Source organism: Scyliorhinus torazame, chromosome 21 (assembly GCF_047496885.1).
Source record: "Scyliorhinus torazame isolate Kashiwa2021f chromosome 21, sScyTor2.1, whole genome shotgun sequence".
NCBI lineage: Eukaryota > Metazoa > Chordata > Chondrichthyes > Carcharhiniformes > Scyliorhinidae > Scyliorhinus > Scyliorhinus torazame.
In genome coordinates, this window is record NC_092727.1 from 62479576 (window position 1) to 62542704 (window position 63129).

The window sequence follows — 63129 nt, forward strand, 5'->3', positions numbered from 1 at the left end:
ATTGTAACAAGTCAGCCAAACAACTGATACTGCGAGTTCCAGGAGATTGTGTACACGTACAAGATCCAACAGGCACTGCTCATGTTTTAAGTCAGGCACCTCCACATTCCTATCTTGTAAAAATGTCTGAAGGTTCGATATTTAGGAGAAATCGTTGTGCATTGCTAAAGGTATAAGTAACATCCAACTCCAATTCAACCTCCAATTAAGCCTCAACAGTTGTTTTCCAATAGTGAGTTTCCTGGACATTTGATGAAATTGAGTACTTCATCGTCTGATACTCAACTTCCTGATACAAATACAAATCAGAAGTTGGAAAACTCACTGATTGAGAAGATCATTGAGATCAAGAAAGAAACCTGATCATCTCAATTTATGAATTGTAAAATACTGATTTAACTCATGTGTAACTTTTAATGATGTTCATTATTGTACAATTCCCATACAGTACCTGTATGTATATTTGAATGCAAGTTCAAATTTTTCAAAGGAAGGGGGATGTTGCAATATGTGGATATTGTAAAGCACATAAAGGGTTAATGCAATGTTACTACTCTAGTCACTTGATAGTGCTATAGAGCAACCATATAAATATCATATGCCTCCTTGACTTCTGGGGGATATATGGCGATAGATGGAGATAGTGGAAGAGAGCAAGACAGCACAGTTGTGAGATAGTTGAACTAATAGTATGTTAATAGTGCAGATGTGTAGTGTAATCTTTACTTAACTAATTCCTTGGTAATATGTTTGATGCATGATCAATCACTACTGAAGCAGATTGTAGTCCAATTGAAGGCTTTAATGAACAAGTAGTTACCCCAGCAGCTCCGGTACAGAATGACTGCTGTGGGTGAAACACAGACTCTTATGCTCCGCCTGCTGGGCGGAACCAGCAGGCAGGTTCCACCACTCATGCTACAGTATAAGGTCCATCCCACCTAGGTACCGTGATACCCCTAATATAGCCTACCACATTCACCCCCTGTTTAAAAAAGAATCCGGCAGGAGTGGTGGCCTTGCTTTTACAGTGGTAGAGGTTATAGCGGTACCCTTCGGTGCCTTTACATGCAATACACATATTTACAGACAATTATTCACAAGTTCATTTTACTATGAAACTATCAGCTGGTCGGGGGCCCTAGTCGTCTTCTGCGATCGTCGCAGTCCCGGCAGTGATGCTGGCATCGGCTCGGGCATCCGTGGCTCTGGGGACATGTTGTCTTCAGCTTCATCACATCCAGATGGGGCCAGTGGGAGGACGGATCCTCCTGGGAAGGGGGCTGTGGTGTGTGCGCCGGTGAAAAAAATGGTTGGGGTTGTGGAGGGTGGGGGGTTTGAGGGGGCGGATCCAGTGGGGGCCAGATCCCGGAGGGAGACCATGTCTTGTCAGCCGTCGGGGTGCACCACATAGGCGTACTGGGGGTTAGCATGGAGGAGATGTACCCTCTCGACCAGTGGGTCCGACTTGTGGGCCCGTACGTGTTTGCGGAGTAGGACGGGTCCGGGGGCTGCCAGCCGTGTTGGGAGCGAGGTCCCCGAGGAGGACTTCCTAGGGAAGGCAAGGAGACGTTCATGAGGTGTTTCGTTGGTAGTAGTGCACAGTAGTGATCGGATGGAGTGAAGTGCATCGGGGAGGACCTCCTGCCATCGGGACACTGGGAGATTCTTGGACCATAGGGCCAGTAGGACGGCCTTCCAGACCGTTCCGTTCTCCCTCTCTACCTGCCCGTTTCCCCGGGGGTTGTAACTTGTCGTCCTGGTGGAGGCAATGCCCTTGCTGAGCAGGAATTGACGCAGCTCGTCACTCATGAAGGAGGACCCCCTATCGCTATGGATGTACACGGGGAAACCGAACAAGGTAAAGATGCTGTGGAGGGCTTTAATGACGGTGGCAGCCATCATGTCGGGACAGGGGATGGCGAAAGGGAACCGGGAGTACTCATCAATCACATTTAAGAAATACGTGTTTCAATCGGTGGAGGGAAGGGGCCCTTTGAAATCCACACTGAGGCGTTCAAAGGGGCGCAAAGCCTTCACCAGGTGCGTTTTCTCTGGCCTGTAGAAGTGCGGCTTGCACTCCGTGCATATTTGGCTGTTTCTGGCTACTGCCCTGACCTCCTCGATGGAGTAGGGCAGATTGCGGGTTTTAACAAAGTGGAAGAACCGGGTGACCCCCGGGTGGCAGAGGTTGTCATGGAGGGTCCGGAGTCGGTCTACTTGTACACTGGCACAAGTGCCGCGGGACAGGGCATCAGGAGGCTCGTTGAGCTTCCCGGGACGATACAAGATCTCATAATTATAGGTGGAGAGCTCGATCCTCCACCGTAAGATCTTATCATTCTTAATTTTGCCCTGCTGTGCATTGTCAAACATGAAGGCTACCGACCGTTGGTCAGTGAGGAGCGTGAATTTCCTGCCGGCCAGGTAATGCCTCCAATGCCGCACAGCTTCGACGATGGCTTGGGCCTCCTTCTTAATGGAGGAATGGCGGATTTCTGAGGCATGGAGGGCGCATGAAAAGAAGGCCACGGGTCTGCCTGCCTGATTGAGGGTGGCAGCCAGAGCTACGTCTGATGCGTCGCTCTCGGCCTGGAAGGGGAGGGACTCATCGATTGCGTGCATCGTCGCCCTGGCGATGTCTGCTTTGATGCGACTGAAAGCCTGGCGGGCCTCTGCCGATAGGAGAAAAACCGTGGACTGGATTAGTGGGCGGGCCTTGTCCGCATAATTGGGGACCCACTGGGCGTAATAAGAAAAAAAGCCCAGGCAACGTTTCAGGGCATTGGGGCAGTGGGGAAGGGGAAACTCCATGAGGGGACGCATGCGTTCGGGATCTGGGCCTATGACTCCATCATGCACTACGTAGCCGAGGATGGCTAGGCGATCAGTGCTAAGCACACATTTGTCCTTGTTATAGGTTAAGTTAAGGATTTTTGCGGTATGGAGGAATTTACGGAGGTTGGTGTCGTAGTCCTGCTGGTCGTGGCTGCAGATGGTGACATTGTCGAGGTACGGGAACGTGGCCCGCAGACCGTACCGGTCAACCATTCGGTCCATCTCCCGTTGGAAGACCGAGACCCCATTTGTGACACCAAAGGGAACCCTTAGAAAGTGGTAGAGCCGCCCATCTGCTTTGAATGCAGTGTACCTGCGGTCGTCCGGGCGAATGAGGAGCTGGTGGTAGGCTGATTTAAGGCCTACTGTGGAGAAAACCTTGTATTGCGCTATCTGGTTGACCATTTCAGATATGCGGGGGAGAGGGTACGCGTCGAGCTGCATATACCTGTTGTTGGTCTGACTGTAGTCTATGACCATCCTATGTTTCTACCCGGTCTTTACAACCACCATTTGAGCTCTCCAGGGGCTGTTGCTGGCCTCGATAATGCCTTCCTTTAGTAACCGTTGGACTTCCGACCTAATGAAGGTTCGGTCCTGGGCACTGTACTGTCTGCTCCTGGTGGCGATGGGTTTGCAATCGGGGGTAAGGTTTGCAAACAGGGAAGGCGGGTCGACCTTGAGGGTCGCGAGGCCGCAGACAGTGAGGGGGGTATGGGGCCACCAAATTTGAACGTTAAACCTTGCAGGTGATGCACGATCAATGACCACTAAAGCGAGGTTGTAGTCCAACTGTAGGCTTTAATAAGCTAGATGTTTCCCCCAGCAGCTCAGGTACAAGGGACGGGAAGCCTTTATCAGGTGCGCTTTCTGTGGCCGGTAGAAGTGCGGTTTGCACTCCGCGCAGATTTGGCAGTCCCTGGTGGCTGTCCTGACCTCCTCGATGGAGTAGGGCAGGTTGCGGGTCTTGATAAAGCGGAGAGAACAGCGCCTTACCGTGTCGGGGTGTATGAAGCTCTCCGTGCTCCCAGAGTCGATTAAGCAGGACATCTCGTGCCCGTTGATTAGTACTGTCGTTGTCGCAGTTGAGAGTGTTCGAGGCCGGGACTGATCCAGGGCCACCGAGGCTAATCTCAGCAGTTGAGTGTTCTCTTCGGGCGGTGTGTGGTCAGCCGAGCTGGGGTCCTGGGGGTCCATCCAAGATGGCGGCTCCCATTGGTCGCATATGGCTGGGGGTGCACAAAATGACAGCGCACATCCATTGAACGTGGTGTCCGTGGGACAAGATGGCGACGCCCGGGGGCCGCACGTGGCCCTGGAGTAGGAAAATGGCGGCGCCCGCTGGCCGCACGGGGACCGTGGAGAGGTTTGTGGTGGTGGTCCGCATTCGCCGCCGGAGACCGCGGCAACTGCACGGGCCTGGCATGCCAACACGGAGTGGCCCTTTTTATCACATCCATTGCAGGTGGATGCGCGGGCCGGGCAGTGCTGCCGGGGGTGCTTGGCCTGCCCGCAAAAGTAGCAGCAGGGTGCCCCGGGGTTGCCAGGCCACCTTGCAGCACAAGCTTGTGGGGGGATGGGAGATGTCTCAGGGTCGGCTGCGGAGGGGTTCCACGCTGCCCAGGGGACTGCCGCGTGGTCAGGAACGTAAGCGCGGGCGTTTCTGGAGGCCACATCCAGGGAGCCTGCAAGGGCCCGTGCCTCCATGAGGCCTCGGGTGTCTTTTTCCAGCAATCGCTGGTGGATTTGGGAGGGCAGCATACCTGCCACGAAAGCGTCCCGGATCAAGTGTCTGTGTGGTCGCTCCCGAAATTTGCGGGCAGCTGCAGTTTCTCCCCAACACCAGGAGCGCATGGTAGAATTCTTCCAGCGATTCCCCATGGATTTGTCGCCTCGTTGCTAGCAGATGTTGGGCGTAGACCTGGTTTAACGGGCGAATATAATGTCCCTTTAACAGCTGTATTGCTACAACGAAGTCTTCCGCCTCCTCAATGAGGGTGTAAATTTCCGGGCTCACCCTCGAGTGCAGGACTTGCATTTTCTGTTCTCCTGTGGGTGTGTTTTCGGCCGTTCCGAGATATCCTTTAAAACACGCCAGCCAGTGCTTAAAGATTGCCACTGAATTCGCCGCATGGGGTTTGAGTTGCAGACACTCCGGCTTGATTCGGAGCTCCATCCTTTTAAATCTAGCTTATTAAATTGATGCACGATCAATGGTCACTAAAGCGAGGTTGTAGTCCAACTGAAGGCTTTAATAAGCTAGATGTTTCCCCCAGCAGCTCATGTATAGAATGAAGGCTGCTGGGGTGGCACGGGCTCTTATACCCCGCCTTGCAGGGTTGAGCTACCATACAGCTTGACCAATAGGAAACATACAATATCTACCAATGGTGTTCCAGCATTACCAGGTACCGTAATACCTCTGCACAGGCTACCACAGCAGGTTTCACTGGAAGTCCAGTCCCAGGAGTGTGGCAGCTCAGAGATGGGGGAGGACGCAGGGTTGGAAGTTATTGAACTCCATGCCCTAGACCGTGAGGTTGGCTATGCAGTACCCCCGGATCTCCACAGAGTGGGACCCAGAGGCCAGGGCGATCTTTTGTTTAATCGGGTGTACAGCGAGGAAGCAGTGTCTTACCATATTGGGATGGATGAAGCTCTCTGTGCTCCTAGAGTCGTTCAAGCAGGATGTCTTGTGCCCGTTGATGAGTACCGACGTCGTAGCGATTGAAAGCGTTCGGGCCCGTGACTGGTCCAGTGTCACAGAGGCAAGTTGTGGCAGAAGCTGAGAGATCTCGTCGGGCGATGCACGGCCACCCGAGTCGGGGTCCTGAGACGTCATCCAAGATGGCTGCCTCCATGAATCGCACATGGCCGACTGGGAGATCTCATCAGGCGATACATGGCAAGCGAGTCGGGGTCCTGAGACGTCATCCAAGATGGCTGCCTCCATGAATCGCACATGGCCGACTGGGAGATCTCATCAGGCGATACATGGCAAGCGAGTCGGGGTCCTGAGACGTCGTCCAAGATGGCTGCCCCCATGAATCGCACATGGACTGTGAGGAGAGGAATGGTTCGTCTGTGGAGACAGCGGCGGCCGACCGGGCCTGGCATATTGCCATGAGGTGTCCCTTCGTCCCGCACCCCTTGCAGATTGCGGATCAGGCCGGGCAGCGTTGCCGGGGGTGTTTGTTTTGCCCGCAAAAATAGCATCCGGCCCGCCCCCCCGGGGTTTCCTGGCTGCCGCACTGCACAAGCCTTGTGGGGAATTTAGGGGTGCTTTGGAATTGGCCGCGGGTGGGGTCCACCCTGTCCATGAGGGTACCGCGCGGTTGGGAACGTAGGCCAGAGCGTTGCGGGAGGCTACATCTAGGGAGTGTGCAAATTTCCGTGCCTCTTTAAGCCCTAGCGTTTCGTTTTCCAGCAGTCGCTGGCGGATTTTAGAGGACAGCATGCCCGCAACAAAAGCATCCCGTATTAAGAGTTCGATGTGATCATTGGCTGAGACTTGTGGACAGTTACAGTTTCTACCTAACACTAACAATGCACGGTAAAAATCATCCAGTGATTCCCCTGGGATCTGCCATCTGGTAGCTAAAAGATGCCGAGCGTATACCTGATTCACAGTGTGGATGTAGTGCTCTTTTAACAAAGCCATTGCATCCTCAAAACCGTCCGCGTCTTCGATAAGCATGTAGATTTCTGGGCTCAGCCTTGAGTGGAGGACTTGCATTTTCAGTTCCTCCGTGGGGGTAGTCGGGGCCATCCTGATGTACCTGTTGAAACATGTCAGCCAATGTTTAAAAGTTTGCTGCTGCATTGCCGTGTGGGGTTGGTTTGTAGACACTCTGGCTTGATGCGGAGAGCAGCCATTCTTCAATTTTGTTCATTAAATTGATGCACGATCAATCACTACTGAAGCGAGATTGTAGTCCAATTGAAGGCTTTAATGAACAAGTAGTTACTCCAGCAGCTCCGGTACAGAATGACTGCTGTGGGTGAAACACAAACTCTTATGCTCCGCCTGCTGGGCGGAACCAGCAGGCAGGTTCCACCACTCATACTACAGTATAAGGTCCATCCCACCTAGGTACTGGGATACCCCTAATATAGCCTACCACAATGTTCAAATCTAATTCTGTGTTGTGTAATAAATTAGCCTACAACCTCCATCCTGAAAAAACTAAAACAAAGATCACAACAGTGATTAGTACCTATGTGTACTACGACCTCTGACTGTTCACTCTTTCCCTTCAGGATGTCCTGTCTTCGTTTAGGGACATCCTTGACTCTGGCACCATGTAGTGATCTGTACATCTGTACATACATCTGCACATACACCAGGGACTGCAGACAGATGTAACAGCCACAGCATCACTAGAGGGCATCAGAGACTGGTATAAAGGGTCCAAGGAAGGGCCCAAGGTAGGATCCGCCTCTTTCAGAAGCACAGGGCTAGTGAGCAGCAGCAGACAGAGACAGCTCAGCATAGGCAGCTTACCTTAGCTTCACTGGTCATACCTCTTGACTGTATTATATCTAGTTAAGCTCTGGAAACAGAACAAACCTACTGAATAAAGTATTTGTGTTAACTGGAAGTCTACAATCTTTATTCAGACTTAGAGAATAACGTAGGAGTCTCTTTCATGTCCACAGAAACGCCTATCTGTGCCTCTTACTACAGAGTCCCCTATAACTATTGCTCTCCTGCACTTTGCCCTCTCCTGCTGAGCAACAGAGTCAGTTGTGGTGCCACTGTTCTGGCTGCTGTTGTTTTCCCCTGGTAGGCTATTCCCCCCCCACCCCCAAACAGTACTTGTTAGAGAGGGGGACAGCCACAGAGGATTCCTGCACTGACTGCCTGCCCTTTCTAGCGATCAACCATCTGTCTGCCTGCACCTTGGGTGTGACCACGTCTCTATAACTCCTATCTATGATGCTTTCCGCTACCTGCATGCTCCTAAGTGCATTCAACTGCTGCGCCAACCGAACCACACGGTCTGTGAGGAGCTGCCATTGGTTACACTTCCTGCAGACGTTGTCGACCGGAACGCTGGAAGCATCATGGATCTCCCACAACTCACAGTTAGAGCACTGAAATGAAATGAAATGAAAATCGCTTATTGTCACAAGTAGGCTTCAAATGCAGTTACTGTGAAAAGCCCTTAGTCGCCACATACCGGCGCCTGCTTGGGGAGGCTGATACGGGAATTGAACCGTGCTGCTGGCCTGCCTTGGTCTGCTTTCAAAGCCAGCGATTTAGTCCTGTGCTAAACAGCCCCTAAACTGCCCACCACTGAGTGTATTTAAGCACTAGTTAATTAATTTAAAATAAATACTTATTAAATTATTATTAGATTAAGTTACAATTAACTATATGGTCCCTGGTGCTAGATCTCTGCTGTAAAATTAAATGCTAAATACTTATCTCTGCCCTCAGCTTTAGTCACTTCTGAACTAGTTAATGAATGAATTTTAATTATTTTTTTCAATTTTTTTTTCAAATTTAACACAAAAGAAGTTTGCCAGGGTTTTGCCTGGTCTGGAGGGCATTAGCTATGTGGACAGATTGGATAAACTCGGTTTGTTCTCACTGGAACGATGCAAATTGAGGGGCGACCTGATAGAAGTCTACAAATTAGTAAGTGGCATGGACAGATCGGATAATTAGAAGCTTTTTTCCAGGGTGGAAGAGTTAATTACTAGGGGACATATGTTTAAGGTGTGAGGGGCAAAGTTTAGAGGAGATGTGCGTGGGAAATTCTTTACACAGAGGGTAGTGGTGCCTGGAACTCGCTGCCGGAGGCGGTGATGGAAGCAATTACGATAGTGATGTTTCAGAGGCATCTTGACAAATATATGAATAGGACGGGAATAGACGGATGGACCCCAGAAGTGTAGAAGGCTTAGGTTAGACAGGCAACATGGTTGGAGGCGCGAAGGGCCTGTTCCTGTGCTGTATTTTTCTTTGTTCTTTGTTTGTGATGGGTGAGCAGGCATTTCAGCACCTAAGAGAGGAAGTTCAACCATTTAACTTGAAGAGAAATTCTGCAAAGTTGAAGACTTATCCGGGAGAAGCAATAAAAAATAAAAGGCATTGCAATGGTACCAGTAAGCTATGGACAACAGTCTACCCAGCTCCCAGGGCGGTACCGTGTCACAATGGTTAGCCTCACTACTCCGTGGGAACCAGGTTCACTCCCCGCCTCGGGTGACTGTCTGTGTGGAGTTTGCGCTTCCTCCCCGTTTCTCCGGGTGCTCCGGCTTCCTCCCACAGTCCAAAGATGCGCAGGTTAGGTGGATTGGCCGTGCTAAATTGCCCCTTAAAGTCCAAAAATGTTAGGTGAGGTGACAGGGATAGTGTGGAGGCATGGGCGTAAGTAGGGTGCTCTTTCCAAGGGCCGGTGCATACTTGATGGTCCTCCTTCTGCACTGTAAATGATCTGATTCGATGATTCTATGAATAGTGACAGGTGAAGGACCAAGCTGCGATTAACTTACAGAAATCAAATTGAATTGACAACTCCGATTCTTTAGGGCAAGACAAGAGAATGTGAATACTGTGTTGAACAGGTTGGAAGAACTAAATATTATCCAGACAGTTCAGTTCTCAGAATGGGCAGCACCTATCGTCCTCGTATTGAAACCGGAAATGACTAATCCACATTTGCGGAGATTATAAGTTAATAGTTAATCAGGTCGTCAAGCTGGATAAACATCCAATCCAGAGAATTGAAGACCTGTATTCAAAGCTAGCAGGAGGTCAATCTTGCACAAAGCTGGCTATGGGTCACGGGTACCAGCAACTCGAATGAGATGACGTTTTACAGGGGTAGATGACGAATTAGACGATGTTTTACAGGAGTATGTCATGATAAGCACACGTAAAGGTCTGTTCCAGTACACGTGCCTGCCTTTTAGTGTCTCTGGCGTGCGCAATATTCCAAACATCAATGGTGAGTCCGCTACAGGGGCTACCGTGGGTTGTAGTATTTCTTGATAATGTCCTTATAACTGGACCAACAGAGGCTGAGCACTAGCAAACTTCAAATATGTGTTAAAGAGATTTCAAGAGGCTGCGGTTTGCCTCAAGAATGAAAAGTGTACCTTTCAATCCACTGAGGTGACCTACCAGGGCATTGGTAGATGCACAAGGATTAAACCTTGTGGCAGAAAAGGCCAAGGCGATAAAGGAGGCATCTTACCCCACAATACAACCCTCCGAGAGAACACCATACCTAGACCTACACCCTGGCCCTATCCCAGTAACCCCGTAACCCCACCTAACCTGCACATCTTTGAACATTAAATGGCAATTTAGCACGGCCAATGAACCGAATCTGCACATGTTTGGGGTGTGGGAGGAAACCGGGGAGCCCGGAGGACACACACGCAGAAACAGGGGAATGAGCAAGCATCACGCAAACAGTCATCCAAGGCTGGAATCGAACCTGGGTCCCTGGTTCTGTGAGGCAGCAGTGCTAAGCACTGTGCCACTGTGCTTGCTGACAATCAATATTCATTTCTGTCCAAAGTGACAGTCAAAATACTTATGGAGTGGAAAATGAACCAGTTTACAAGGAAATTAAAGCATTTTTTACCTGTCAGAATGAATTGAGTTGTCAGGTTGGCATCATATGTTAAGTAATGGGTTAAGAAACATTGCAATTAGTTGTCTCATTTATGTTAAGTATCCATTAATTGACACTGATACGTAAAGGGGCTTCAGGTGGCCTCTGTCAGGTGGTGTGTTGTTAAGGGTTTTGTGCGGAGGCTGTGAAAGTGAAATAAATGGTGTTTGGTGAAAAGTAACAAGAACTTTAGAATCTTCATATCACAGTAACTAAAACGGCTAACATCATACTCTGGGGAGCAAGAGTGGTGGTTCCTGTACCAGGCAGAGGGCTGTTCCTAACCAAATTATGAAGTGCTCACCCTGGCATCTCTAAGTTAAAGATGTTTGCCAGGAGTTATGCGTGAATGCTGGTATTGATGTTGATATCGAGAAGCTAGTCAAGCACCGTCAACAGTGCCGACTGCAACAGAGAATGTTTTCTACAGGCCCAACTTCACACTTGGGAATGGCCTGGCCAGCCATTGGCACAAATCCATACCGATTATGTTGGTCCATTCCTGGGCACAATGCTATTGCGCATGAGTGATGCACGCTCTAAATGGATGGACATTTCTCCTCTCATCGAAAGATTACATCAATGTTTTTCAACTCACGGATTACCTGAAGTCATGGTATCAGACAATAGAACCGTATTTACATCTGCTGAGTTTAAAAACTTCACCACTCTTAATAATATTAAACACATCACAGCTGCGCCTTAGTATCCACCATCAAACAGACAAGCCGAGAGAGCTGCTCAAACATTCAAGTCTGGTCGAAAGAAACTGTCCAGAGGAACATTAGAGACTAAATTCTCACAATGTTGCCCCAGCTATTGTACCACTCCGCATGCAACAATGGGAGTTTCACCAGCAGAACTGCTAATGAAATGTGGCCACAGATGACACTGAGACACATGTTTCTAAGTTTGCCAGTGAGGGTAGAAACCAACCTAACTCATCAGAAAGAAAGCATATAGTACAGCTCAATCATTTATAGTTAATGAAGTCATATATGTGAGAAACTGTGGTCGTGTGACAAGTTGGATCCCTGGAATTATTGTCTCTGACACCAGATCTCTGTCATACCAAATGTTGTGAAAAGTTTTGGGCCCTGTCTCTAAGGAAGGATGTGCTGGGTGAGGAGGTTCACAAGAATGATCTCTGGAATGAAGAGCTTGTCATATGAGGAACGGTTGAGGACTCTGGGTCTGTACTCGTTGGAGTTTAGAAGGGTGAGGGTGGATCTTATTGAAACTTACAGGATACTGCGTGGCCTGGATAGAGTGGACGTGGAGAGGATGTTTCCACTTGTAGGAAATACTACAAGCAGAGGACACAATCTCAGAGTAAAGGGACAATTCTTTAAAACAGAGATGAGGAGAAATTTCTTCAGCCAGAGGGTGGTGAATCTGTGGATCTCTTTGCCGCAGAAGGCTGTGGAGGTCAAATCACTGAGTGTCTTTAAGACAGAGATAGATAGGTTCTTGATTAATAAGGGGATCAGAGGTTATGGGAAGAAGGCAGGATAATGGGGATGAGAAAAATATCAGCCATGATTGAATGGCGGAGCAGACTCGATGGGCCTAGTGGCCTAATTCTACTCCTATGTCTTATGGTCTTACAAATGGACGTGGAGGGGCGGATTGCCCAGAAACACATGGGTCACTTGAGGAGTTGAGAGATGCTCCAGTGGTCAATGTTGTCATTCAAACATGCTTTCGAACCTGTGAGCACCAAAGTACCCGATCAACGTGTTATAGACATAACTGATCTCTCCGTGGAAGCGAGTAGTGCCAGAAGGGTTATTGCAATTCCTGTTAATGTCGATCCTGTGGAGGCATCTCAGATAGCAGAATTACGCCGATTCACAAGAAACAGAAAAACCATTCAAAGACTCGATTTATAATTGTCCAACCCATGTAAATAAAATTTAGTTAAATTTAGGACTGAGTGAATTAGTTATTGAAGATCGTATCAAGGAGTTAAAGGGGAGGGATGTGGTGATTGTCCCTTTAAGGACAACACAATGGAATAAGAGTCACATGGGTTGCATGGCCAATCGGAACTCAGAGTGTGGAATCACCCCATGGTGACAGAAACATTTTGGAAGCTAGCTTCAATCACAGAGCTGCTGTTCAATCCTTTTTAATAAATATGTCTTGTTTTCACTAATGAAGTCTGTGGAAGTGCATCTTTACACTGCTGGTGAAGACTATATAAAAGAGAGAGAAAGTAATTACCCAAGGATCACAGACATACTGTTTCAGGGGATCGGGTGTTAGCAATTAGTATTTAAACACTTTCTGATGCTCCTCTCTCTAATCAACATTTAAATAATTGTACCTACACTCACTTGTCAACAAATATGATTCTACTTAATCATTGAACAAGAGTTGCCTCAATTCTGCCCAATTGTATTTATTGGTACTTGAAAAGTATTCAATGTTTGGTTTAAAACTAATACAACCACCACCAGCCTGTTTAACTTAGGGCTTTGTTTTAATGGCCCACTCCTTTAACTGACTTAGTGATTGATCTGTAGCATTTCGTTATTAGTCCTGGATCAGCAGTCGGGAGTGGTCTGCTGGAAGGAGCTGCTCTTTTTACTAAAATGGTTGATCACTATAGTTGGCTCTTGGAGTCTAAGTTGATGTATTCCTATGAGAACAGGTTGGCTACTTTCAGAAACTGGCCGTTTACTGAATGCTGTCGATGTACACCTGAAAATGTGAGTTTGGGAATGTTACAGGGGGTGACACTGACTGATGATCTGTTTTGTATTTGTGCGTAGGGAAGAGGTTAAAGTGCTGCTGTACTGTGAGACCTTTACTTTCCAGGACAAAACTCAAACAGATTCAATAACTCCTGAAGTGGAAGAAACTCAGCTGGGACTTGATCAGAATTAGGAGCTGCCTAGGCAACCATCTCTCCACAAGACTACAGGCTAATATCTTTTTTTAGTGTGATATTAAATGTTTCTGGGTTTGTGTTGACTCTAAAATCCAAGTTGCAACCATACTTAAATCAAAATGGTAAGTTTTATTTTGTCAGTGACCTGGTATCAGATAATATCATTTGGATATTGGATACAATAATGTAAGTTACCAAATGCAGAGAGTAGAGGGGGTCCGAGGTCCTCTTGTGATCTCCCTGGCAGGGGTTTCTGGTGCTCCTTTGGATTATGACCTTTCTCTAAGTGACTGAAAGACAAATTAGTTAATTGTAACGTCGTTATGTCTCCCAATTTGTACCTCCCAAATCATTTGTTTAGCTTAAATACTTTTAAATTGCAATCTCATTGTCCTAGAACCTTTTCACATTGGAGGATTCTCAATTTTAAAACTGTTTTGTGACTGTGTTTTGATATGTACCGTAAATAGCGAAACTCTTAGGAATATAGAAAGTCAGAGATCTGGGCGTGCAGTTCCACAAATCTTTGAATGTGGCAACAAAAGTGGTCAAGGTAGTCAAAAAAGCAGACAGAACGCTTTCCTTCATTAGATGGGGCATTGAGGATAAAAACTGGCAAGTCATGCTGTAGTTGTACAGAACCTTGGTAAAGCCGCACTTGGACTATTGTGCACAATTCTGGTCGCCGCACTACCAGAAGGATGTGGAAGCTTTGGCGAGGGTGCAGAGGAGGTTTTACCAGGATGTTGCCTGGTCTGGAGGGTGTTAGCGATTGTGGAGAGGCTGCATAGACTCCGATTGTTTTCATTCGAAAGACTGAGTTTGAGGGGTGACCTGATAGAGGTCCACAAGATTGGGAGGCGTGGATAGGCAGGCACTCTTTCCCAGGGTGGAGAGATCAGTCACCAGGGGGCATAGGTTTGAGGTCTGTGGGGCAAAGTTTAGAGGAGATGTGTGAGGCAGGTTTATTACGCAGAGGGTGGTGAGCTTGAACACTTTGTAAGGGGAGGTTGTGGAAGCAGATACATTATCGGCATTCAAAATGCATCTTGACAAACATGGATAGGATGGGTATAGAGAGATACGGCACTAGGAAGTGCTGAGGGTTTTGGCCAAGGTTGGTATCCTGATTGGTACAGGCTTGGAGGGTCGAAGGGCCTGTTCCTGTGCTGTATTGTTCTTTGGGAGTGGGCGGGGTCAATTTAAACTGCCGTGATTTCCTCGCTCACCACCTATCCATAAACGGTATTCTTCTAAACTTCTGACTAAATGAAGCCTGTCTGGTTTAAAAAAAAAAAAAAAAAAATTATTAAAGGTTTTGATAAAATATCAATAACGAAATGAGAAAAAAAAAGAACCCAACAGGGTAAAGTACAAAACTCAATCCCTGTACATAAATAATAAATTAACATTAACACCCCGACTTAACACAGCAAGTATATACACCCCCTCAGTAAATAACAAAAACAATAATAAAGTAAACCCCCACCCCCCAAGCTGCTGCTGCCATTGACCAATGTCTATCGTTCTGCCAGAAAGTCTAAGAACGGTTGCCACCGCCTAAAGAACCCTTGTACTGACCCCCTCAAGGCGAATTTCACCCTCTCCAATTTAATGAACCCCGCCATATCGCTGATCTAGGATACCACGCTTGGAGGCCTCGCATCCTTCCACTGAAGGAGAATCCTTTGCCCGGCTACCAGGGACTCAAAGGCCAGAATACCGGCCTCTTTCGCCTCCTGCACTCCCGGCTCCTCTGCCACCTCAAATATTCTCTTTCCCCCCCCCCCCCACAAAAAAAAAAAAACGGCTCATCCTTGTCCCAGTCATGTGTGCCCTATGCAGCACCTTAAACTGTATGAGGCTGAGCCTCGCGCACGATGAGGAAGAGTTCACCCTCCCTAAGGCATCTGCCCATGTCCCTTCCTCCATCTCCTCTCCCAACTCCTCCTCCCACTTACCATTCACCTCCACCACCGAGGCCGCCTCCTCCTCCTGCATCACCTGGTAAGTTTCCGAGATCTTCCCCATTCCCACCCACCCCCCTGAGAGCACCCTGTCCTGTACTGTGTGTGGCAGTAGCCGTGGGAATTCCACACCTGCCGCCTGGCAAACGCCCTTGCCTGTAAGTACCTGAAGGTGTTCCCCGGGGGGAGCCCGTACTTCTCCTCCAGCTCACCCAGACTCGCGAACATCCCGTCCACAAACAGGTCCCCCAACTTTCGTATCCCTGCCCTGTGCCACCCCGAAAACCCTCCACCTGTTCTTCCTGGGGTGAACCGATGGCTCCCCTGTAATGGGGTCCATGCCGAGGACCCAACTACCCCCCCCCCCCCCCTGAGCTGCCTCCACTGCCCCCAGATTTTGAGGGCCGCCACCACCACCGGGCTCGTGGTATACCTCATTGGAGGGAGCGGCAGCGGCGCCGTTGTCAGCGCCATCAGACTCGTACCCACACAAGACGCCGTCTCCAGCCTCTTCCATGCAGCCCCCTCCCCCTCCATCACCCACTTGCGCACCATTGTCACATTGGCGGCCCAGTAGTGCCCATAGAGGTTCGGCAGTGCCAGCCCCCCCTATCTCTACTCCGCTCCAGGAACACGCTTCTCACCCCCTGAGTCCCTTGCGCCCACACAGACCCCATTATACTCCTGTTAACCCGCCTAAAAAAGGCCTTCGGATTAAACACTGGGAGGCACTGGAACAGGAACAAAAACCTTGGGAGCACCGTCATTTTGACTGACTGCACCCTACCCGCCAAGGACAGCGGCAACGCGTCCCACCTCTTGAGCTCCTCCTCCATTTGCTCCACCAGTCTTGTAAAATTAAGCCTATGCAGGCCCCCCCAGCTCCTGGCCACCTGGACCCCCAAATACCTGAAGCTCCTCTCCGCCCTTTTCAGTGGGAGCTCGCCAATCCCCCTCTCCTGGTCCCCTGGATGAACTACGAACAGCTCACTCTTCCCCATGTTGAGCTTGTACCCCCGAAAAGTCCCCGAATTCCCTCAGAATCCTCATTACCTCCGGCATTCCTCCCACCGGGTCCGCCACATACAGCAGCAGGTCGTCCGCATAAAGCGACACCCTATGCTCCTCCCCACCCCGCACCAACCCCTTGCAGTTCCTTGACTCCCTCAGTGCCATAGCCAGGGGTTCAATCGCCAGTGCGAAGAGCAGGGGGGACAGGGGACACCCCTGTCTCATCCCTCCGTGCAACCGAAAGTACTCGGACCTCTTCCTGTTCGTGGCCACATTTGCCATCGGGACCTCATGCAACAGCCTAACCCACCTGACAAACCCATCCCCAAACCCGAACCTCTTCAGCACCTCCCACAGGTACCACCACTCTACCCTATCGAAGGCTTTCTCAGCGTCCATCGCCACCACTATCTCCGCCTCCCCCTCCCTTGCCGACATCATGATAACGTTCAAAAGCCTCCGCACATTCGCATTCAACTGTCTCCTCTTCACAAACCCTGTCTGGTCTTCATGAATGATCTGCGGCACACAATTCTCAATCCTCGTGGCTAAGACCTTCGCCAGCACCTTGGCATCTACATTTAGCAAGGAAATCGGTCTGTAAGACCCACATTGCAGGGGAGCCTTGTCCCGCTTCAGGATCAAGGAGATCAGTGTCCGGGACATCGTCGGGGGCAAAGCCCCCCCTCCCTTGCCTCATTAAAGGTCCTGACTAACAGCGGGCCCAACAGGTCCATATATTTTTTATAGAACTCAACCGGGAAACCGTCCGGCCCTGGTGCCTTCCCCGCCTGCATGCTTCCTATCCCTTTGATCAGCTCCTCCAACCCAATCGGGGCCCCCAATCCCGCCACCAGTCCCTCTTCCACCTTTGGAAACCTCAGTTGGTCCAGGCAGCAGCCCATCCCTCCCTCCCTCCGGTGGGGGCTCGGATCGGTACAATTCTTCATAAAAGTCCCTGAAGACCCCATTGATGCCAACCACACTCTGCACCATACTCCCTCCCCTGTCCTTAACTCCCCCGATTTCCCTAGCTGCGTCCCGCTTCCAAAGCTGATGCGCCAGCATCTGGCTTGCCTTTCCCCCATACTCGTAGACCGCCCCCTGGGCCTTCCTCCACTGCACCTCTGCCTTCCTGGTGGTCACCAGGTCGAATTCGGCCTGGAGACTACACCTCTTTCTCAACAATCCTTCCTCTGGCTCCTCTGCATACCTCCTGTCTACCCACACCATCTCCCCCACCAGCCTCTCCCTCTCCCTCCGCTCCTTGTGGGACCTAATGGAGATCAGCTCTCCCCTCACCACTGCCTTCAGTGCCTCCCATACCATCCCCACTCAGACCTCCCCGTTGTCGTTGGTCTCCAAGTACCTCTCTATACTTCCTCGGACCCGCTCGCTCACCTCCTCGTCTGCCAACAGCCCACCTCCAAGCGCCACAACAGGCACTGGTCCCTCTCCTCCCCCATCTCCAAGTCCACCCAATGCGGGGCGTGGTCCAAAATGGCTATTGCCGAATACTCCGTATCCTCTACTCTCACTATCAGCGCCCTACTCAAAATGAAAAAGTCGATTCGGGAATAAACCTTATGGACATGTGAGAAGAATGAAAATTCCCTAGCCCCCGGCCTTGCAAATCTCCAAGGGTCCATCCCTCCCATCTTGTCCATAAACCCCCTCAGCAATCTAGCCGCCGCCGGCTTCCTACCGGTCCTAGACCTGGAGCGATCCAGTACCGTGTTAAAGTCTCCCCCCATTATCAGGCCCCCCACTTCCAAGTCTGGGATCCGACCCAACATATGCCGCATAAAACCTGCATCGTCCCAGTTCGGGACATACACATTGACCAGTACCACCCTCTCTCCCTGCAACTTATCACCACTACCGCCATTATCTGCCACAATGCTCGACGCCTCGAACGACATCTTCTATCCCACCAAGATCGGCACCTCTCGATTTTTGGCATCCAGCCCCGAGTGAAACACCTGACCTACCCACCCTTTCCTCAATCTTACCTGGTCTGCCACCTTCAGGTGTGTCTCCTGGAGCATGACCACATCCGCCCTGAGCCCCTTCAGGTGCGCGAACACGGGGGCCCGCTTAACCGGCCCATTCAGTCCCCTTGTGTTTCAGGTTATCAGCTGGATCAGGGGGCTACCCGCCCCCCTCCCCCGCTGACTAGCCATAACCCCTCCTCGGCCAGCCACGTGCCCGCACCCCACAGCGGCATACCCCCGTCTCGACCCCCCCCCCCCCACTCGCTCCAGCTCCCCCTTGACCATAGCAGCAGCAGCCCGATTTCTCAACCCCCCCCCCTCCCCCAGCTAGGACCCATCCTAGCTGATTTACTCCCCCCATTGCACTTCCGCAAGTCAGCTGACTCCTGCTGACCCTGGCCACTCCCGCTTCTCCTTCGACTCCTCCCATTGTGTGGCACACCCTCCTCTCCTGTTCCCCATCCATAGGCTCTCCCCCCTCCCCCTTCCACTCTAAGCGCGGGAAACAACCCTCTCTTCTGTCTCGGAGCGGCTGCAGGACATTCTGGGGGGGGGGGGGGGGGTGAACAGCCAGCTGTCGTGGTGCACATAGGCACCAACGATATAGGTAAAAAACAGGACGAGGTCCTACAAGCTGAATTTAGGGAGCTCGGAGTTAAACTAAAAAGAAGGACCTCAAAGGTCGTAATCTCAGGATTGCTACCAGTGCCACGAGCTAGTCAGAGTAGGAATGTCAGGGTAGAGAGGATGAATGTGTGGCTCGAGAGATGGTGCAAGAGGGAGGGATTCAAATTCCTGGGACATTGGAACCGGTTCTGGGGGAGGTGGGACCAGTACAAACCGGACGGTCTGCACCTGGGCAGGACTGGAACCGATGCCCTAGGGTGTTTGCAAGAGCTGTTGGGGAGAGTTTAAACTAATATGGCAGGGGGATGGGAACCGATGCAGGAAGTTGGAAGGTAGTAAAACAGGGACAGAAATAAAAGGCAGTAAGGGGGAAAGTGTAAGGCAGAGAAGCCATAGTCAAAAATCAAAAAGGGCGACAGTACAAGGTACAGTGACTGAGGGGAGCTCAGTGAATAGGACCAGGAATACTAAAAGAAATAAGACGGGAAGTGAAAACATTAATGGTAAGCGACGCGGCAGGTTGTTACATGAAGATATGGGTTCAACGACAAGGAAAATTAGGAGAAAGGTTAAGAGGAAATATAACTTGGGAGAGGTTACTGATCGAGGTGTTAAGATTCAGAACAGAGGTAAAAAAGCCAGCATAAGTGTACTTTACCTGAATGCTCGTAGTATTCGGAATAAGGTAAATGAGTTGAAGGCGCAAATCATCGTGAATGACTATGATTTAGTGGCCATTACTGAAACATGGTTAAGGGATGGTCACGACTGGGAGTTAAATATCCGAGGGTATCAAACTTTCCGGAAGGACAGAGTGGATGGTAAGGGAGGTGGTGTAGCTCTGTTATTTAAGGATGACATCCGGGCAACAGTAAGGGATGACATCGGTGCTAAGGAGGATAAGGTTGAATCCATTTGGGTGGAAATCAGGAATAGTAAGGCGAAAAAGTCACTGATAGGAGTAGTCTATAGGCCACCAAATAGTAACATTATGGTGGGGCAGGCAATAAACAAAGAAATAACAGATGCATGTAGAAATGGTACAGCAGTTATCATGGGGGATTTTAATTTACATGTTGATTGGTTTAACCAGGTCGGTCAAGGCAGCCTTGAGGAGGAGTTTATAGAATGTATCAGCGATAGTTTCCTAGAACAGTATGTAATGGAACCTACGAGGGAACAAGTGGTCCTAGATCTGGTCCTGTATAATGAGACAGGATTGATTCAGGATCTCATAGTTAGGGATCCTCTCGGAAGGAGCGATCACAATATGGTGGAATTTAAAATACAGATGGTGGGTGAGAAGGTAAAATCAAGCACTAGTGTTTTGTGCTTACACAAAGGAGATTATAATGGGATGAGAGAAGAACTAGCTAAGGTAGACTGGGAGCAAAGACTTTATAGTGAAACAGTTGAGGAACAGTGGAGAACCTTCCAAGTGATTTTTCACAGTGCTCAGCAAAGGTTTATACCAACAAAAAGGAAGGACGGTAAAAAGAGGGAAAATCGACCATGGATATCTAAGGAAATAAGGGAGAGTATCAAATTGAAGGAAAAAACATACAAAGTAGCAAAGATCAGTGGGAGACTAGAGGACTGGGAAATCTTTAGGGGGCAACAGAAAGCTACTAAAAAAGCTATAAAGAAGAGTAAGATAGATTATGAGAGTAAAATTGCTCAGAATATAGAAACAGATAGTAAAAGTTTCTACAAATACATAAAACAAAAAAGAGTGGCTAAGGTAAATATTGGTCCTTTAGAGGATAAGAAGGGAGATTTAATAATGGGAGATGAGGAAATGGCTGAGGAACTGAACAGGTTTTTTGGGTCGGTCTTCACAGTGGAAGACACAAATAACATGCCAGTGACTGATGGAAATGAGGCTATGACAGGTGAGGACCTTGAGAGGATTGTTATCACCAAGGAGGTAGTGATGGGCAAGCTAATGGGGCTAAAGGTAAACAAGTCTCCTGGACCTGATGGAATGCACCCCAGAGTGCTAAAAGAGATGGCTAGGGAAATTGCAAATGCACTAGTGATAATTTACCAAAATTCTCTAGACTCTGGGGTGGTCCCGGCGGATTGGAAATTAGCAAATGTGACACCAATGTTTAAAAAAGGAGGTAGGTCGAAAGCGGGTAATTATAGGCCAGTGAGCTTAACTTCGGTAGTAGGGAAGGTGCTGGAATCTATCATCAAAGAAGAAATAGCGAGGCATCTGGATGGAAATTGTCCCATTGGGCAGATGCAGCATGGGTTCATAAAGGGCAGGTTGTGCCTAACTAATTTAGTGGAATGCCTAACTAATTTAGTGGAATTTCTTGAGGACATTAACAATGCGGTAGATAACGGGGAGCCAATGGATGTGGTATATCTGGATTTCCAGAAAGCCTTTGACAAGGTGCCACACAAAAGGTTGTTGCATAAGATAAAGATGCATGGCATTAAGGGGAAAGTAGTAGCACGTATAGAGGATTGATTAATTAATAGAAAGCAAAGAGTGGGGATTAATGGGTGTTTCTCTGGTTGGCAATCAGTAGCTAGTGGTGTCCCTCAGGGATCAGTGTTGGGCCCACAACTGTTCACAATTTACAGAGATGATTTGGAGTTGGGGACCACCCTCTCTCCCTGGCAACATGCCAAACTTCACCCCCTTCCTATGCAGCACCGCCTTCGCTCGATTGTACCCGGCTCTCCTCTTCGCAACCTCCGCACTCCAGTCCTGGTATATATGGACCTCCGCGTTCTCCCACCTGCTGCTCCTCTCCTTCTTGGCCCACCTGAGCGCACACTCCCGATCGACGAACCGATGAAACCTCACCAGCACCGACCGTGGAGGCTCGTTAGCCTCGGGCCTCCTCGCCAGCACAATGGGCCCCTTCCAGCTCCAGGGGCCCCTGGAAGGACCCCGCTCCCATCAGCGAGTTCAACATGGTGACCACATAAGCCCCCACGTCCAGCCCCTCGGAGGCCCAGAATCCACAGATTCTTCCGCCTCGACCGATTCTCCATCTCCTCGAACCGCTCCTGCCATTTTTTGTGGAGTGCCTCGTGCGCCTCCTCCTTTACCGCCAGGCCTAAGATCTCGTCCTCATTGTCAGAGATCTTCTGTCGAGCCTCGCGGATCGCCACCCCCTGGGCCGTCTGTGTCTCCAGCAGCTTATCAATGGAAGCCTTCATCAGCTCTAGCAAGTCCGTTTTAATTTATTTGAAGCAGCGCTGGATACCCTCCTGCTGCTCCTCCGCCCACTGCATCCACGCTGCCTGGTCTCCGCCCGCCGCCATTTTGTTCTTCTTCCCTCGCACCTTCTTCGGGTCCACCACCTTTTTTTGTTGCCCCGCTCCTGGTTGAAGCCATATACTGATGGGGAGCTGTTATAAACTCCTTCCCACACCGGGAAGCATCGAAAAAGTGCCGTTTGGGGCCCTGAAAAGAGACCAAAAGTCCGTTTTTGCGGGAGCCGCTGAATGTGCGACTTAGCTCTGCATAGCCGCAACCGGAAGTCGAAGCCCGTCTGTTGACACCATTATGTTAGAGCAGTTAATACTTGGGCCATTAGCACCATCATTGGAGATTAGGTTCAGCGAAGGATTGCCGTTCAAAGTTGGCTGGGCAGACTGCCTGCTGGGCCGTTGTGTTATCTTGGCTGGCATATTTGTGCTTTGTAAGAGTGTTATATTCCAGCTGTTTGAGGTGCTAGCCTTTTAAAAAAAATTTGGAATGGCTCAAACCTCTGGAAGCCAGCATATGACCAGCTGCAACCACCTTATTAGCTCAGCAATTGTCCATTTTGAAAAGCGTAAGGTTGACTTTGGTCCAGTTGATAAAGATATCGACTATGACAGCAGATTTGTTGGAAGTTATCAAGTCAGAGAATCTTTCTTTGAATGACAATGTTGTTTCTGCAGAAGGTATCAAATTAATCCCACCTCTCCTCTTTCCCCATAGCCCTGATAACCTCTTTCGGAGAAGTTGTTATTGAATCTTGATGGAGTCTTCAATATTCCGCAAAAGGGGTGGACACTGGCGGGATTCTTCAATCCCGCGGCAGAGTGTCCACGCCGTCGTAAACGCCATCGCGTATTACGTCGGCGTGAATGGGCCACTCCCACGTCTAATTCTGGCCCCTACAGGGGACCAGTACGGTTAGAGTGGCGCCGGCGGGACTCTGCTCTTTTCCTACGGCTGCTCGGCCCATTCGGGTCGGAGAATCGGCGCGCTGGCCGCGTGGAGTGGCTGGCGACCGGCGCCGCGCCACCATGCCGACGCCAATGGTACCAATTCTCCGCACTGCGGTTAATCGTGCGCCGGGGGGGCGTGATCCGTTCATGGGGATTCTCCGGCGCGGGGTTGGGAGAATCCCACTCCTGTTCGACAATAACTTCCCACAGGGAATTAGACACTAGTTGAGGGTAAAATGAGCTGAGCTACTCGAGATGGGGCCCAATTCTACTTGAATCGTTCCAAAAAGCAGACATGAGGCATTGAAAAGCCCATTGTAGAATTTGATGATTCATGCTCTCTGAATAGTTTAGAATTTTTTAAAAGGAAATGTGTGATGACTATATGTAAAGCAAACTGCCAGAAATTGAGGATTTAATGAATTTTTGGATTCTGTGGTTTCAATGAGGGAAACTGATCATCGACTTCAGAAACCGTAGCATGACCCCCCCCCCCCCCCCCCCACATCAATGGCTCCGAGGTAGAGATGGTCGATAGCTTTACGTTTCTGGGGGTCACCATCACCAACAGTCTGTCCTGGTCCACTCACGTTGATGTAACAGTCACGAAAGCCCAACAACGTCTCTACTTCCTTTGGAAGCTAAAGAAATTCGGCATGTCTGCATCGACTCTCTCAAACTTCTACAGATGTGCCATAGAGGGCATCCTATCCGGCTGCATCACAGCCTGGTATGGCAACTGCCTGGCCTAAGATCGCAAGAAACTGCAGAGTGTGGTGAACTCCGCCCAGCACATCACACAAGCTTGCCACCCGCACATTGATTCTGTACACACCTCCCGCTGCCTCAGAAAGGCAGACAGCATTGTCAGTGACCCCTCACACCCAGACAGTGACTTCTTCCAGACCCTTCCATCAGGCAGAAGATACAGAAGTCTGAAGACCCGCACATCCAGACACAGGAACAGCTTCTTCTCCAGTTATTAGACTTCTCAATGACTCTCCCTTGGACTGATCTGTTCCCTGTAAGAGCACTATTCATGACGTCTGTGCTGCTCTTGTTTGGCCTTGTTCCGCACTGTAACCAATCACTATTTGTTGATGCAGTACTATGTCGATTATTCTTTTGTCTACTATGTACGTACAGTGTACATTCTCTTGGCCGCAGAAAAATACTTCGGTACACGTGACTATCAATATCAATCATGTTTTCTATTGCTTCTCTGAAATTATTTGCACCTTCTGCAACTGGAATTGAAAATCCATGCGTTGTGGTAATTCTGCAGTGTTCCTCCTCTCTCTTCTCTCTCTTTTCTCCCCCCTAGTGCTATGAAGCTCTCTGGTGGTTTAGGAGTAGTTTTCTTCCAGTTCAGCCGTGAGCTCTGTCACTTCATTGACTGTGATGTCCGGACTGGTTTGTCTCCAGATGTTGATGTTTTTATTAACGGTTTCTCTACAGATGGCCAAGGCTGGATTTCTACATTGTCCAACCGAGAATGAACCTGACGTCGCCACCTGCTTTTTTTGCCTGAAGGAACTGGAAAGCTGGGAGCCTGAAGATGAACCCTGGTAGATGGGGAGTGGGAGGGAATATATTCATCATTAAGTCTATTGGAATAAATTTTGGTTAGAGTTTGATTGAAGCTGTGGGTAAACTGGGATTTAGTGCTAAGGTGCAGCTAACTAGGCATCTTGTGCTAAAGTGTCATTTAGTGCAGGAGGCAACCATTTGACCCATTGTCTGGGCCATCACCTTGAGAGTTCTCGAATGAATCCTCTGCTCTTGTGGGAGATTTCTAATGTAATATGTCATGTTATAATACCTTGGACTTCTGTGCTAAGTAAGGGATTGGGTCAGTGTTTTCACTTATTAAGACTAGGCACATAAGAACAGTTTACATGGATATGAAGCTTGAAGAAATCCGAGTTGTGCATGCGTGCTCTGCTCAAAGCAAAATGAAGTACAGTGCATGATCCAACAGCCACGCTGCACTGGAAATGTAGCTCACAACGGCACAGCGTAGCCATTGAAAGCCGGGAGACCTTATTCCCGGGATCTACACGGCTTGCAACGCTTTACAAGATTCACTGCAATCTCGCGAGATGTCGCGATGTGAATCCCTCCCACAATAGGCAGGATCAAGATTTGCTGAGGTATCGGAGGCTTTGGGATTCAACCCTTCGCCTCAGAATCCTCAGACGAATGCCATTCAGCACAGGGGACCAGAAGGAACGGTGCTTATGGGGAGGGGGGGGGGGGGGGGGGAGGAGGGAAACATTAACAAGGAGGAACTGTCCAACTTCTCCACTTCATAGAATCATAGAATCGTAGAATTTACAGTGCTGAAGGAGGCCATTCGGCCCATCGAGTCTGCACCAGCTCTTTTGAAAGAGCACCCGACCCAAGACCACACCTCCACCCTATCCCCATAACCCAGTAACCCCACCCAACACTAAGGGCAATTTTGGACACTAAGGGCAATTTAGCATGGCCAATCCACCTAACCTGCACATCTTTGGACTGTGGGAGGAAACCGGAGCACCCGGAGGAAACCCACGCACACAGGGAGAACGTGCAGACTCCGCACAGACAGTGACCCAAGCCGGGAATCGAACCTGGGACCCTGGAGCTGTGAAGCAATTGTGCTAACCACCGTGCTGCCCACTTGTTTTCCTTAAAGCAGATAAGATCATTTGAGCTTCTCCAGTAACTAAACAGCTTTCATTCTTGATAACTATTCTGGTAATTAATGTCCTCTCCCAATACCTTGACATCTGTGACTAGAATTATATGTAATCCACCAACTGAGACCTAACCAGGATATTATCAAGGATTGGCATAAATTCCTGGCTGAGGATCAGTCTTCACCCTGTCCTGCAGTTGGGAAAATTTCTATATGTTTACACCCTCTGGTCTCTTCCTTGAACAGTGCACCATTTTATACCCCCGACATCCATCCATACCAGAATGCAGCACTTCACATTTGTCCACATCCTCCTGCTCCTCCTATCCTTTTTATTGTTTACTGTATTTTGTATTTCAAAAACAGCAGCAGCCCTAGGACACTGACCAGTGAGCAACAATGTCCACCCTCTGGAAAGCCATAGTTGATACAGTCTGTCTTCTGTCGCTCTCATTCCTTTTTTTATACTGGTATGTGGAACTTTGACAATAGCCCATAATTTGCATACCCTGCAAGTTATATACTCCGGAGGTACACCAAGATGTGCTGGGGGACTAAACCTCCCCCACCCCTGCCAACCACTTTCAAGAGGTCAACATGTAAGGACTACACAGCAATTTACTGGGAAGTTGAAACTTTGGATGGGCAATTACTCTGCTATCCTCGGACATGAGTTTTTGCTCTGGACTCCCACCATCGGGAGCATCCTTACTGCATCTATCCTGTCTAGTCCTGTTGGAATTACAGGTTTCTGTGAGATTCCTCCCCCGCTAATTCTTCTGAACTCCAGCAACTACAATCCTGACTCCATCTCTGCTCGTACATCAGTCCCGCCATCCCAGGAATCAGTCTGGTAAACCTTCGCTGCACTCCCTCTGGAGCAAGAAATTAAAAATGAAAATCGCTTATTGTCACAAGTAGGCTTCAAATGAAGTTGCTGTGAAAAGCCCCTAGTCACCACATTCCGGTGCCTGTTTGGGGAGACTGGTACGGGGATTGAACCCGCGCTGCTGGCCTGCCTTGGTCTGCTTTAAAAGCCAGCTATTTATCCCACTGTGCTAAACCAGCCCAGGTTTTGTAAGTTATGGACTATTGTCAAAGTTCCACATTCCGGAACATCCTTTCTCCGATAAGGAGACCAAAACTGCACACAATATTCCAAGTGTGGCCTCACCAAGGCCTTGTATATAAGACATCCCTGCTCCTGTATTCAAATCCTCTCGCAATGAAGACCAACACACCATTTGTCGTCTTTAGCGCCTGCTGCACCGCATACTTACTGACTCGTGTACAATGACACCCAGGATTTGATGCACATTTCTGCCCCTTCCCATCTATAGCTACCCTGATAATTTCCCTTTAATTATCCAAATTACACTGCATCTGCCATTCATTCACTCAACTTGTCCATATCATACTGAAGCATCTCTGCATCCTCCACATAGCTCCCCCTCCCACCCAGCTTTGTGTCATCTGCAAATTAGGAATTATTACATTTAGTTCCCTCATTTTCATCTGCCACTCTTGAGATGCACAAGTAATTTTCCTTCAAGATTTGTGACTCATTTCGGCAAGGGAGTGGGTGGGGGGTCGTTTTCTGGTCTGGGCATTGGTGGGGGAGGGGGTTACAGTTGTGTTTTCTCATGACTAATCTTTATTATATTCTTTTCCTTTTTCCTCCTCCACCTTTCCCAACAGGTTGGAACATCAACGTCACTCTCCAGCTTGTGCATTCCTTGCTTTGAAAGCTGATGTTTTCGATCTGACTGTGGAAGAGTTCTTCAGATTGGAAATGGAACGGCTGACGTTGTACATGGTGTGTGCTCTTTTAGTGGAAAGGAGATGAAACTCTGGGCTTGGGAGGAGATTCATTCACCTGATATTGGTGCAATAAGATTGCAGTAGAGGGAGCTTTTACTCTAGGCTGAATTGAGACATTTCTAAGTTCACTTGTGGCGGACTTTGCAGGGAATTTCCCACCAGGTCTCCTGGCGAGTTCCCCACCGTTATCAAAAGACACTTGGGCACTTTTGTTTGGAACAAGGGGAGTTTCTCCCTGGTTTAGTCCACACTTTGGGTGAAACTTAATAGCCGCGTTGTGCTTAAGTGAGAGTGTGACAAGGCCGTGGAGAAATGCGCGGGCGCTGATCTGTTTGTGATCTATTCAGCCAACTCCCGTGGGCAAAATCCAGATCTCACCTTTGTGTGGTGTGGAACCAATAATCACCACTTTTAACAGGAGCAGCCCCCGTGATCTAACAGCCTCCCCAGCAAGTTGTCATGCGGGTGCCGATTAGTAATCCTTTTTAAAAACGAGAAGAGCTGCTGCGGGGAACCGAGGAGGTGAGTAACCTTCTTAGCTCCCAGGCAAAGAGCCTGGTGGCATGGGGATTCTGCCCTGGTGGCATGGGGATTCTGCCCTGGTGCTCAGAGGGGGGGTGGGGGAGCCGTGTGGGGGGGGGGGGGGGGGGGGGGTGTGTGAGGGAGACACGCGCTGTTGAGATGTGGCAGGTACGGGTGGCTTCATCTGCAGAAAGTGCACCCAACTAGAGCTCCTCACAGACTGCATGGTTCGGTTGGAGCAGCAGTTCAATGCACTTAGGAGCATGCAGGTGACGGAAAGCGTCATAGATAGCAGTTATATAAATGTGGTCACACCGAAGGTGCAGGCAGAGAAATAGGTGACCACCAGAAGGGGCAGGCAATCAGTGCAGGAATCCCCTGTGGTTGTCCCCCTCTCGAACAGGTATACTCTTAGCCTATCAGGGGGAAAACAGCAGCAGCCAGAGCAGTGGCATCACGGCTGGCTCTGATGTTCAGCTGGGAGGGTCAAAGCGCAGAAGAGCAATAGTCATAGGGGACTCTATAGTCAAAGGCACAGATAGGCGCTTCTGTGGACATGAAAGAGACTCCAGGATGGTATGTTGCCTCCCTGGTGCCAGGGTCCAGGATGTCTCGGAACGGGTAGCGGGCATCCTGAAGGGGGAGGGCAAACAGGCAGAGGTCATTGTACATATTGGTACTAATGACATAGGCAGGAAGGGACATGAGGTCCTGCAGCAGGAGTTCAGGGAGCTTGGCAGAAAGTTAAAAGACAGGACCTCTAGGGTTGTAATCTCGGGATTACTCCCTGTGCCACGTGTCAGTGAGGCTAGAAATAGGAAGATGGAGCAGCTAAACACGTGGCTAAACAGCTGGTGTAGGAGGCAGGGTTTCCGTTATCTGGACCACTGGGAGCTCTTCCGGGGCAGGTGTGACCTGTATAAGAAGGACAGGTTGCATCTAAACTGGAGAGGGATAAATATCCTGGCCGCGAGGTTTGCTAGTGTCACACGGGAGGGTTTAACTAGTATGGCAGGGGGGTGGGTACCGGGGCAATGGGTCAGAAGGTGAAAGCATTGAGGGAGAACTAGGGAATAGGGACAGTATGGCTCTGAGGAAGAGCAGACAGGGAGATGTTGCTGAAAACAGTGGGGCTGGTGGCCTGAAGTGCATATGTTTTAATGCAAGAAGTATTACGGGTAAGGCAGATGAACTTAGAGCTTCAATTAATACTTGGAACTATGATGCTGTTGCCGTTACAGAGACCTGGTTGAGGGAAGGGCAGGATTGGCAGCTAAATGTTCCAGGATTTAGATGTTTCAGGCGGGATAGAGAGGGATGTAAAAGAGGTGGCGGAGTTGCGCTACTGGTTAGGGAGAATATCACAGCTGTACTACGGGAGGACACCTAAAGAGGGCAGTGAGGCTATATGGGTAGAGATCAGGAATGAAAAGGGTGCAGTCACAATGTTGGGGGTTTACTACAGGCCTCCCAACAGCCAGCGGGAGATAGAGGAGCAGACAGGTAGACAGATTTTGGAAACAAGTAAAAACAACAGGGTTGTTGTGATGGGAGACTTCAACTTCCCCAATATTGACTGTGACTCACTTAGTGCTAGGGGCTTAGGCGGGACAGAGTTTGTAAGGAGCATCCAGGAGGGCATCTTGAAACAATATGTAGATAGTCCAACTAGGGAAGGGGCTGTACTGGACCTGGTATTGGGCAATGAGCCCGGCCAGGTGGTAGAAGTTTCAGTAGGGGAGCATTTCAGGAACAGTGACCACAATTCATTAACTTTTAAAGTGCGGGTGGACAAGGATAAGAGTGGTCCTCGGGTGAATGTGCTAAATTGGGGGAAGGCTAATTATAACTAATATTAGGTGGGAACTGAAGAACCTAGATTGGGGGTGGATGTTTGAGGTAAATCAACATGTGGGAGGCTTTCAAGTGTCAGTTGAAAGGAATTCAGGACCGGCATGTTCCTGTGCGGAAGAAGGATAAGTACGACAAATTTTGTGGACCTTGGATAACGAGAGATATTGTAGGCCTCGCCAAAAAGAAAAAGGAGGCATTTGTCAGGGCTAGAAGGCTGCGAACAGACGAAGCCTGTGTGGAGTATAAGGAAAGTAGGAAGGAACTTAAGCAAAGCGTCAGGAGGGTTCGAAGTGGTCATGAAAAGTCATTGGCAAATAGGGTTCAGGAAATTCCCAAGGCTTTCTACACGTACATAAAAAGCAAGAGGGTAGCCAGGGAAAGGGTTGGCCCACTGAAAGATAGGCAAGGGAATCTGTGTGGAGCCAGAGGAAATGGGCGAGGTACTAAAGAAATACTTTGCATCAGTATTCACCAAAGAGACGGAATTGGTGGATGTTGAGTCTGGAGAAGGGTGTGCAGATAGCCTGACTCATATTGAGATCCAAAAAGACAAGGTGTTGGGTGTCTTGAAGAATAGTAAGATAGATAAGTCCCCAGGGCCTGATGGGATATACCCCAGAATACTGAAGGAGGCTAGAGAGGAAATTGCTGAGGCCTTGACAGAAATCTTTGGATCCTCACCGTCTTCAGGTGATGTCCCGGAGGACTGGAGAATAGTCAATGTTGTTCCTTTGTTTAAGAAGGGGAGCAAGGATAATCCAGGGCACTACAGGCCGATGATCCTTGCGTCAGTGGCAGGGAAATTACTGGAGAGAATTCTTCGAGACAGGATCTACTCCCATTTGGAAGCAAATGGATGTATTAGCAAGAGGCAGCATGGTTTTGTGAAGGGCAGGCTGTGTCTCTCGAACTTGATGAGAGTTTTTCGAAGAGGTCATAAAGATGATTGATGCAGTTAGGGCAGTGGATGTTGTCTATATGGACTTCAGTAAGGCCTTTGACAAGGTCCCTCATAGTAGACTGGTACAAAAGGTAAAGTCACACGGGATCAGGGATGAGCTGGCAAGATGGATATAGAACTGGCTAGGTCATAGAAGGCAGAGAGTAGCAATGGAAGGGTGTGTTTCTAATTGGAGGTCTGTGACTAGTGCTGTTCTGCTGGGACCTTTGCTGTTTGTAGTATATATAAATGAATAAATGATTTGGAGGAAAATGTAACTGGTCTGATTAGTAAGTTTGCAGACGACACAAAGGTTGGTGGAAGTGCGGATAGCGATGAAGACTGTCAGAGGGTACAGCAGGCTTTCGATCGTTTGGAGACTTGGGCGGAGAGATGGCAGGTGGAGTTTAATCTGGACAAATGTGAGGGAATGCATTTTGGAAGGTCTAATGCAGGTAGGGAATATACAGTGAATGGTAGAATCCTCGAGAGTATTGAAGAGATCTAGGTGTACAGGTCCACAGGTCACTGAAAGGGGCAACACAGGTGGAGAAGGTAGTTAAGAAGGCATACGGCATGCTTGCCTTCATTGGCTGGGCTTTGAGTATTAGAATTGGCAAGTCATGTTGCAGCTGTATAGAACCTTAGTTAGGCCACACTTGAGTATAGTGTTCAATTCTGGTCGCCATACTACCAGAAGGATGTGGAGGCTTTAGAGAGGGTGCAGAAGAGATTTACCAGGATGTAGCCTGGTATGGCGGGCATTAGCTATAAGGAGCGGTGAATAAACTCGGTTTGTTCTCACTGGAACGACGGAGGTTGCGGGGCGACCTGATAGAGGTCTACCAAATTATGTGGGGCATAGACAGAATGGAAAGTCAGAGGCTTTTTCCCAGGGTAGAGGGGTCAATTACTAGGGGGGCATAAGTTTTAAGGTGGGAGGGACAAGGTTTAGAGTATATGTACGAGGCAAGATTTTTTACACACAGGATAGTGGGTGCCTGGAACTCGCTGCCGGAGGAGGTGGTCGAAGCAGGGACGATAGTGAAATTTAAGTGGAATCTTGACAAATAAATGAATAGGATGGGAATAGAGGGATACGGACCCCGGAAGTGTAGAAGATTGTAGTTTTGATGGGCAGCATGGTTGGCACAGGCTTGGAGGGCCGAAGGGCCTGTTCCTGTGCTGAACTTTTCTTTGTTCTTTGTTCTTAGCAGAGGGGTGGCTGCCCATGGTCTTGGCTGGGGGGGGGGGTTCCGGGGGGGAAACTCTAACCCGTATCTGGCTGCCCCACTGACTACCCATAACTCCCTCTGGCCACGTGGCTGAAGGCTATTGCGAATTGTGAGTCATAGTTTAGTGAGCCCTTTCCCAAGTGGATTCCTGTGGGTAGGCTTGGCATGTGGGAATGTAACATCTAAAGCAGACTGTGATGTCTGGACACTGAATGGGGCGCCAGCATCTGAACACCCAGGGGTTGGGTCCCAGCACCAGGGACGTTACCGCAGCCAGAAGGTGGGTGACTTCACCCGGGGGGGGGGGGGGGGGGGGGGGGCGGGGGGAGACCCGCGCCCGGTCTAGGTAACATTACCTGCGGGGGGTGTGGGGTCGGTGAGCCGGGTCCCTGCTGTGTCCGGGGATGCATGAACAGGATGTGTGCCGGGGGGGGGAGGAAAGAGGAGAACGAAAGAGGGCGTGAGCAATGGGGAGGACTGGAGGTTCCCAGGATGGAAGACGTCACTGGTTGTCCGTCTCACACTCTCCCCAATTCCTTGTACGTGGTTTTTCATGATGTGGAGATGCTGGCGTTGGACTGGGGTGAGCACAGTAAAACAGGTTTGTTTCGATGTCACTAGCTTTCGGAGCACTGCTCCTTCCTCCGGTGAATGAAGAGGTATGGAAACATATATATAGACAGATTCAAAAGATCTGACCTGTGAAATCCTACCGACTGTCCTGGCTTGACACAATTCACACCTCTTTAACCTGGGCTTACCCCATCTCTGGATCTGTAAAGATTTAATCACCTGCTAATGCTCGCATTCCAAGCATTGTTTGGCATCTTTGAATTTGTATATATATGTGTTTCTGGGACATACCTCTTCATTCACCTGAGGAAGGAGCAGCGCTCCGAAAGCTAGTGACATCGAAACAAACCTGTTGGACTTTAACCTGGTGTTGTAAGACTTCTTACTATGGTTTTTCATGTAATGGAGTGATCTGCCTGGACTGCATGCAGAACAATACTTTTCACTGTACCTCTGTACACATGACATATCTAAATCTATTTAACCGTATGGTTGATAGTGGACCCAGCGGAATGTGCTCTCGTGGTGCGGCTGGTAGCTCTGGCAGCCAGACGCCGGAGAAGGCAGTGGCAATGTAAAAGTCGACAGTGGACGATATGCTGAGCCTCGCCCACACCTTGCGGACCCGGCCTCCCATCAAGCCAGGATGGGATCCAGAGCAGGAGGCCCACCATGGCCCAACGTGTAGAAGGGTCATTGGTCCTTCAAGCAGATACTGCATACCACAAGAGGCTTTGCCTCAAGGGGATGGTTCGACACCTTGTGGAGGAGAATACCCACTCCTGTCATGGTCACCGCAGCTTTGAAACTGTACACCACAGGATCATTTCAGGGCTCGAGTGGGGACTTGTGTGGTATCATACAAGCTACAGCCTGCAAGTTTGCCTGGGCAGCAAACCGTATTACGTTTGACATGGACCAGGCTCAACAAGATGCCTGGGCAGCAGGATTCACCGCCATCGACTGGATGCCCCAGGTCCAGGGGCTATCAGAATGCACTCGTGTTGTCTTGTGCTCACCTGGCTGTCTAGGAGTGCCCCACATCAACAGGAAAGTGTTCCACTCCCTCGACATCCAGCTCATGTGTGACCACCAACTGAAGATCACGCATGTGTGCATGCTTCTCAAGAGTGTGAACGGCAACTACATCCTGGGCAGTCTCTTTGCGGACCGCCCCAAGACTGCCGCTTAGATCTTGGGAGATGAGGGATACCTGTTTAGGACCTGGCTAATGATGCCAGTATGGAGGCTGGTGACCGATGCGGATACCCAATAACACGAGGCCCATGTGGCCACCCGGGCTGTAATTGAACAGTGCAACTGATTCCTCAATGCGGTTCCGATGCCTCAACCGCTCGGGTGGTGCTCTCCAGTACACCACCACAAAGTGGGCCACCCTCTGGGAGGTCTGCTGTGTCCACCATAACCTGGCACAGCAGCAATGTGCTGGAGGGGGAGGAATCCATGGTCACCTCACTGAGGAGGATCAGCAGAGGCTGGAGGATAAGCCCAGAAGAGCCGCCGGACCAGATGGAGGATGGGCAGCGGTGGCGAGGGTCTGGCAAGCCCAGAGGGTCTGGCGGGCCCATCATCCCCACCCCCTGCCATTTTCCACCCTCGCAGGGTCTATGTAATATCAATCCAGGGTGATGGGACTGTGTCAGCACTGTCGAGGGAAGGGGAGTGCTAACCTGCAGAGAGCCAAGCACTGGTACTCCTCAATCTATGCCATAGTCTGACCCCTGCCTGTCTGCTGAGTGCTCGCTCTCACCATCACCTGCATGTGCTGTGCCAGGGAGCGGAGTGGCAGGAATCCAGGACCCCTATGTCCGGGGTTCGATTCTGGATCGATCGGGTTTGAAGGAGTAGCTGCTGCTCAGCTCGGCTCATCCGTCTGGTAGCGGGCGTTGAACTTGTCCTTGCTTCTGGTGTTGCTGCAATTGGCGATGGCTGTGACCGGGGTACCAGGACCAAGAGAGTGAACACGTGGCGGACACTTCTTCTTATACTTTGGGGTTTCCGCGCTCTTTTGGGCGGTCCTTCAATTTGGGCCTTACTAATTGGGTGATCCCTGATCACTCCGTTCGATTTCTTAGCCAATAAGTGGGCGGGGATCTGGATGGTTGGGGGCGTGTCCCAAGTGGTCACTGACCCCGTTGTTTGCGTTTCCCTTGGATAGGGAGTGGCGCCGAAATGTCTGGGACTGTCCCGATTGCTCGAGTACCAGTCCTTTGTTTTGGTGAAGATGGGCCATCAAATGCTAATCTGCCCCATTAAAATGCTAATTGGTCGGAGTTTCAATACCGTCTGCTTATCGATACTCCTTGCTTACAAATATGCATTTCAGGCTCTCGGCCTGCCTGAGTCTTGGCTTGTCCGTTTTACCCGCTAGACTTTGCGAGTTTCCCTGTACCTAGTTGGAAGTGGCCATCCCAGATGGCTACACTCCGTCCTCTTGATCCTCAACGCGAAGCGTGAAGGATCACAATACTGGGTCTTTTTCTCTGAAATGCCGGGTACCCTCAACCAAGGACAGTTTCTACCCTACTCTGTCCTATGGGTCAAAAACATTTACCTAAATTTCCCTAAACAACACATCTAAAAATTCCCAGGGAGCCATTTAACATTCAGTAAAAAGGGAACCTGTAACTGTCTCTAACTAGACTACACTCATGCTGCTATTAAACAAAGAACTTATCTTACAATACAAAAATCTGATAGCATCATATTTCTTCTTATTACTAACATTCATACACAGAAAAATAAACTTTATTAACAAAACAATAACCGCGGAATTTATTATAGAGGAAGGTTCAGAAAGAGTGTGGGGTTTGCTGAAATCCGAGGAAAGGGGCTCTAAATGTGTATACGATAGTGTGGGATGCCCTCCTCCTCCTCCTCCTCCATTTTCGCAATCTAATTGTCTGGATGACACTGCACAATATGGCTTCCACTTAACAAGATTCTCATACCATGCACACCATGTGGGGGGTATCGTTGGCTGGGATCTATTTTGTAGTGTCTGGGCTGGGGGTGTTGTTAGGTAGTCGTGTTCAGGACCAGTGTGGTGAGGGAGGCGAAGGTTGGTAATACGCGCAACTGTATTGTTCTAGCGACGATCATGATGACGATCAGCAGGGTCGTCTTCATCTTGTTCAGGCTTTCCTTCGCTGTTGAGTATCTTCGCATATTCCCAGGGGAACAAGCAGAGTGTCTGTTATCTTGTTGTTTAATATCTCGTATGTCTGTCTTTTTCTCCTTAATGTCAATGTCCCATTAGAATTGTCACCATATGTGACTCCCTCATTTTTTTTAAACAACCATTTGCGGAGACGAGACATCCGAAAAAAAATTCTGTAACACCGTGCGAACACTCTCGCAGGCTGTGGTCAATGGGCTGAGTGGGCGGGCAATTTCTCCGTCCTCTGCAAACTTGTTTTTCCAACCAAGTGTTTCTGACATGTAAATGACATGTAAATAGTATGTGGGGGATAGCAACCGAAGGGTTGCTGGAAAGGGCAAAAGTTGTGGCAAAATGCATTCTTTAAACCACAGGACTAGAAAAGAACAGCAAAAGAGTGTCGAAAACAATTATCCGAATGGGGTGGTGCGTATGATCCGCGGCAGGGCAAGAATGGGTGGGATCCCCGGGTAGGGTGGTGATCAGTGCTGTTGCTCCACTACCCGAGCTTGGCTGACCAAATGTATAGGGGGTCCTCCGGCAGGGCGGGGATAAGTGCCGTTACTCCACTGCCTGAGTGACCTTCCAAGAGTGGTAAGAATTTGTAAATATATAGGCTCCAAACAAACTTTCTTTAACTGCCATGTGGCGTCAGAAGAGTAGTTATGACTGTAGCAAGAGAGCGTCCATGAGGATGACGCACACAATCGTACAAGAGAGAATGCACAACATTTAATAACAAACTAAACATAAAGACGGGCAGGTTCCATCAGAGTATAGGACACCGTAAATCTCAATCGGTTCCTGACTCTCATCATCTGGACACCTCAAGGTTCCATTCCAAAAAGATTTTCAAAGGGGTTACCATGGTGGGAGTCCGACTCTGAGTTGTCACCATTTCCCGGGTGCCGAACTCGCTCATGGAGTTTGCATGCTAATGCGGTGTGTGGCGATGTGGGGTCCATTTCATCATTCCTTGTCAGACGACAGGAATTATCACTGCCAGTGTTTCGTAGGAAAGTTGCAAGGGGGCTGTCGCTATCGTCGGGTGGAAGGTCAGGCTCCGGTGTGGGCAAATAAATTGTTTCAAGGAGGCTGAGCGTATCGTGGTCGGGGTCTCTGGGTCTGTAGTGACTGGGGCCTGGTTCGTGGGACCTTCGTTCGGGTCTCTCAGGGGCTTCAGTAGTGCTGTCGCTGTCGCTAGAAGCCGAATCAAGCGTCGGGGTGAAATTTGATTCTGGGGGTGTGGTCAAGGCCGTGTCTGTGGATGTGCTGCTGGGGGAGGGGGAACTTGGGTTGTCAGTGGGTGGGTCCTCATTGTCAAAAGTGGCCATGTCGTGAGCCTGCCTTCGCGAGGTCATCAGCTTTCACGTTACTGGGTGGGGAGGAAATGATGGTGACTTCTTACTTTGACAATGCCATATTTCCTGCCTTTAGCTGTCTGTCTGAAGGATGTGTTTGAGCAGCGGGGCTGAGGGTAGAGGTTTTCTGTCAGCGGAAATAAATCCTCTCAATTCCCACAGGGGTAGGAATTCTGTTAGGCTGTTGCAGACGTACACACTGTCTGAATATATGTCTGCTGGGGTCGGGAACGAATCTGGGTGCTGGACAATGTAAGCAATAGCCGCTAACTCGGCTGCCTGTGAACCCAAGTGTCCAGGCAACTTTAAAGCTATCCCTTCTAAAGTGCGTCCTCTACATAAATCCCACATCCTGTTATCCTTTTTCCCTCCAGGACTGTGGAGCCATCTACGTAAATTCTCAGTGCTTTGTCTGTGGGCTGGGTCGTCTGTTGTCCGATACCTGTCTTTCTTGGTACTGACTTGGGAACAAAGGGACCTGTGCTGTGCTTGGGGGCTATGATCTCGCACTCATGTGGGGTTCCTGCATAATGCAAATTATCGGCCAGAAACGTGTGAGTTATTGTCCGTTTTACAGTGATGTCGTGTCCCTGTAGGAGTAGGGTCCATCGCGCTGCTCGAATTTGGCTCACTCTGCCGTCCTTTAGTCTGCCGTTGAATAAAAGCTGTGTCGGGGTGTGCTCGGTCAAAATGGTTACTGGGTTGAGTCTGGTTATGTACGAAAAGTGCTGTACCGCCCAGAAAACTGCTAAACAGGTGCCTTTCGCAGGCTGAAAATCCCTGTTCCACTGGATCTAGGACTCATGAGGCATAGGCTACAGGTCCTAGATGATCGTGCCTTTCCTGCAGGAGTACGGCCGAAAGGGTTTGGTCTGTGATCGCTACCTCTATCGCATATGGGGAGTGTGGATCTGGGGCTTGCAAAGCGGGGGCTGTGCCCAGGGCGCGTTTCAATGCATCCACGGCATCCGTGTGCTGTGGAAGCCATTTCCATGGTGCCTATTTCTTTAGTAGCTCGGAAAGTGGGGCTACTTTTGTGGCGAATCCGTCAATATTGTGGTTCCTACAATATTCAACCAGTCACTAAAAATGACCGGAATGCTGTAACGTTTTGCGGCAAGGGCAAATTTACAATGGAATCAATGCGTTTGAGTTCTATCTCGCGCTTCCCGTGCGTGATGACCGTACCTAAATATGTGACTTTTTCCTGAAGGATTTGGGCTTGGGGTTAACTTTGCATCCAATCATTGTAAGCAGTTCTAATAATTCAGAAAGAAGCGATGTGCCCTTCCTTGGTGTCAGTCTGTAGGAGCAAGTCGTCCACATACTGAACAAGGCATTCCGGGCAGGAAAATTTAGATAATCCGTTTGCCAATTGTCTGTGAAAAATGGAGGGGGAGTTGTGGAAGTCTTATGGAAGGCACGACCACGTGTACTGCTGTCACTGGAAAGTGAACACAAATTTATACCGGCATGCTTTGTACAGTGGTATGGACCAAAAGCCATTACTGATATCCAATACTGTGGAAAAATTTCGACTTGAGAGTCCCTGTCTCAACATGGTCTCGGGGCTTGTGGCAACGGTGGGGGCTGCTAGGGGAGTCACTTTGTTCAATTCTCTGTAGTTGATGGTCAGTCGCCATGATCCATCGGGTTTTCTTACTGGCCAAATCGGGGCGTTATTCGTCGGTGCAACGGGTCGAATCATTCCTTGATTCAATAAGCTTTGAATTACCTTGGCTATCTCTCCCTCGGCTTGCTGGGGGAAGCCGTACTGTTTCTGGGGCTTGGGATCGGGACCTGTAATGTTTACTACTTCTGGGATTTTGCCGCAGTTGTGCTTGTGCTGGGCAAATGATCTTTGTCTTTTCAAGACCTCTCTAACCGCTTTGTCGGTGCAGTAAGAAGTCTTACCAACATCAGGTTAAATTCCAACAGGCTTGTTTCAAACACTAGCTTTCGGAGCACTGCTCCTTCCTCAGGCTCCTTCCTCATTCACCTGAGGAAGGAGCAGTGCTCTGAAGGCTAGTGTTTGAAACAAACCTGTTGGACTTTAACCTGGTGTTGTAAGACTTCTTACTGTGCTCACCCCAGTCCAATGCCGGCATCTCCACATCATGGCTTTTTCTGTAGTAATGGTTTGTGGATCAAACCAGTACACTCCTACTGAGCTGATTCTATGGGCATAATCTCCTACTGTGAGCGTGGCGGGGGCTCGCGCGGCTCTAGCCAGTTTCCATATGCATCGGTTGACTGGGTCGAATGAAAGGTTGTGTGTACTCATGAAGTCGATGCCTCGGATGTGTTCTGCTCCCTGGGGCAAATCTACTAAAACAACCAAGTGTTTTGTTTTAATATTACCGAGCTGTACGTCCACAGGGGCTGGGATGTGTCCCTGCTGGAGGTGACCTGTAAAACCACGAAGGGTAATGGTGTCCGTAGTGGGCCATATCTCTTTCTGGTACATGGTGGAGGAGTTTAACATGGTTCCGGACCCTCCTGTGTCCCAACAAAACTCTAAGGGATGTCCCCGGACTGTGCCTGCAACGACCGGTCCTCCGGACTTGCCGGACTTTTCCCAAAGGGTAACGCAGACCCAAGTTGGGGAGCCCGAACACCATCAATCGGTGCCATTCACGGCCGAATTATCCAGTCGGGCGCCAACATTATCTGGTCGGGAGCTAACACTGTCGGGTATTGTTTCTGGGGGGTGTTTGGGTACTGATTCCTTCGCTGCTTGTGGGGTGGGGGGGCATTGCATTGCATTCTCGGGCGTAATGTCTGAGAAATGTAATGTGAGAAATAAAAGAATGACCAGGGTGAGGGTAGGGCCGGTCAAGGACAGTAGTGGGAACTTGTGCATGGAGTCAGAAGAAATAGGAGAGGTGTTGAATGAATACTTTTCTTCTGTGTTCACAAAGGAGAGGGGCCATGCTTTTGAGGATGTGTGATTCAGGTGGGTAGGCTGGAGGAGGTAGATGTTCTGAGGAAGGATGTATTAGCAAGTTTGAAAAACCTGAGGGTCCACAAGTCCCCTAGGCCAAATGGGATATACCCAAGGTTTCTTTGGGAGGCAAGGGATGAGATTGCAGAGCCTTTGGCTTTGATTTTTGGGTCCTCGCTGTCCACTGGAATAGTGCCAGAGGACTGGAGAGTGGTGAATGTTGTTCCTCTGTTCAAGAAAGGAATAGGAATGACCCTGGTAATTATAGGCCAGTTAGTCTTACTTCGGTGGTCGGGAAGATAATGGAAAAGGTTCTGAAGGAGGGGATTTATGACCATTTGGAAAGATGCAGCTTAATCCGGGATAGTCGACACTGATTTGTGAAGGGTAGGTCTTGCCTCACAAATTTGATTGACTTCTTTTGAGGAGGTAACTAAGTGTGTAGATGAAGGTAGAGCAGTTGATGTCGTATACATGGATTTTAGTAAGGTGTTTGATAAGGTTCCCCATGGTCGACTCATGAAGAAAGTAAGGAGGTGTGGGATAGAGGGAAATTTGGCCAATTGGATAAGTAACTGGCTATCACATAGAAGACAAAGGGTGGTGGTGGATGAAAATTTTTCAGACTGGAGACCAGTTAGCAGCGGTGTACCACAGGGATCAGTGCTGGGTCCTCTGCTATTTGTGATGTTTATCAATGACTTGGAGAAGGGAGCTGTAGGGTGGGTCAGTAAATTTGCTGATGACACCAAGATTGGTGGAGTAGTGGGTGAGGTGGAGGGCTGTTGTAGGCTGCAACGAGACATTGATAGGATGCAGAGCTAGGCTGAAAAATGGCAGATGGAGTTTAACCCTGATAAATGCGAGGTGATTCAATTTGATAGAAAAAATTTGAATGCGGATTACAGGGTCAACGGCAGAGTTCTGAGGAATGTGGAGGAACAGAGAGATCTTGGGGTTCATGTCCACCGATTTCTGAAGGTTGCCACTCGAGTGGATAGGTCCGTGAAGAAGGCTTATAGTGTGTTAGCGTTTATTAACAGGGGGCTTGAGTTTAAGAGCCGCGGGGTTATGCTGCAACTATACATGACCCTCGTGAGACCACATTTGGAGTATTGTGTGCAATTCTGGTCACCTCATTATAGGAAGGATGTGGAAGCATTGGAAAGGGTGCAAAGGAGATTTACCAGGATGCTGCCTGGTTTGCAGAATTGCAGGATATGTCTTTATGAGGAAAGGTTGAGGGAGCTAGGGGTTTTCACTATGGAGCGGAGGAGGATAAGAGGCGACTTAATAGAGCTTTATAAGATAATGAGGGGGATAGATAGAGTGGACGTTCAGAGACTATTTCCTCGGGTGGATGTAGCTGTTACAAGGGGGCAGAACTATAAGATTCAGGCTGGAAGATATAGGAGGGATGGCCGAGGTAGGTTCTTTAATCAGAGTGGTTAGGGTGTGGAATGGACTGCCTGCTGTGATAGTGGAGTCGGACACTTTAGGAACTTTCAAGCGGTTGTTGGATAGGCACATGGAGCACACCCGAATGACAGGGAGTGGGATAGCTTGGTCTTGTTTTCGGACAATGCTCGGCACAACATCGAGGGCCGAAGGACCTGTTCTGTGCTGTACTGTTCTATGTTCTATGTTCTATGTTAATGTCCCTCGTGTCCACAATTATAACATTCTTATGTCTTTGGGTGCGGCGCTGTACCTCTGCCTTCATTTACCCACACCAAGACCCATGGGGGTCTTGGTGTGCCCTTACTGGATTCATTGTGGTGTCTACTCTCTCATGCTCTGTCTTTTTCAGTACCGACTGTTCCCAAGCTCTGGACAAGCATTTCAGAACCCACACTTCATTGTGTGCTAGGTCTGAGGGGTCGTAACTGGCACATGCCCTCTGTCCTGCCTCTGTGGCATGGGATACCAACATGTGGGTCCATTTGGCCATAGTGTCTGCTGATAAATGGGCGCGGTCTAACTCACAGCGACCACAATCTCTCCCTCCATTCCAGCAAAACTAAAGAGCTGGTAATTGACTTCAGGAAGCAAAGTACTGTACACACCCCTGTCAGCATCAACGGGGCCAAGGTGGAGATGGTTAGCAGTTTCAAATTCCTAGGGGTGCACATCTCCAAAAATCTGTCCTGGTCCACCCACGTCGACGCTACCACCAGGAAAGCACAACAGCGCCTATACTTCCTCAGGAAATTAAGGAAATTCGGCATGTCCACATTATCTCTTACCAACTTTTACAGATGCACCATAGAAAGCATCCTATCAGGCTGCATCACAGCCTGGTATGGCAACTGCTCGGCCCAGGACCGCAAGAAACTTCAGAGTCGGGAACACCGCCCAGTCCATCACACGAACCTGCCTCCCATCCATTGACTCCATCTACACCTCCCGCTGCTGGGGAAAGCGGGCAGTATAATCAAAGATTCCTCCCACCCGGCTTACTCACTCTTCCAACTTCCATCGGGCAGGAGATACAGAAGTCTGAGAACACGCATGAACAGACTCAAACAGCTTCTTCCCCACTGTCACCAGACTCCTAAATGACCTTCTTATGGACTGATTTCATTAACACTACACCCTGTATGCTTCATCCGATGCCAGTGCTTATGTAGTTACATTGTATATGTTGTGTTGCCCGATTATATATTTTCTTTTATTCCCTTTTCTTCCCATGTACTTAATGATCTGTTGAGCTGCTCGCAGAAAAATACTTTTCACTGTACCTCGGTACACGTGACAATAAACAAATCCAATCCAATCCACCGAATACCGCAGTAAAATGGATCCGGAGGCATCCAGCAAACGCTGTTGGATGCTCTCCCTTTTTCTGCCTGCACCGGTTGAGACCGTCTACCAGGTTTCCACTGTTCTATCCTATGGTGTCTAAAATGGCCGTTTTCGTTTCGTGAAGGCTACCTCATCCTACATTTTGTGAGCCGGGAAGGGCTGAACTAACTGACGGGTCTGGGCTCAACACTATGAGCTTTACCTCTTCCGGCTCGTCTAAACCGTACATGAAGGTTTGTTGTTTTGCTAACTCGAAAAAGTGATGTGGGTCCGATGTGGGGTGGAAAGTCTCTATCTTCTCGCGGGCATCTCTTAACTGTGATAGTTAATGGGGTGGTGTTCACTAAATCGGGTTGGCCTTCCGTGGTGACCCTGCGCTGCGTGGCAATGGGATTCATTGGGTTGGGTGCTGCCTGTGCAGTCGGTGGTGCGGGTGCTTTACTTTTCGGGGCCTGGGGGGCTCTATTTTGATTCTCGGTCTCACTGTTGGGCCGTTTCACTGAGTTCCTGCCAATCGGGGCCGTCTTCCTGGTCTAGCTGTGGGCCAAAGATGTCTCTAAACCCATTTTGAACAGATAGCAGGGATTGCAACTTTGCAATTTGCTGCCTGCATTTGGCACGATCCACCGAACTCTGCCTCTGTTCCGTGGTGGAACTGTGGAGTGCTCGGACGGCTGCCTTCAAATCATCACACTGTTTCCTTAACTGTTGTACCTGGTTCTCTGTCTCTTCTCTTACCATTACAGCACGTTGTGTGTCCTGGTAGGCCTATCGTACTGGATTTGGAAGCTGCTAATGTGGGCGAGACAGGATCGATGTGCCCTCTTGACATCATCCATTTCCTTGTCCTTCGCCACTAACTACTCCCTGAGCTGTACAGTTAACCTCCCTCTCTCCTTTTTTCCTTCTCATGACCTCCAATTGTGCCAGATAGGACACGATTGCCATCGGCTTACGAACCTTAGTTAAACTCTTCTTATGGATCTCAGTCAGGCTGCTGCCCCACCAAGTCTGTCCTATGCTGCCAGGACCTGTCTCTACATTTGCGCAAAATTCCGACCATAGGGGCCATCCTTTCCCCTTCATATATCTCCTAAGCTCCTCTTCCCATACGGGACACTGTTCTGATCTATTGGTCGCTGTGACCTCAGGCTCTTGTGGATGCATAAGGCGTTCCATTGCCTTCATGGCCATCCTTACAATTACTTCTGTCTCTACCAGAAATTTGGGACAAGGGGAATAAAGCGGTGGTGCAAACACTGGTATGGCTCAAGCTAGTTTCTGGTTTACGCAACTCTCGAAAGTTTCACGCAACAAAATCTATCGAGTTTACCTTATATCCCTTTGTTAGTACGCATGCAAATTACATACTTCTGAATTCTGGACGTTTGATTGATACTGGTTTCGCTTGTGGTTTCTTTTACTTTGCCAATTTGGATTTCTAATTCAAACGCTTTTGTGGGTTCTCTCGGAGTGACACGGTCATTTCTGGGTCGAGCCCCGTCAGATGTCGCCAATAACTGTTGCCTCTCTTTTCCTATGGCTCTGTTCCAATTATGGCAATCAGTGAATTTGCCCTTCTTTCTATGTTATCTATGTCCTAATGCTTAGAGTCGCCAGGTATCGAATGATACCACCACCAGTTTCAACCGGCTATCGATCAAAGAGCCAAACACCAGTTAGTTAGTTCAAGGTCAAGGGTACTTTATTTGCACACAATTAGTCATGCAACATAAACACTACTAGTTAACTACACCTATCGACTAAGGCAGCCTGTATTTAACTTCGGGCACCTGGCTTAGGTCAGAAAACAGTGGCCGCTGTTCGATTCTGGTTCGAAGGAGTAACTGCTGCTCAGCTAGGCTCATCCGTCTGGTTGCGTTGAACTTGTACTTTCTTCTGGTGTTGCTGCAATTGGCGATGGCCGTGACCGGGGTACCAGGACCAAGAGAGTGAACACGTGGCGGACACTACTTCTTGTACTTAGGGGTTTTTGCGCTCTTTTGGGTGGTCCTTCAATTTGGGCCTTACTAATTGGGTGATCCCTGATCACTCTGTTCGATTCCTTAACCAATAAGTGGGCGGGGATCTGTATGGTTGGGGGCGCGTCCCAAGTGGTCACTGACCCCGTTTTTTTCATTTCCCTTGAACAGGAAGTGGCGCTGAAATGTCTGGGACTGTCCCAGTTGCTCGAGTACCAGTCCTTTTTTGGTGAAGGTGGGCCATCAAATGCTAATCGGCCCCATTAAAATGCTAATTGAATTGAGTTTCAATACCGTCTGCTTATCGATACTCCTTGCTTACAAATATGCATTTCAGGCCCAGAGCCTGCCTGAGTTTTGGCTTGTACGTTTTACCCGCTAGGCTTTGCGAATTTCTCCGTACCTTGTTGGAAGTGGCCATCCCAGATGGCTACAACAACGACATCGACCCGTTGTTCTTCCGAACTTTTAGAGACTGCGCGATTTAGTTTTAACTTCCGAAATACTGGTTTTCTGTGTATTATCAGGTTCTTTGGCCTTTTGGACGTGCTGCGTCCAGAAAGCACAGTTTTCTTGCTGGTCTCTTTTTACTGTGATGCTTCTTGCTGCGTTGTCGAATGCTTTCTGGTCTGTCAGCCATGTTGCCGATGCCTTTTTCAGTACTGCGTGTATTCGGGAAGAGTTTTTGAAAAGATATAAAAGGTAAGAGAGAGGCAAAAATAGACATTGGACCAGTGGAAAATGTGGCTGGAGAAGTAATATTCCTATTATTACTTCTCCAGAAAAACTTCTCAAAGAAATGGCAGACTAACTGTAATTACTTTGCATCAGTCTTAATGGTGGAAGACACCAATGGGATGCCAGAGCTCCAGGAGAATCAGGGAGCAGGTGAATGCAGTGACCATCACCAAGGAGAAGGTTCTGGGGAAACTTATTTTGGTGGACAAATCACCTGGACCTGATGGACTACACCCCAGGGTTCTAAAAGAGATCGCTGAGGATATTGTGGAGGCATTGGTGATGATCTTTCAGGAATCACTGGAGTCTGGAAGGGCCCCAGAAGACTGGCAAGTAGCTAATGTAACACCGCTGTTTAAGATGGAAGTGAGGCAGAAGAAGTGTTATGGGTCAGAGTTTAGAGAACCCCAAAGTGTAGCATGGAGTTCAACTGACCCACAACTTTTAATAGATTGTGGTGTGGGAAGCACACGGTGTACTCTCCAGGCATGATGCAGCAGAAATGGACAAGTGGTTTTTAAAACAAAACAATGTTTATTTTATGAACTCAAGTTAACACTTTTAAAACAAACATTGAATATCTTAACACCCGTTACTTCAACGGTAACCCCAAAAGACGACAACACTAAATAATCCTTCAAACTGTTCCTTGAAACATCCAAAAGACTTCAAACCTTCAAAAATAGGAGCATATTAGGTTACATTCAATATATTTATAGTCTTTGGATTGCAGAAATCAACAGACCAGCTGTGTTTCTTCCTGCAGTTCACAGCAAAACACACAGACTCCCAGCTGCTCTCTCAAACTGAAACTCAAAACGCAGAAGTGAGCTCCGCTCCCCACACCCTCTGACATCACTTCAGTAATATGATCAGCTCCATTTCTTAAAGGTACATTGCTTAAACATCCATTTCTTAAGGTTACTCTCACATGACTGAAGGGAAATTAAAAGCCGGTTAGCCTGACTCCGGACAAATGCGAGGTGATGCATTTTGGTAGATCCAATTCAGGTGGGCGTTAGAAAATAAATGGCAGAACCATCAGGAGCATAGAGACTCAGAGATCTGGGCGTGCAGGTCCACAGGTTCTGAAAGTAGCAGTACAGGGAGCACGGTGGCGCAGTGGGTTAGCCCTGCTGCCTCGCAGCGCTGAGGTCCCAGGTTCGACCCCGGCTCTGGGTCACTAACCGTGTGGAGTTTTCACATTCTCCCTGCGTTTGCGTGGATTTCACCCACACAACCCAAAGATGTGCAGGGTAGGTGGATTGGCGACACTGAATTGCCCTTTAATTGGAAAAAATGAATTGGGTACTCCAAATTTTTTTTTTTAAAGTGGCAGCACAGATGGAAATGGTGGTAAAGAAAGCATATGACATGCCTGCCTTCATATGACGGAGTACAAAACAAAGAACAAAGAAAAGCACAGTACAGGAACAGGCCCTTCAGCCCTCCAAGCCCGTGCCGACCATGCTGCCCGATTAAACTACAATCTTCTACACTTCCTGGGTCCGTATCCCTCTATTCCCATCCTATTCATGTATTTGTCAAGACTCCCCTGGGGCAGCACGGTAGCATGGTGGTTAGCACAATTGCTTCACAGCTCCAGGGTCCCAGGTTTGATTCCCGGCTTGGGTCACTGTCTGTGCGGAGTCTGCACATCCTCCCCGTGTGTCCGTGGGTTTCCTCCGGGTGCTCCGGTTTCCTCCCACAGTCCAAAGATGTGCGGGTTAGGTGGATTGGCCATGCTAAATTTCCCATTGTGTCCAAAATTGCCCTTTAGTGTAGGGTGGGGTTACTGGGTTATGGGGATTAGGTGGGGTTATGGGGATAGGGTGGAGGTTTGGACCTTGGGTAGGATGCTCTTTCTAAGAGCTGGTGCCGACTCGATGGGCCGAATGGCCTCCTTCTGCACTGTAAATTCTATGTCTATGTCCCTGCTTCCACCATCTCCGGTAGCAAGTTCCAGGCACCCACTACCCTCTATGTTTAAAAAAAAAAACAAAAAACAAACTTGCCTCGTACATCTACTCTAAACCTTGCCCCTCGCACCTTAAACCTATGCCCCCTAGTAATTGACTCCTCTACCCTGGGGAAAAGCCTCTGACTATCCACTCTGTCTATGCCCCTCATAATTTTGTAGACCTCTATTAAGTCGCCCCTCAACCTCCGTCGTTCCAGTGAGAACAAACCGAGTTTATTCAACCGCTGCTCATAGCTAGTGCCCTCCAAACCAGGCAACATTCTGGTAAATCTCTTCTGCACCCTGTCTAAAGCCTCCATATCCTTCTGGTAGTGTGGCGACCAGAATTGAACACTATACTCCAAGTGTGGCCCGACATGACTTGCAAATTTCTATACGCAATGCCTCGGCCAATGAAGGCAAGCATGCCGTATGCCTTCTTGACTACCTTCTCCACCTTTGTTGCCCCTTTCAGTGACCTGTGGACCTATACACCTAGATCTCTCTGACTTTCAATACTCTTGAGGGTTCTACCATTCACTGTATATTCCCTACCTGCATTAGACCTTCCAAAATGCATAACCTCACATTTGTCCGGTTTAAACTCCATCTGCCATCTCTCCGCACAAGTCTCCAAACAATCTAACTCCTGCTGAATCCTCTGACGGTCCTCATCGCTATCCACAATTCCACCAACCTTTGTTGTCTGCAAACTTACTAATCAGACCAGTTACATTTTCCCCCAAATCATTTATCTATACTACAAACAGCAAAGGTTCCAGCACTGATCCCTGCGGAACACCACTAGTAACAGCCCTCCAATTAGAAAAGCATCCTTCTATTGCTACTCTCTGCCTTCTATGACCTAACCAGTTCTGTAACCACCTTGCCAGCTCACCCCTGATCCCGTGTGACTTCACCTTTTGTAATCGTCTGCCATGAGGGACCTTGCCAAAGGCTTACTGAAGTCCATATAGACAACATCCACTGCCCTACCTGCATCAATCATCTTTGTGACCTCGCAAAACTCTATCAAGTTAGTGAGACACGACCACCCCTTCACAAAACCATGCTGCCTCACTAATACGTCCATTTGCTTCCAAATGGGAGTAGATCCTGTCTCGAAGAATTCTCTCCAGTAATTTCCCTACCACTGACATAAGGCTCACTGGCCTGTAGATCCCTGGATTATCCTTGCTACCCTTCTTAATCAGAGGAACAACATTGGCTATTCTCCAATTTTCCGGGACATCACCTGAAGACGGTGAGGATCCAAAGATTTCTGTCAAGGCCTCAGCAATTTCCTCTCTAGCCTCCTTCAGTATTCTGGGGTAGATCCCATCGGATCCTGGGGACTTATCTACCTTAATATTTTTCAAGACACCCAACACCTCGTCTTTTTGGATCTCAATGTGACCCAGGCTATCTACACACCCTTCTCCAGACTCAACATCTACCAATTCCTTCTCTTTGGTGAATACTGATGCAAAGTATTCATTTAGTACCTCGCCCATTTCCTCTGGCTCCACGCATAGATTCCCTTGCCTATCCTTCAGTGAGCCAACCCTTTCCCTGGCTACCCTCTTGGCGTTTATGTACGTGTAAAAAGCCTTGGGATTTTCCTTTACCCTATTTGCCAATTACTTTTTGTGACCCCCTTCTAGCCCTCCTGACTCCTTGCTTAAGTTCCTTTCTACTTTCCTTATATTCCACTCAGGCTTTGTCTGATCCCAGCCTTTTAGCCCTGACACATGCCTTCTTTTTCTTTTTGAGCCACACTGGCCCTATTCCCTAGTTCTCCCTCAATGTTCTCACCTTCTGACCTATTGCTCCCGTGCCCAACCCCTGCCATACTAGTTTAAACCCTCCCGTGTGACACTAGCAAACCTCGCGGCCAGGATATTTATGCCTCTCCGGTTTAGATGCAACCATATAGAGTATGAAAGCTCACAAATTATGTTACAGTTATATAGAATGTTGGTTGGGCCACATTTGGAATACTGTGTTCAATTCTGGTCACCACATGACCAGAAGGATATGGAGGCTTTGGAAAGAGTACAGAAAAGCTTAACTAGGATGTTGCCTGATCTGGAAGGTATTAGATTGAAGAAACTGGGATTGTTCTCCCTAGAGAGATGGAGGCTGAGCTGCAACCAGATAGATGTTTATAAAATTATTCAGGGTATAGATGGGGTGAACAGATGGAGACTTTTTCCCAGGGCGGAAATGACAATTACGAGGGGGCACAAGTTTAAGGTGAGGGGGGACCGGTTCAGTGGAAATGTACAGGGGAAGTTTTTTTTTTTTTTTTTTTATACCGAGGGTGGTGGTGGTGGCCTGGAATGCACTGCCAATCGAGGCAGATACGTTAGCGACCTTAAGACTTATCTGGATAGACACATGAACAGACTGGGTATAGAAGGATTCAGACGGTTGGTCTAGATAGGACATGTGATCGGCGCAGGCTTGGAGGGCCGAAGGGCCTGTTCCTGTGCAGTACTGTTCATTATTTTTTGTTCTTTTTATTGGTAAGATTTTTAGAGTCCATTATTAGTCAGCACGGCTTCGTCAAGGGGAGGTCGTGTCTGACAAATCTGTTAGAGTTCTTTGAGGAGGTAACAAAGAAGTTAGACAAAGGAGAACCAGTGGATGTGATTTATTTAGATTTCCAGAAGCCTTTTGACAAGGTGCCGCATAGGAGACTGTTAAACAAGTTAAGAACCCATTGTGTTAAGGGTAAGAACCTGGCATGGATGGAGGATTGGCTGACTGGCAGAAGGCAGAAAGTGGGGATAAAGGGGTCTTTTTCAGGATGGCAGCCGGTGACTAGTGGTGTGCCTCAAGGGTTGGTGCTGGGACCACAACGTTTCACAATATGCATTAATGATCTGGAGGAAGGAACTGAAGACACTGTTGCTAAGTTTGCAGATGATACAAAGATATGTAGAGGGACAGGTAGTATTGAGGAAGCAGGCGGGCTGCAGAAGGTCTTGGACAGGCTAGGAGAGTGGGCAAAGAAGTGGCAGATGGAATACAATGTGGACAAATGTGAGGTTATGCACTTTGGAAGGAAGAAGGAGGCATAGACTATTTTCTAAATGGGGAGATGCTTGGGGAAATCAGAAGCACAAAGGGACTTGGGAGTCCTTGTTCATGATTCTCTTGAGGTTAACTTGCAGGTTCAGTCGGCAGTTGGGAAGGCAAATGCAATGTTGGCATTTATGTCGTCAAGAGGGCTAGAATACAAGACCAGGGATGTACCTCTGAGACTGCATAAGGCTCTGGTCAGACCCCATTTGGAGTATTGTGAGCAGCTTCAGGCCCCGTGTCTAAGTAAGGATGTGCTGGCCTTGGAAAGGGTCCAGAGGAGGTGGACAAGAATGATCCCTGGAATGAAGAGCTTGTCGTATGAGGAACGGTTGAGGACTCTAGGTCTGTACTCATTGGAGTTTAGAAGGATGAGGGGGGATCTTATTGAAACTTGCAGGACACTGCGAGGCCTGGAAAGCATGGTGGTGAATCTGTTGAACTCTTTGCCACAGAAGGCTGTGGGGGCCAAATCACAGTGTCTTTAAGACCGAGATAGATAGGTTCTTGATCAATAGGGGGATCAGGATTATGGAGAGAAGGCAGGAGTATGGGGATGAGAAAAATATCAGCCATGATTGAATGGTGGAGAAGACACGATGGGCCGAGTGGCCAAATTCTGCTCTTTTGTCTTATGGCCATATGGGAGGGGTCTTTTGACTGCACTTCTTTTTTGCTTTGGTGGCACCCATCATGCTGCTGGACTGTGCCATGGGACAAATAGTCTTGTGGATCGTCTGCTATGCAGGCTGACCTGGGCACGTCCTCCACCATGGCGGCTTTTGGAACCTTAGCTGGACTGATGAGTTTTGCTTGATCCATGGCTGTGCCCGCATGCTGAGTTGCATGCCCATCACCCGGTGAAACATCCAGTGTCGGCATACTTTGGCAGACTGTGCGGTCGCAGCCATGTCTGCAAATTCAAAGTCTTGCACTCTGGTTCGGGGTTGGCTAAGATCGATGTCCCCAACGTTGGGTGCTGCTTCATTTTGTGCTTTTGCCCCAATTGGTGGCTCATCCTCACTTGATATGACGACATATGGGTCGTCTTTTGCTGAAGAGCCGATTAGTGGCTCACCCTCATCTGATGAGATGATGTATGTTTTGTCTGTCATTGTAGAACTGCACGCAGATGTATCCATCTGCTCTTCTGTCATGTGTCATATGAGAGTACCTTTAAGAAATGGGTGTTTATAACTGGGTATGTATATAAATATCTGTAGTGAGAGCACCTTTAAGAAATGGGTGTTTACGACTGCAGAGATGTCCGAATGGATGGAGCTGGGCTGTCTGTCAGCTTTTTATTTTTGTTTTAGGCTGTTTGCTGCAGGGTATGATTTAGTTTCATTTTCCTTATTCCAGTCAATCTGGCACCCTGCGCATCCCATGATTTCTGGTTTGTCAAAGAATAAAAAATCAAACTCGTCAGGGAGCGACTTCATTTGGTATACTATTTGTGAAATAGTCATTAGGCTCAAACTTAAACTCCAGAGCTCATTGGCTGTTCAAGCTCTGAATATTTAACGTTCACATCTTGTAGTTGCTTTAATACGAGCTCAACATGCCTTGTATCATGCCACTAAGCAAATCCACATCGAAGACCGTTAACCAGAAGAGCTAGACCAACTGAGGAGGTTGTTCCTCGCTCCCGTGTCGAGCTTTCATTTTATCAATGTGGCATTCATCACTGAAATTGTCTATCTGTCTTTGATCAAATCAGCTTCTTCAGGACTATTGTTACAACGAGTCAGTAAGACTTCTTCACTTTTCATATCCAGACTCATCGAGTCCTTAGTTGAGATCAGATCAATGAAAAACAATTCTTCAAGGGACATCTCATCAACTGCATTGAGTTGACCCTGTTTGGTCCACTGTGAGAAGCAAAAAACATTGCTTGCAAAATGATTTTTCCGGCCACACTTGGAAGATTTTTTCCCAAATGCTGGACATTTCTGTGCCCATGATGATTGCTGCATTGTTGGCACAAAATAGCGGACCCGGTCGGCTGTTTAAAATGGCCACCTGCACTGAGACCACATTTTTTATTGAACTGCTTCACAGTGCTGCGTCTTCTAAATTGGCACCAAACTGTTTCCAGTTGAGCTCACTTGCATAACAACTCTTAACAGGGCTTTCTGATTGAAGCTCTTCTTTTTGGGTATGTGTACGAAATATATGACGTTCACTTGTTTCATTTTTCTTCGGAGAGCAATGCCGATCAAAGTATTTTATTACTGCATCGAAGCTCTTGCTTTCCTCTTTGCTGGCGAAAGTATTGCATATTTCTATTGCTTGAGGACCCGCTACCGTGAGCAGCAATACAATACACCTCTCATTAGGCTGTGCCTGCAGGCCAAGGGCTGTAACATAGAATCTTAAGTTGTTGCTTAAAAAGACGCCAATTTTTATCACCATACCCAAGGCTTGAAGTTGGTGGGGTTGTTGACATCCCCCTCAATATCACAGCTGACAACCCCTCAATATCATGGCCGTACCCTATCGTCTGCATTGTGTAAACCTGTTCCAGATGCTCAGCATCTGACTGGGACCCAGCAGACTGCCGATTGCTGCCTTGCCTGGGTGTTCCTGCCTCCAGATGGGTTCCATCTCTAACTTTACAGTCCTTTGTTACATTGAGTTGGAGATGACCGGAGTTCACAAGGTCAATGGTTCTTCAACCGATTTTGCCCTGTTTTGTCCATTATCTTTAAGTATTCTGCACTTCTGGTACCATGATGTGTTCTGTGATGTAGCCGTTATAATGATGTACACAGAACATATAGCTGATTAACTATAAGAAAGATTTATTAATAAACATGTGGTAAAGATAACTAAGGAACTACAACTACTATACAGAGGATGGCTGCTAAATTACTTTGGCAACTCTTGAGTGCACCGATCTTCATGTACATCTTACTGCCAACTGGTGGGTGTCTAGAGTCACGTGATAGATCTCTTGTCGCCACCAGCTGGTTGGAGGTCGCATTACTATATGCAGAACTGTGCACAGGTATATCACACATTAGACAAGCTGTTTACCACGTTCCATCGTCTTCAATGCCCCTGGTGGGCATCCTCTGCTCTGGTGGCACATGCCCCAATGTGCTACCCTGTACCAGGTGCTGACTGAGAAGCAGTGTTGGATGGGTAGAACTTTGGGGTGCTGGTGGATGACGTTGCCACTCTGTGGGTTAGCACCCAGCACCGCCTCCCGGTCAGTGCCCATGGGCCCTGGGGTTCACCTTGGAACAGAGGCAACTGAGGTTCACCTCCGGATGGAGGGGCAACATATCTGAGCCGCTGCATCATCTGACTCAGCCAGCCTTGGCGACTCCCCAGTGTTTGCAGCATCTAACCAACGCCCTCGGTGATGCTCCCAGTGCCCTGTCAATGGTCACCTACAACCGGGACAATCTCGCAGAGCCTTGGGCATTCCCATCTGAGACTGGGACATGTCTAGCAGTGCCTCATCAAGGTTCGTCTGGTACTGGGTCACATCCTCCAGCGTGCTGGACATTCTACGGAGACCCTGAGCCATGGCTGTCAGTGAGCCACGCCTTGGACACCTCCACTAATGGTGCTGACAATGTGCACCAGGCTCTCCACTGTGGTCTGCCCTAGCAGTGTTGGCCTCAGTTCTACGTATTGCCAGTGCCATCTCCCGCATCTGTAGCATCTGCACCTCTACAATTGGCTTTGGACCTGCTGGAGGGTTGTTGATATCCCCCTCAATATCACAGCTGACAACCCCTCAATATTACGGCCGCACCCTATCGTCTGCATTGTGTAAACCTGTTCCAGATGCTCCGCATCTGACTGGGACACAGCAGACCGCCGATTGCTGCCTTGCCTTAGTGTTCCTGCCTCCAGATGTGCATCAGCAACTTTGTGGTGCTCACCAGAGTGTGCCCAGAAGTCTGACCAGGACAGTTGCCCACTGATTTGTGTCTCTGCGCTGGTGGAGGGTGAGGATGACAGCTATGCCGCTTCTTGGTGGCACCCTCCCAACTCTCCTCCGAGGTGTCCTCATGGGAGATTTGGGGGGGGGGGTGAGGGGTGGGTGGGGTGTGCCTGGGGGAGATGTCATATGGGAGGGGGGGCTTGCGGAGTACGGTTGGAGGGGTGGGGGGTTTCGGAGATACGATACAAACTCACCTTAGTGGCCCGGTGGAGGTTGTTGACCTTGCACTGGCTGCCGGTCCTCCTGGTTACGCTCCCCAAGCTTGACGGCTGCTGCCACTTCCTCATCTGTGGCTGACGCTCAGGGGAACAGGGCATTTCGGCTGGCCTCCTTTGTCCCAGCTCGGTGTCACCAAAGCGTGGGGCTAGTCTCTGTTAGCAGGACTGTGAGTGGAGCGGTGTTGGCCATTCAGGAGCGGTGCTGCTGTCACGTGTTGACAGGGGGCTGGTGGGCACGGTCCCGGGCGAGATGATGAACCATAATTTGTGGCGTGAATCCTGTGGGGCCTCGTTAAATGGGCCAGTTTTTATGGTGGTGATGGCCTTGCTGGTACCAGCGCCGGGGAAGTCGTGGCAGTTCCCTCTCACTACCCCGCTTAGAAAATATCCATTAAATTGCGCCCTCTGAATTTTTTTCAGCTTGGGAGTTCCGATTGGGCCGCCATTTTGAAAGGGGCTCCCGATCTCGAAGTGAGCTTGTGGGTGCCCCACCCATGTGCAATGTCACTCCTCCACACACCTGGACATTACCCTACTATGTGATCCCTGGGGCCCCAACCTCCCAGAGGCTTTTGCTTAAATGCCCTCCACCCTCCTTTCATGGGCACCTCATCCTTGGTAGTGCCACCCTGGCACCTTACCAGTGCCAAGGTGCCAGCATTCTAGGGAGAGGGCCAGAGAACCGCCCTGGCCAGCTCGGGGTCTCTGATGGCCCGGGAGATCCCCCAGGTGCTGTTCCACATGGTCCATGTTTGTGTGGACCAGTACTGGATGGCACCCCGGCTGCAGCTTTGCTGGGGAGGCTGGTAGATCCCGGGGAAGGTCGCCGAAGTAGGTTTGAAACCTATTGAGGAATATGCCATTTGGTCAAACCCCTTTTGGGCAGGATTCTGATTCAGACGCTTTACAGGACATGGGTATATCCTGCGAGGCATAAAGGCAGCTGGGAACTCGCGGGATGCCACTACCTGGATCTACCAGCTGCGTTGCTCTTTCGTTCGTGCGCATTGCGGTCGGTAGATCGCACCCTTTGTATCTCACCCTGTGCTTTACCTGGGAGCTTTACCCCTGTGCTGTGCCTGTCCTGGCAGTGTTTGATGGGGACAGTGTAGAGGGAGCTTTATTCTGTCTTGAAATTGTTGACTTCAGATGGCTGAAGTGAGTAGGAAATGTACTTTTCTCACACAAACATCTAGACAAAAGCAGTCTGCGTAAGGTGCCCCCACAACTGACATACAAAGTGTCAGCACTGACCAATTACTTTGTTGGACTGGGACATCTAAAACCATGGTGGACAGCCTGTAGCCCGGGGACCACATGCAGCTCATCTGGGTTCTGAGTGTGGCCGTGACTTGTCCCATGTGCGGGTTGCCACGTTCCGCTGATTCCCATCAGCGTGTTTATTCCTCCTGGTGTGACTGTTGTATGATCTGCACGAAAAGCGAGGGCAAGGGAGGTGTGTGCTGATGACGGAGAGCTGTGCGCCTCCTAAAGTGTAAATATTTCTTCAGGTTTTTTTAAACCATTTTTAGTTAATAGTTATTTGTTTACCTCATTATGAAATATTTTGTGTGCCTTAAATGTATTCAATCTTGTTTGTGACCATGGTTAGTGAACAAGCCTGATTTCAGTCTTGCAGCCCAGTGAGACGGCCAGTCCATTGGCCTAGGTTGCTCAGCACTGATCTAAATGCTACTGCTTATTTGCATTTTAAAAATATTTTTGTAGAAGAAAGTTGCTGCGGAACAAGTGAGTGCTTATCGAGAATCCGTTAAAGCTGCGAGAGTGAAGGTTCTGGAAAACTTAACCAATCCCAATCCCAAATTCTATGCTGTCGGAAGAAGTAATCTGACAGAATCCTGACGTTCACAACATTTTTCTGGATCTATGTGTGTTTCTGTAACTTTGTAATAAAGGGATATTTTACAATTGGTTGTTTGGAAGGACCTCATTTAATTTGACTCTCTGCCTCTCTGCTCCTCCTGCATGGTGGTTTAAGGAGGTTGACTGTTTAAATCTGAATATGTTCAATGCCATAAAATAAAACGTCATCCTATAATGAGCATTTTGAATTTGGATCAGTCCAATGCTATGAACTGGGAGAGGGGAGAGAACTGCACCATCGGGCTCTGTATCTCCATTACATTTTTTTTTCTTCTTTTTACATTTTTTTTTTTTTTTTTTTTGCAGTATGTGGGCTTTGCTGGTTAGGCCATGGGGCGAGATTCTCCGACCCCCCGCCGGGTCGGAGAATCGCCGGGGCCTGGCGTGAATCCCGCCCCCGCCGGTTGCCGAAGTCTCCGGCACCGGATATTCGGTAGGGGCGGGAATCGCGCCGCGCCGGTTGGCGGGGGCCCCCCCCGCGCGATTCTCCGGCCCGGATGGGCCGAAGTCCCACCGCCAAAATGCCTGTCCCGCCGGCGTAGATGAAACCACCTACCTTACCGGCGGGACAAGGCGGCGCGGGCAGGCTCCGGGATCCTGGGGCCGCCTGGCCCGCGATCGGGGCCCACCGATCCGCAGGAGGGCCTGTGCCGTGGGGGCACTCTTTCCCTTCCGCCTCCGCCACGGTCTCCACCATGGCGGAGGCGGAAGAGACTCCCTCCAATGCGCATGCGCGGGAATGCCGTCAGCGGCTGCTCGCGTTCCCGCTCATGCGCCGCGTGGAGATGTCATTTCCGCGCCAGCTGGCGGGGCACCAAAGGCCTTTTCCGCCAGCTGGCAGGGCGGAAATTCGTCCGGCGCCGACCTAGCCCCTTAAGGTTGGGGCTCGGCCCCCAAAGACGCGGAGACACGCAGACACGGAGAACATGCAGATTCCGCACAGACAGTGACCCAGCGGGGAATCGAACCTGGGACCCTGGCGCTGTGAAGCCAGAGAAGTGCTATCCATTTGTGCTACCGTGCTGCCCCAACTCCCTCCCTAAGAGCGCAGTTGGTATACCTACTTCACATAGACTGCTGCGGTTCAAGAAGTGGTTCACCACCAACTTCGCAAGGTAATAGAGACGGGCAATAAATGCTGGCCCAGCCAGCAAACCTCCCATCCTGTCAAATTATGTTTTTTATTTTCAATTCCAGTCCCTGGAGTCCCAGCACAAGTGGATAGCATCGATGGGCTGAACGGCCTCCTTCTTCACTATGTTCTTTGTTTGTGTGATGGACTGGGCGGTGTTCACGACTCTGACGTTGCTTGCGGTCTTGGGCCGAGCAGTTGCCGTACCAGGCTGTGATGCAGCCTGATAGGATGCTTTCTATGGTGCACCTGTAAAAGTTTGTAAGAGTCAATGTGGACATGCCAAAATTTCTTAATTTCCTGAGGAAGAATAGGAGCTGTTGTGCTTTCTTGGTGGTAGTGTCGATGTGGGTGTGGGTGGACCAGGACAGATTTTTGGTGATGTGCACACCTAGGAACGGACGGACATTGAGGACATTGATAGCCGTGAGTCGGACGAGGAGAGGGCTGTGAGCCAGGACAGTGACTGAGGGTGGACCGGGACTCTGGACAGTGACGCACAGAGGACGGCCAGACAGTCGAAGAACACACCGGACATGGCACCTACCGTGGGCCGCGGACTAGTAGCATCGGTCCAAGGATGGACCCAGGAGACCCCGGACCTGGGGACAGATGAGGAGCTGGAGTTTGCGGCAGTGCTGTCACCCACAATGTCCACTATCGCAGATACACTCACCTCGGTTGGGCACATAAGTGATGAAGCTTCGGGATCACTGACTGGTGCGCATCACACAGCCGAACTGGTACAGCAGGTGCAGGTAGGAGCAGCCGAGGGGCTGGACGGTTGGAGGGCAGCCCAGGCCCAGCACCCAGCTACCGCCCAGACAGTTCCCGGGTTCCTGGATTTAATAGACTCGCCCACGGACCCAATGCATTTGGAAACCCAGGGAGTGAACAATGGGGTGACGGCTGTCTTCCAGCATCTGCAGACGCAGTTGGAAAAGTCCATCTGCGTCCAGGAGCAGGGACTGGTGCCTGCCATGGCTGCCACCCAGGCCTACACCGCATGGGTGACGTCCGCGGTGGAGGCAATGGGGGCAACGGTTTCGGCCATGGGTCAGGTTCTGCAAGGCGTGGGGCTTGATGTGCACGTGTCATCCATGGCCCAGGACAGGGCTGCCCGCTCACGAGCCATCCTCGTCCTCTGCATGCCCGACAATGTGGTGGTCATCATCCCCCTCCTCCCTTACCTCCTGCACCTGTCAGGCGGGAGGGCCAGCAGCATGAGTGGCTGGCACGGGGCCCTCTGCAGCCAGTCCCTCTGCTGCAGCCGCTGCTCCAGCAGCTGCTCTGAGCCGCCATCATTGGCGGTGCCGAATGGCTACCAGCAGGGCAGCTGCTCCTGCCACAACGGCAAACATGGCTGGATGGTGCGCAAACATGACGACCTACACAAATGTGGGGGGGGTGGGTGCGCGTGGTTTGGGAAAGAGAGACAACAACATGTTTAACGATGGTGCGTTAAACCCACGGGATATATGGGTGCCCCGGCTGCCTTGCACCGTTGCAGACACACATGCTACCTTCACCCTGCCCACAGTATGCGTCCACCGGCCACTTCACCCCGTCCCTCCTCATTGCGGTGCCACTTGTCTCGGCGCATCAGCATGACCTGCAATTGGAAGTGTGTCTTCGCCACTGTCCCGGCTGGCATGTCACTCCTGCGGGTAACCTTGCCTGCCCTCAGCCCCCCCCTCCCCAACAGCACGGCACCATCATTTCCTCCACCCCCTCCTCCTTCCTCCATCCCCTCCCCCTTCCTCCAGCCCCTGCTCCCTCCTCCAGCCCCTGCTCCCTCCTCCAGCCCCAGCTCCTTCCCCCGACATGTGTCTTCAGGTGATCTCCCAGAATGTTGTTCCTTTGTTTAAGAAGGGTAGCAAGGATAATACAGGGAACTACAGGCCGGTGAGCCTTATGTCAGTGGTAGGGAAATTACTGGAGAGAATTCTTCGAGATAGGATCTATTCCCATTTGGAAGCAAGTGGACGTATTAGCGAGAGGCGGCATAGTTTTGTGAAGGGAAGGACTTCTCTCACTAACTTGATCAGAGTTTTTCGAGGAGATCACAAAGATGGTTGACGCAGGTAGGGCAGTGAATGTTGTCTAAATGGACTTCGGTAAGTCGTTTGACAAGGTCCCTCATGGCAGACTGGTACAAAAGGTGAAGTCACACTGGATCAGAGATGAGCTGGCAAGGTGGATATAGAACTGGCTAGGTCATAGAACAGTACGAAGTCTTACAACACCAGGTTAAAGTCCAACAGGTTTGTTTTGATGTCACTAGCTTTCGGAGCGCTGCTCCTTCCTCAGGTGAATGAAGAGGTATGTTCCAGAAACACATATATAGACAAATTCAAAGATGCCAGACAATGCTTGGAATGCGAGCATTTGCAGGTGATTAAATCTTTACAGATCCAGAGATTGGGTAACCTCAGGTTAAAGAGGTGTGAATTGTATCAAGCCAGGACAGTTGGTTGGATTTCGCAGGCCAGATGGTGGGGGATGAATGTAATGCGACATGAATCCCAGGTCCCGGTTGAGGCCGCACTCATGTGTGTGGAACTTGGCTATAAGTTTCTGCTCGGCGATTCTGCGTTGTCGCGCGTCCTGAAGGCTGCCTTGGAGAACGCTTACCCAGAAATCAGAGGCTGAATGCCCTTGACTGCTGAAGTGTTCCCCGACTGGAAGGGAACATTCCTGCCTGGTGATTGTCGCACGATGTCCGTTCATTCGTTGTCGCAGCGTCTGCATGGTCTCGCCAATGGGACATCCATTGTCGCTTCGGGACATCCTTTCCTGCAGCGTATGAGGCAGACAACGTTGGCCGAGTCGCACGAGTATGTACCACGTACCTGGTGGGTGGTGTTCTCACGTGTAATGGTGGTATCCATGTCGATGATCTGGCACGTCTTGCAGAGATTGCCATATTCTCAACTTGCGCTCAGGATGCAGCAGACCAGCTGCGGAACACCACCAAACAGATGAGACAACAATACTATGCCACCTATATGCACACCAAGAACAGAAAGCTTGAGAAACTCGGCATCACCACCAGCAGCAACCAAGCCTCCCCGGTGCCACAGTAGAAAACAATACAGGGAAGTCTATTGTCAACTTGTCAGACTACACCCTTCAACCAGACGAAATCGAAGTCCTCAGCAGAGGGCTCAATTTCTGCACCACCACCAAAATGGACCCCATCAGCCTTGCGGCAGACACGGAGGAATTCATCAGGCGAATGAGGCTCCGGGAATTCTTCCACAGACCCCAAGAGGCCAACAGCGAACCCAAGCAGACTACCAATGAACCGGAACAGCAGACCGAGAGATCTGCGGTGTGGCAACCGAAGAGGAAAGAGTTGAATTGGACCCCTCCGGAAGGCCGCTGCCCTAGACTCGACATGTATGCTCAAGCCGTCAGGAGTCGCGTCAATGCCAGATTCATCAGTCGCATTCACAAGACAGCCCCGAACGTCACCCAAGCATAACGCAATGCCATCCGCGCTCTCAAGACCAACCGCAGCATCGTCATCAAACCAGCAGACAAAGGGGGGGTCGTACTGAACAGAACGGACTACTGCAAAGAAGTATACCGACAACTGAACAACCAAGAACACTACAGACAGTTACCCGCAGATCCGACCAAGGAACACATCCGCCAACTTAACAGACTGATCAAGACCTTGGATCCAGATCTTCAGAGCACCCTACGTGCTCTCATCCCACGTACTCCCCGCATTGGAGATCTCTACTGCCTCCCGAAAATACATAAGGCCAACACACCAGGCCGCTCTATCGTTTCAGGCAATGGGACCCTGTGTGAGAACCTCTCTGGCTACATCGAGGGCATCTTGAAACCCATCGTACAAGGTACGCCCAGCTTCTGTCGCGACACGACGGACTTCCTACAGAAACTCAGCAACCGTGGACCAGTTGAACCAGGAACATTCCTCATCACAATGGACATCTCGGCACTCTACACCATGGGGACCAAATTCGCACCCCAATACGCCAACATCTTCATGCAAAAGTTTGAACAGGACCTACTCACCGCACAGGACCTTCAACCGATGTTATACACCAGATACATCGATGACATTTTTTTCCTTTGGACTCACGGCGAAGAATCACTGAAACGACTACACGATGACATTAATAAGTTCCATCCAACCATCAGACTCACCATGGACTACTGTCCAAAATCAGTTGCATTCTTGGACACACTCGTCTCCATCAAGGACGGTCACCTCAGCACTTTGCTTTACCGCAAACCCACGGATAACCTCACTATGCTCCACTTCTCCAGCTTCCACCCTAAACACATTAAAGAAGCCATCCCCTATGGGCAAGCTCTCCATATACATAGGATCTGCTCAGACGAGGAGGAGCGTAACAGGCATCTACAGACGTTGAAAGATGCCCTCGTATGAACGGGATATGGCACTCGACTCATCGATCGACAATTCCAACGCGCCACAGCGAAAAACCGCACCGACCTCCTCAGAAGACAAACATGGGACACATGTTTTTATTGTTTGTTAAATCTCCGAAGGGCCTGTTTCCATGCTGTAAACTTCTATGATTCTATAGATAGTTACATGGGTAAGATGGGTATAGAGAGTTATGGGCCAAGTGCGGGCAACTGGGACTAGCTTAATGGTAAAAACTGGGCGGCATGGACTGGTTGGGCCGAAGGGCCTGTTTCCATGCTGTAATCTTCTATGATTCTATCTATGATTCTAACCGACAGAATACCCTTCGTTGTCCAGTACTTCCCCAGAGCGGAGAAACTACGACATCTTCTTCACAGCCTTCAACACGTCATTGATGAAGATGAACATCTTGCCAAGGTCATCCCCACACCCCCACTACTTGCCTTCAAACAACCGCGCAACCTCAAACAAACCATTGTTTGCAGCAAACTACCCAGCCTTCAGAACAGTGACCACGACACCACACAACCCTGCCATGGCAATCTCTGCAAGACGTGCCAGATCATCGACATGGATACCACCATTACACGTGAGAACACCACCCACCAGGTACGCGGTACATACTCGTGCGACTCGGCCAACATTGTCTACCTCATACGCTGCAGGA

The 63129-nt window shown here is 49.4% G+C and overlaps 1 protein-coding gene across 1 annotated transcript; it reads left to right on the top strand.

The window, feature by feature from the left end:
• The first annotated feature begins 13052 nt into the window (after positions 1 to 13052).
• LOC140397987 (baculoviral IAP repeat-containing protein 5.1-like) lies at positions 13053 to 56927 on the top strand. Its single transcript, XM_072486229.1, has 4 exons — positions 13053 to 13186; positions 24608 to 24717; positions 27531 to 27648; positions 56743 to 56927. The coding sequence occupies exons 1-4, from the start codon at positions 13070 to 13072 to the stop codon at positions 56875 to 56877; spliced, it is 480 nt and encodes a 159-aa protein (XP_072342330.1). The 5' UTR covers positions 13053 to 13069; the 3' UTR covers positions 56878 to 56927.
• Positions 56928 to 63129: the final 6202 nt, after the last annotated feature.

What these genes read in the sequence shown, in the direction of transcription:
- LOC140397987 (XM_072486229.1), top strand. Translation starts at nt 13,070, where the DNA reads ATGGTTGATCACTATAGTTGGCTCTTGGAGTCTAAGTTGATGTATTCC. An exon ending in GAGCCTGAAGATGAACCCTG is followed by an intron (nt 24,718 to 27,530) that starts GTAGATGGGGAG and finishes CTTTCCCAACAG; the next exon opens with GTTGGAACATCAACGTCACT. An exon ending in AACGGCTGACGTTGTACATG is followed by an intron (nt 27,649 to 56,742) that starts GTGTGTGCTCTT and finishes ATATTTTTGTAG; the next exon opens with AAGAAAGTTGCTGCGGAACA.